This window comes from Panthera pardus, unplaced genomic scaffold, assembly GCF_024362965.1.
Source record: "Panthera pardus isolate Hobbes unplaced genomic scaffold, ASM2436296v1 HiC_scaffold_13, whole genome shotgun sequence".
Classification (NCBI taxonomy): domain Eukaryota; kingdom Metazoa; phylum Chordata; class Mammalia; order Carnivora; family Felidae; genus Panthera; species Panthera pardus.
The window spans coordinates 75,383,822-75,455,910 of record NW_026526688.1 but is presented as its reverse complement, the minus strand read 5'-3'; the positions used below and the strand labels follow the sequence as shown (position 1 = coordinate 75,455,910).

General features: G+C 44.3%; 1 long non-coding RNA gene across 3 annotated transcripts; it reads right to left on the bottom strand.

Moving 5' to 3' along the window:
• Nucleotides 1–22,524: 22,524 nt before the first annotated feature.
• Nucleotides 22,525–34,411, bottom strand: LOC109262526 (uncharacterized). 3 transcript variants are annotated; one of them, XR_002077805.2, is made up of 4 exons: nt 34,259–34,411; nt 33,805–33,952; nt 23,646–23,739; nt 22,525–22,973 (listed from the first exon to the last, which is right to left on the bottom strand). It is a non-coding gene; the product is annotated as an uncharacterized LOC109262526 (long non-coding RNA). The 3 variants fall into 3 exon arrangements; XR_002077807.2 differs by lacking the exon at nt 23,646–23,739 and having other exon boundaries at nt 22,525–22,976; nt 34,259–34,408; XR_002077806.2 differs by lacking the exon at nt 23,646–23,739 and having other exon boundaries at nt 34,259–34,406.
• Nucleotides 34,412–72,089: the final 37,678 nt, after the last annotated feature.

Genomic DNA, 72,089 nt, shown 5'->3' with positions numbered 1-72,089 from the left:
TAGATGAAGTGGAGAAGGGCTGCTTGAGTCCCAGGCATAAACAGCTGACTGCGGGTGAGGGAACATTTTTCTAAACCTGATTAGCATCTAGCCCATGCATGGTACCAGAGAAAAGCCTGAGCTGAGCATAATTCCTGTCCTCAAAGAACTTTCAGTTTAAGTTTCTACTGACAGAAATACATGGGCAAAACAATGGCTAAGTGCCATCCAATGTCCTCTTAGATAAAGCATTTGCTCCATGCATCAAACATGTAGCAGGGTCCATATATAAATAAGCCCTGTTGGGAATATGGTCTGGAAGGACTGCTGTTTTTCTACTTTCCTGGGCACTACATCTTGACAGTAATAATGAAGTTAATATCTTAATCTTCATATTTATTTATGTTTAAAGTTTATTTATTTTTGAGACAGAGAAAGAGAGAGAGAGGAAGACAGAGAATCCCAAGCAGGCTCTGCACTGTCAGCGCTGAGACCTATGTGGGGCTCGAACTCACAAACTGTGAGATCATGACTTGAACTGAAATCAAGAGTCTGACACTTATCCAATTAAGCCACCCAGGCGCCCCAATCTTCATATTTATAATCAGTGCCTGAAATTGTTGTTTAATCTTGAGATTTTTTACTCTAAGACAAAAAGACAACCACTGAGCCCACATTCTAGAATGAGAAAAAAAATTTTTTTTCAGGTCTCTAATTTTTTTTTTTCAGTTTTACTATTTTTTTAAACATTTATTTATTTAAACTCAAGTTAGTTAACATAGAGTGTAGTATTGGTTTCCGGAGTAGAACCCAGTGATTCGTCTCTTACATACAATACCCAGCACTCATCCCAAGTGCCCTCCTTCATGCTCTCACCCATTTAGCCCATCCCCCCACCACCTCCCCTCCAGCTACCCTCAGTTTGTTCTCTGTATTTTTGGTTTGCTTCCCAGTTGTTATATTTAAAATTTTTCTTAATGTTTATTTTTGAGAGAGAGCTCAAGTGAGGGAGAGGCAGAGAGAAAGGGAAACACAGAATCTGAGGCAAAATCCAGGATCTGAGCTGTCAGCACAGAGCCTGATGTGGGGCTCGAACTCACAGACCACGAGATCGTGACCTGAGCCAAAGTGGGTTGCTTAACCAACTGAGCCACCCAGGCATCCCATGAATGAGAACATTTTAGAAACACATATTACTCCAGTGTTTGTTCACATACAGTTATGTAGACCGTATCTTGAAGATCTGATATCAGTCTCTAATTATTCGTCCTCAGGGAACATACACAGACCTGTAGTTGGTGAGTCAGAGAATAGTGTCTTTTCTGTCTGACCTACAGTCCTCTTCATGGAGATTTTGCCAATCCCCCCTTTCACACATCCTATGATGTGGTTATCTTGTAGAGATCTCAGCTGGAGTATCTCTTTCTTATTAGCACGAAATCTTGAGTTTCACCTTACAATCACTATCAACTAATTGTTTTAAAGGTTAGTCTTTCTAAAACCTCTACAAAATTCTGCTTGTCCACAGCTCACCCCTTTCTCTCCCCTTCTCAGTGTCTGTATTCTCTTTTCACCCTCTGCTACACTCAGCGCTTTCCACACTGTGAAGATGGAAGAGAAGTTTCACTTTTTTTTTTGGTGGAAAACGTCACTTCCCACTTGGGTATAAAATCAAAATTAATTTCCTCAACTTCCCCTCCTCTTGGGGCAGAAATATGAATACCCGGTGATTCCCAGGTGACACAATTGAACACCCCCAACCCCCAAAACATACACAAACAGCTGCACAAAACCACAGTAGTCTAGGAGGGATTCCTCCTCAACATTTTGAACCATGTTATAAAAGCCAAAGAGCAAAGCTAGCTAAAGTGGGCAGTGTTTTTGGTAATACAGATTCCTGAGCCCATCCTGGACCTGGATTTTGGGGGTAAGCCCCAAGAGTCCTTATGTCTAGGTGACTTTGGTGCTTTGCTTGGCCCAGGTGTAAAAACTGGGATAGATACACACAAAAAGTGTACTGAGGTGTTTGCATAATCCTGCAAAGTAAGAGAAGCAGAGAAAGCCTCCGTTTCTTGAAATTGGGGAACAATTTGGGGAAGAATGGGTATTTTAGAAGAGGGCTCATGGAGGAGTGGGGCATTCTAGGCAGAAATGAAGCCAGGGAGGGATTAAGAAGAGACCACTTTTTTTTTTTTTTTTCCTGGGATGAGGCAGAATGAATGGCTCCAGGGTCTGTGATCCTTTGCTCCCCTGGAATTCTCAGCCTTTGATAAAGCAGTGCTTTCATTCCCAAGCAGAGGGCAGGCTGTGTGATAGCGATGACATTCCCAAACAAACCAGGGGGAGGGCCCTACACCCCCTGCCCTGGGAAATCCTTGGCTGGAGCTGTACTTCCTGCCTGACCAGCCCACCACATGGGTCTCCAAACCTACCTACTCTTGTTGCACAATAAAATCACCTGGGAGCTTTTACAAACACCAGTGCCTGGCCCCTTCCCCAATATTCTCATTTAATTAGTCTGGAGTGGAGCCCCAGCATGGGTATTTTAAGAGTTCTCAGGTAATGTGTAGCAAGAGCGGAGAACCATTCAACCTGCCAGCTGGAACCCACCAGTTGGGAAATTCTTGTTCGCCATTGTGTCTCAATTTCCTCACCTGAAGGATACTGTGGAGGTGATGTGGGTCTTCAGTGTGGCTATGCTTCTGTGGTCCCTCACCTCTTCACAGGCATCTGGTTCTCCCCGCAATTCTCAGTTGCTCCCTGGCCTGTCTTCCTCCCATCTTTTCCCTTCATAGTTTATGTTTTGCTTTGGTTCCTCTGGGCTCCTGATCTCTGCTAAGTGACAAAGACTGCTAATTGCTTAATCAGATGAACTAATTGCTGTTAACACTACCTGGCTAAAGTGCTCTCCAAGCCAGTTAGAATTGTCCTCTGAGGAGCAGTCCTTACAAAGGGAATTTCAGATAGGGCCGTAGTAAACAACAGGGCTTCTCAGTCCCTCCAGTCCTCCCCCAGAGGGACCTTTTCTGTGGAGAGAGGAAAGAACAGAGCTCTGCCCTTACTAATTGTGTGAACTTGGGCCATTATTTGGTCTGTGATTCAGGGGATAGAAACACTTACCTTCCAGAATCATTGTAAGGACCCATCAAAGGGTGTGGCATTTGTAGATGTTCTATAAATATTAGCTTCCTGTTCCTTTCTGCCAAAGGCTAGAACCAATTATGTCCTTTGATAGCCACATCTCACTTTTAATACATGGAGATTAAATCTACAGCTAAGCCAGGTCTCTTTCATCCTGCACTTGTGCAGTTCGTTTTTAGATCTAAATACTGCATTTTATATCTTTCCTTCTTAAATTTTTTCTTGTTATTTCCTGCCTGACACTTCAGTCTTTCCAGAGCTCCGGATCCTGATCCTATCTGTTATCCTACATGGTAGCTAAACTTGCTGGTCTATGCCATCCGCAGAGATAGAGAGCTCTCAAGGTCTTCACCCATTGTTGAACAGAACAGGGCAAAAGATAAAGCCCTCTTACATTCCCAGCTCCTAGCGTGATGCTGACAAATTAAGCATATCTTTTTAGTTTTAATATTAGTTGCAAACCAACCAAGCCATGCCTTCATTCAGTTTACACGTCCCCATCTCTCCCCTGTTACTTTTGTGGCAGAAACTAGTTTCCTGCCCCAGTATTCATTCTTTTCTTCCTCCTTAGTAACAGAACCTTCTATCTAGCTGCGCTGATCCCAGCCTCTCTTGCAGCTAGCTAGATATGGCCATGGGCCTCTGTTCTGGCCAATGAATTGTAAGTCGAATTTTTTGCGGGACTTCAGACAAACGTCCCTAAAAGTGACTCAACTGGGAGGATCTAACACTCCCCACTTCTTGGTGCTTGAATGTGGATGTCAAGGTTGAATCTACAGCTATCTTTCAGTTATCTCAGATCACGAGGTGACCCTGAGGATGAAAGATCCCTCCGGAAGCTCATCTTTGCTGAACATGGAACCACGATAGCAGTTCATGAGTGCCTAAATGTTTTCTTATAGGAGAGAGAGGTAAGCTTTTATTTCGTTTAAACTTTTGAATCTAATCCTAATGAATGCACCTTGTTAAATTCCACATACTCTGCGTATTTCTCAGGAAGAAGGATGGGGAGACAGAAAGAAAGGAGAAAGAGATTCTGTGTTTTCTGATGGGAGTCTGGGATTTCTCCCATGTCTGGAAGAGTTCTATACACCCACGACCTTTTCAACCTTTGAAAAATAGCTTGGGAGGTCATTATAAAAAGGAGAAAAACAAAAAGGGAAATTTGTCAGCATGTTTTTGAGTAGATCTCCTAATGTGAGGAGCTAGAAAAGCCTTTCTTTGGAGACGTAGGCCATTTCTAACAGTTTCTTTTGAAATCACTAATTATGCTCTAAAAGAGAAGGCATCATTGGAGCCAGAACCAGCCGCCAATTACCCACAAGAAATCGCTCACTGTGTGGGCTGCCTTCTCTCTCTGTTCGCATAATTTCAAAATGTAATTTCTAGAATCATGCTAAATACTTGTAAACAGAGATTGGTTTAATTGCAAGGAGGAACAATTTCAGGGGATAAAAATGAGAGTTGTTTCTCATTTTGTCGATAACAGAGCAGTACTCCTTGGGTCAGACTTGCTGTTCCCATCTGTCTTCCCACCAAAATCAGGTCCCTCTGGATCTCCAGTGAGAGGCGCCGACCTCCAGCAGGTTGCTCTGGAGTAGTGGAAAGAGTGAAGCACTGGGAGTCAGAAGACATGAGTTCAAATTCCAGCCTTGGCACTTACTATGTTATTACCACGAGTAAGTTATTTAGCCTTCTTGAGCCTCAGTTTCCCCATCTCAAAAATCGGACTGCTACTCACTGTCAAAAGGACGAAACGGGTAAGATGTGGGTGTAAACTGTAAAGTGCTCGGCTGGAATATAAGTTCCATGAGAGTTTGGCTGTTCTGTTCCCTGCTGCTTCCTCCGGAGTTTGGCTGCACAGTTCCTGGAAGACTGCAGGGGTGTGGGTCCATGATTGTTGCCACAAAATTGTGGCATAACACAAATTAGAAAACGGCGGTGGCTTATCACCAGCAATGTTTATTTTTCACAAGTCTGCAGGGTCTAGCTGATCTAGGCTGGCCACAGCTGATGTCCCCTGGGCTGGCTGGCTCATGTCTCTGCCCTCAGCCGGGGCAGATTAGCTGGGACGGCGCTACTCCATGGGTTTCTTCTCATCCACCACTGGAGACTAAACACTAGACTGGACTCATCCTTTTCATGGTGATAACAGAAGCACAAGAAGGAGCAATACCAGTATGCCTGCGCTTTGTCTACTAATATCCCATTGGCCAATGGAAAAAGACCATGGCTAAACCCAGGGTGGAAATTTCACTCTGACTACAAAGTTACATGGCAAAGGACATGGAGAGAGGGAGAGGTATCAAATTGGGCCATTAATTCAATCTACCACAGGGGGAAATTATTTATTGCTGACACGAATATACCTGTTTTTTTGAGTGAATGAAGATAGATGTAGAGAGAGCTGGGTTTCTTAAAGCAAGCGCACACATTGCCCATCAAGGCTCTCCTTCCCATACCTGTAATCCTCTAACTAATGGGGAGAAAGCAGCTACATGATCTGACAAGGCCATGTAGTCAAAGAAATTCATCTATGGTTCCTTCTCTCCCCCCTCCTGGAGTTCCCTCTTTTCCCCTAGCCTTCCCCAGGAGCCCCTCCCAGCACCTAGCCTAAGTGTTTTTCAGCTCACTCTTTTTTTTAAAAAATTTTTTTTTTCAACGTTTTTTATTTATTTTTGGGACAGAGAGAGACAGAGCATGAACGGGGGAGGGGCAGAGAGAGAGGGAGACACAGAATCGGAAACAGGCTCCAGGCTCCGAGCCATCAGCCCAGAGCCTGACGCGGGGCTCGAACTCACGGACCGCGAGATCGTGACCTGGCTGAAGTCGGACGCTTAACCGACTGCGCCACCCAGGTGCCCCGACTCACTCTTAATTAATTGTTGCTAAGATTGCAAGCGATTTCTAAGTGTTGCCTGAGATGTTGAGCCAATTTAAGTAGAAGGACAACCAAGGTGGAGAGGTATATCTCTGTCTCCTTTCCTCTTAGGAAATGGGTATAGAGCTCGAATTGAAGTAAACAATATATATAATTTAAAATGATAATGACTATCAGTGGTGCCTGTGTGGCTCAGTCAGTTAAGTGTCTAACTTCGGCTCAGGTCATGATCTCGCAGTTCGTGGGTTTGAGCCCTGCGTCAGGCTCTGCACTGACAGCTTGGAGCCTGAAGCCTGCTTTGGATTCTGTGTCTCCCTCTCTCTCTGCCCCTCCCCACCCCGTCTCTCTCTCAAAAATCAATAAACATTAAAAAACAAATTTAAATAAAATTATAATGAGTATCAAAAGAATTAAAAACAAACTGTTAGTGGCCTTTGAGGAGTTAGTCTAGAGGTAAGTAGATGAAAAAGGTATTTCCTTTATATTTTATACCTCCCTGTGTTGTTGGGGAAAAAGTTCAGGCACATGCATGTTGTTTGTAGAATATATTTTTAAAGACTTAAATATGCAGTGTGTGAAACTCCATTCTTGCGTGTGTGTGCATGTGTGGGTGTGCGTGTGCACTTTCAAGCCCCAGAGAGATGAAGCTATAAAGGTGGCATGACAGGCATCGGCTGGAGAAGGCAAATCCTACCCTGTGGACGGTGGCTTGCCTACCCTATTCACAAGGCTTCCATTTAAAAAGAGAAAAAGGATGCAATTCACCCGTCCTCATAATAATACATAGGAGACTGCATGAATGAAATTAACATTCTTGTCTGCTCACCTAGAATAAAATGTCACTGAGTGAGTAAGAAAGCGATTACTTCCAAGGCTGAATGAGCAAACTATTTAGGCAGATGGGGGAAGTCCTGTTGTACTACTGATTTGGGGGTTATTTCCCTTGTCTTTCCATTTCTTCCTGCCTCCTCCAGGCTTCCTGTGGGCCTACGTTTGCATAAAGAGTGTGTTTTGGGGGTGCAAATCTTGGGAAGGCACCGGCCTCTTTTTGGAATTTGCAATTTGGTTTTTAAATGTTGCTGTACAGCAGGAAGGCACAGTAGGAAAAGGCTTATAAGATAAGATAGATTTTTTGGAAAATGCTGTTCATAGCTCTCATCTGGTAAGGCTTGGATGGCTCTGCTCTCAAGGTTTATTTCTGCTGCACAATAACACAGGTGGAGAGCAACCTGCCTAGACTTTTACTTTGCATAATGGCTGGAGAGGGTCCTCTAGCTACTGAGTCCATCTCTGAAAATAGGGCTGATGAGAAATCTGCTCGTTTTCTCCTGGGGACAGACTTGGCCCAGCCTCCTCTGAAATGATGAGGGGGAACCGACTCGTATTTCTGACTTCCTTATTTACTGCTGAGACAGGAGGTTGGTGTGGGTGCAGGTACTTGTGAGGATGTGTGAGGGAGGAGGGGAGCACTTGGGAGAAGAAAATCCTGGAGCAATATGACTTGTCCAAAGAAGAACATTATCCACCTCATACTCCTGTCATTCAGGCCACAGAGAACAGAGCAAACCACAAAAATGAAAGCTCCAGCCCCTGACGAACGAAGACAAATGACCACATGCCTCAAAGTCCCTCCAACCTTGAGACCAGTAAGAAGGGACCCGGAGCACCCAATGACCTTGAAACTCACAACTTGGCAAAAACCTTTCCATTACAAGAAGCCAACCTTTCCGTTATAAGAAGAAAGGTCCTGGGTTGGTTACGGATAGATGAGGATCGCCCTCCCAGACTCGGGTCCTAGAGTAAGAAGAGGGTTTGTATCAGCCCAGGTGACAGGCCCCAAGTCCTCCCTCCCTCTGCCTCCCCCTTTGCTCTCTTTGCAGAGATTTTCAGTCTATTGCAGCATCTTGCCATTAAAGTAAAGAGTGCTTTCCTGAGAGCACATCTTCGATATTTCTGCAATTGTGCTGTAGCCAGCTAATGTGTAATGCTGTAGTTTAATAGTCTATTAAAACACAGCACTGCACATTAAAATCTCTACTGTATCACTGCAGATCTGCTTAACAAAGACGAGGTCCCCAGAAAGCACTGTTCACTTGCTGAGAGTTGCTGCAACAAGACAGGGGACTTCTCTTAGGCAGAAAAATTTAAAAGGGGAATGGGGTGGTGAAGGGGTTGATAAATACCCTCCCCTCTGGCCCCATCTCCAGCACAGCCTGCCCTTTGCCCCGTCTGGAAGGAACAGAATCTGCTGGTGCTACAGATCACATCTGGAAATTCTTCGAGTTTAAGAACAAATCCCTTCAGATCAAATCTCATTACTCAGATCTTTATTTGGAAGCACTTGAGTTTCCCTTCTCTCCTTCTCAGAGAGAAACAGGGTTCAGGAAAGCTGCCCCCAGCAGGGAAAATCAACGGAGCTCCTCCCTCCAGAACAATTGCCAGGGCGGAGGAATGCTTCAAACAGCTGTAAATCCTCCCATCAACTTCTCCCTCCTTTTAGAAACTACAACACAGCCCCACATCAAAGCCTCCCGTCTGCTGCCAAGAGAAAGAATCAATAGTTTAACAGAAACAAGCAACGTGAATGCTGGGTATGTGGTGTAAACACCTGTATTGCCAATAATCCACATATCACCTTAGAAACAGGGGAGAATCAAACTCCTGGTGCTGTGGCCTCTGAGGGCCCCACTGTCGCATTCCCACAAAGGAGCAGCCAAAATACCAGCAGTGGCTTCGCTGCAGGGCCAGGTCAGTGGGGGAGAGGAGGGAAGATGGAAAGGTGAGGATCAGAATTTGACAAGGGTGGGATGGGCAGAGCCAAAAGCCTGAGTCAAGAAATAAGGTAAAGAAATGTGGGAGAGACACATATTGGAATGGGCATCATGAGCTCTGCCAGTCTCCACGCTGCTTCCTAGTCTTCATGACAGCTCAAACCAGTAACCTTGGGGACTTCATCCCTACAAGGAGGGCAGTGAAGGAAACCAGTATATGTCACCCCCCAAAGATGCCTTCTTCACACAAAAATTATTTTGAGCCGAAGGCAATTAAAATTGTTTTTAACGTTTATTTTTATTTTTGAGGGATAGAGAGAGAGAGACAGAGGGCAAACAGGGGAGGGGTAGAGAGATACACACAGAATCCAAAGCAGGCTCCGGGCTAGCAGCACAAAGCCCAACCCAGGGCTCGAACCCACAAACCATGAGATCATGACCTGAAGTCAGATGCTCAACTGACTGAGCCACCAGGACATCCTGAGCTGAAGGCAATCTAAAAGCAGGAAATGCGTAAAATCTCCCCCTTTTCTTCCCAAAGGCAGGAAATAAATTCTCCTTTTGCTGGAGAGAGAGAGACTCTCAATAGACAAGAAAAAGCACCAGAGGAATTTACAAACAAACCTTGTTAAACTAACCCTTATCTTCCTAATTAAGGAAGGTAAAGTCTACCTAGACCCAGCTGGACTACCCCCACCCCCACCCAAACCCCTTTGTCTTGCCAATTCTTCACAAATATATTGTTTTTTTGGACTTAAAGGTATAAAAGCCCTCTCTGCTCTGGCCATTTCTTTGGGTCTTCATTCTCTTGTGACGGCTCCCACTTTCGTAGACAAACTCAATAAAATTGATGCTTTTCTCTTATGAATCTGTCTTTCTCAGTTTAATTTTCAGACCCAGACTCACAGGGTCGAACAAAACTTTATCCTCCCTTACAACAGATACTTCTCGATGCCTTCCCCCGACCCAGTTCATTGGACTCCAAGTGGAACCTGCGCGATGCCTGAGTGTGTACGTAGGCGTGCCTGTCTTTAGTCGCCATAGTTTTTGAATTCTGAGGACAACTTGATAACAGTTTGTTGTTTAATTTATTGGGCTACTATGACTCTACAATAGTCCCATGTCATAAAGTCAGGGCCTGCTTGAATTTGGGGTAGAACTGCATTTTCCAAGTGAAGCCCCAGGTTATCTCGATTTGGTGATTTAAACTGGGAATATCTGCTCCCTAGATGTCCAACATGTGACCCACCTCTGACAGAAGATTATCCAGAAAGCAGCCACGGTTTTACCTCCTCCTAACTCCACACAGATACCTCCGTGGTTCCGACACACTTTCCTCCCCATGAAGAATCTCCCCATGGAGAGGATGTTGCCAAGATCGTCACTTTCAGGGGCTTTCTTTTTCAATCGTTTCCCCCCAAAAGCGTCAGTCTGGGCAGGGAGTAGAAGCCTGTGGCTTATTGTCAACTCTCCAGTTCTTCTGAGAGCTGCTTCTGGAACTGAGTTGCTTTTGTGAGCTGACATCACACTGCCCCTTCCTCCTACCCCTCCAACCACTCTCTTCCCCCTGTCCCCGAGTCCTCACCCGCTTCCTTTTAACTCAGGCTAAATATGTATCTTATTGTAGAGGCAAGCGTTGATTTCCTTGAAACCCTATTGGAGGTAGAGTGGTTACAAATACATGAATGAATGAGCTGATCATTCCCTGACCTCTTTCTCTCCCAGTTGTATGTGCACGTGTGTGTAGGGGACGGAGGTATGGGAAGAAGGGAAAACCAGAATTGCCCTCCCTGGTGACTTGGAGTTAGAAAAGAGGTGGATTTTTTTTTACCTGGAGTTTAAGTGAAATGAGATGAATAACAGTAAAAAAGAATTAAGAGTCTTCAGTGTTTATGACAGTATGTTTTTTATAAATGTTTATTTTTATTTATTTTGAGAGAGAGAGAGAGAACTCAAGCAGGGGAGGAGCAGAGAGAGAGAGAGAGAGAGAGAGAGAGTCGCAAGCTGACTCCTTGCTATCAGCACAGAGCCTGACCCGGGGCCCAATCCCACAAAACGTGAAATCATGACCTGAGCCGAAATCAAGAGTTGGACACTTAACCGACTGAACCACCCAGGTGCCCTGACAGTATGTTTTTAAGAGAAGAAATGAAGAACCATGAGGACAAAGTGATCTTCAGAGTGAAAGGTGGTGTTCTTCTTTGGTTTTCAATTAAGTATAAAGACACTGGGAATTTGCTCAAGAACCCTGTGTCAGGGAAGGGAGCTATGCCTCACTGACTCCTTCAGGGGGCCAATGACTTCCCCAAGCACTATCTCATTGAGTCCTTACCATGACTCTTCCGGATAGTAATTATTCACATTTTATTGATGGAGAAACTGAGGCAGAAAGCGGTTAAGCAGTGGGCCCTAGACACACACCAGTGAGGGGAAAATAAACCCCCGTATTTTAATACAGTTCTTCTGATCATCTCCTTATATTACATCATGGGGCCACTTAGCCCATTGGAAAGGTTGGACTATATAATAATGAAAAAGCCAGTGTCTTCTCCCTCAAGCCATGTAAAATCTGGGAGATGGAGGAAGAAAGTCCAGGAATGCCTATTGTATAAAGAAGGGACAAGAAAGGACCAAACAAGTATTTTCAGGAAGAAGGTTAGCACCTCTGCTTGCTTGGTCTGAAGGACATCCAAGGGAAGAGGAAGGTCAGGAAGCAGGCCCAGTTTGCTGCTCTGGGTTCACCATAGCCTCAAGTCCAGGAGTGACCCAGATCCTCAAAGAGGGCTTCCCTGGGTTCCAGGAATACCAACCCCCCCCCCCCCCCCCCCCGCCCCGCCAGACCTTCTCCCCTAGCTTGGCTCCCCCAGACCAGGACCTGGAGGCTGCCTGGAGGAAACGGAGGGATCCTTGTGATAAGGAGATAAACGGGCAGGCTGGGAGCAGGGCTGATTTCTCCTCCCCTCTCTCCACATTGAGACTGGTAATTGTACGTGTTTGTCTTTGTGTGAAGGGCTCCCAAATTGAAGAAGTGAGAGTTAGACTCACAAATCCAGGGGAAGGGTTTTAAGGGAGGGACTGCTGCACCCTTATCTCTGCCCCCAGCTGTGAGGCTGATTGATGCTATTAAAATTCCCAGGGAGCCTCTCTGCTGGCAGCACTTGGAGGGGGGTGTTGGGGGGGGAAGCAGGAGGGGTGTGTGTGTGTGTGAGAGAGAGAGAGAGAGAGAGAGAGAGAGAGAGCTTGCTAGCAAGCCAGCTAGAGACAAGCAGCCTGGGAAATGCTTGTTGATTTCCTCTTGAAATAGTTCAGGCAGGCCGGGGGTGGGGGTGGGGGGTGGGGTGGAGGGGGGAGTGAGGACTGAAAATGCCTGATAGGGAGGATTTCAGGGCTGTTGCCCATGATAGTGTGGGGTAGGTGCCGTCTAAAGACCTAGGCCTATAAGACTTTCCCTTGCCACCTTAGATGCAGGAATTTAGAACCATGTTTCTGAATTAGAATAATCAAAGTGCACAAGTCTCATGTCTCAGGCTCCTCTTTAGGTTTCCAACACAGAATCAGAGGAGAATTAGGAATAAAAGACCTGGGCTCAAGTCTTTATCAGCTGTGTGACCTTGGGAACTCTTAATAACCTCATGAGTCTAGATTGTTTATCATCAACTTCAGTTTTGTTATTATAAAAAGACAGGAGAAAGCGAAGGTGAAGGCATTTTGCACTCTGTGGGGTGCTAGACGAATAATACTTACTGTCACCGAGGTTTAGCCTTGAGGGGTCCAAAACATTATGGGCCTGTTTCAATGTATCCATTGATCTTGCCCAAGCCCTGGCTCCCTCATCACTGACTTCGCAGGGATCCAGCACACCTTCTAGGAGGATTGGATGGGGCTCTGCCAGGAAAAAGCCAATAAACTTACTCCCAAGAGAGCAACATGTGGCCAACAGAGGGACCCCAAAAACTTTGCCCCTGACATGAGTGCTTTGTCAGCAAATCCCACTCAGGCATGGGCCTGGAAAAGACATGGCAGGGTGTGCTCTTGTTCCTCTGGCCAGGTAAGTGGAATGGGCCATGGAACATCTTTAAAGGGGGCCCTGTTCCTTCCTCTCTGCCAAGGAGAGGGGCCCAGTCCTGCCCTTGTCCAGGAAATAGGGGCACTCAGTTTGACCTCTTCCATTTGCCTCACCCCCCCCCCCCCAATATCAATGTGCAATCTATCCTTAGGACGAGCTGGAGAGACAGTGAGTCCTTCTATACCATTCTAGATCCCCTTGGGCCTTTTCTGGGGCAGGCAGTTTGGGGTGTAGAGCAGCATTTCTCATCGCCAATCATTGTGATTGGTTTTATAAGCACTCTCTTCTGTGGGCAAGCACCTATGTGCCTCTTTGAGTACTTAATCCTCCACAATGCAGATCCTGGCTCCGGGGTTCCCTCCATCAGGCCCCCTCACAGCTCTCTGTCCCTGGGTTCCTGATACAAAATGCACAGGCATAACCAGCCTTATTCCTTCAATCCTTTCCTTCTAGGCACACTCAGTATATCCTTCAGACCTTTGTTATAAACACCCCTCCCAGGTCCTCCTTTGTGTTTTCCCTTCAATTTCTACTAAAACCTATTCCATGGAAAGAAAAGGGTATCACCCATTGTACCCATTGTACTGGGACAGACACATTAGGCTCCTTCTCTGATTTCCTTAGCTACAGCTGCTGCCACTCCCTCCTTTTCCTCCCCTCCCCTCCCCTCCCCTCCCCTCCCCTCCCCTCCCCACCTCTCCCCACCTCTCCCTTCTCATCTTCCTCCTCCTTCTTTTCTTTCTCCTCCTCCTCGACCTCCTTCTCCTTCTCCTCTCCTTCTTCTCTCTCTCCCTCTCAGTGCCCCATATATCCCACTTTGCACTCCCCCCCCCCCCCCCCCCGCCGACTTTTGCAGTTGATGGAAGCACCACCTTGGAAGGTATGGCATTCCATTCCTAAGATAAGGATCTGAATGACATAATCTGGAAGTCTGGGGGGTGGGGGGGAGGGGGGAGAAGCTTCTTCTGGGGTGAAACTTGACAAATGGGAGGTGAGACATAGGTGGGATGTTCTCTCTCCTTTCTCTTTCCTGTGCACCATTCTGAGTATGAGATGCCTTTCTCCTTGTGCTTTTTCCAGAGAAGTCCCTTGTGTCGAGTAAAGAGCTTCTGTTAAGCCCCTGGCTCTTTTTCTCAGCTAGCACCGGCCAGAGTAGAAGCACATGGTATGAAATCCACTCTCACCTTGACTTACCTTACCCGCCTTTGACCTTCACCCCCTGACTAGTACCTCTCACTTTTATGCCCCGGTCTCTGCTTTTCTAGAGGACCAGGGCCCAAACATTTGGGTGAGATCTGTGGGTGAGACCTGTGAGATCCAGGCACACCTGTCTACTTCCCCTCACAGGGATTTCAGACATCTCTAACTGTGGCCTTTACATTTGTTGTTCACTCAAGAAGGGTGTGAGGGAGGAAGAGAAACTCTGAGGCAGGGGAAGAGGAGAGACAGAGGGTCTCTCACTTGCTCCTAAAAGCCCATTCCCGGGGGGGAATTCTGCTGTTTGTCTATATACAATGTTCCCAGCTTTTTAGAAACAGACAGGCCTGGAGCACAGAAATCTTCATGGGGGTAGGATTTAGAGAGAACAGTTTGGCAAGCTTTTTCCAGGCTGGGAGGAGATCGGAAAAGGCTCCTTTCTGTCCATTGACTAAAAACTTGCTCAGAAAGGAGGCATCATAGCAGGCACAGTTTAGCCACTGTGAAGGACTTCTGTTCTCTCTCTCTTATAGTCAATGAAAGGATTTAGAAAAAAATGAACTGCAGAGTACATAAGGAGTCTTGAGATGGACTTTTTATCTGCATTGCTTCTCTCGTGGTGGTTTAATTTTATTTGCCTTTTGAAAAATGGGGCCGTGTCAATAGCAGCCCGTCACTCCATCGGCAGGGCCCACATGCAGAGTTCACAAAGGTACATGGCGACGGAGGCAGGCAGTCTTTCCCCTCCTGCCCTTGGCTCTCTGGAATCCTACATTTGGCACAAGTGCCTGTGACAGGCTGCTGAGAGGCAGTGATCTGCTCTGCAGCGGGTATCTGGTAAAGAAGAACATCTCCAATGTGCAAATTGCAGAAACTGGCTTCTCCTTCTGCTCTTCTGCCGGGGAACAAAGACTGCACAGAGAACACAGAACGCATGAGGAACGTTCGTTTCTGTTCCACTGTCTGTAGATGCTGTGTTTTATGGATTCAGGGAAGACAGAAGGAAGGACCAGACTAGAATGACTGGGTGTTGAGGTGATCCAGCCACATGGCCCAGGGAAGGCAGTTTTAGCCACTAAAAGGCCAAAATGCCACGTGAACACCACGTGTCTCCATGCTCACGTGGACTTAAACCCAACATGCCACAAACTAAGTTCATCATCTTCCCTCCAAGGCCTGTTCCTTCTTCTGTGGTGGCCCTTCTGTCAACCTGTAGCCTTGTCCCCTGCCCATCTCAACCTAACTTCAGGAACTTGGATCATCCTGGACTCTCTTCATTATCCCCACATCCCATCACCAAATCTCATTGATTTCTTTTTCCAAGACTCTAAAATGCTAACATCTCTGGGGCATCTATGCCCCCATCTCCACTTTTCCATCATAGCATCCCAAATGACTACAAATGGCATTGTTCTTACTATAGTCCTACCCATTCCTGATGCTGCAGCAAATTAAATTGAAAAAAAAATGCAAATCATATTATTATCCTTCCTGCTATAAAGCCCTTGACTGTCTTCCCATTGCCCTTTGAGCTCTCCTTCAGTGCCCTGTAAGTTTGTGTTCAAGTCTCAAGGTCCCTCGCCAAAGACCTTTCTCATACCTGGCTGCCACCCTTACCCGCCCATCCCGGCTCTCCACTCCTGGGTCCCTTTACATGCTCCACACTGAGCCTGGAGCCTCTGAATGTTGTTCACTCTGCCTGGGAAGACCTCTCTCTAGTCCCCTTCACAATAAGCTTGCTCTTGTTTACTCGCCTAAGTTTTGCATTTCTCTCTCAACTCTCAGTGCCATGGAAGAAGGTACCATGTCTATTTGAGTGACCATTGAATCTTTAGCACCCAGCACAGTGCCTGGCACTGAGTAGATGCTGAAAAACATTATATCTATATACTTTTTGCCTTTAGAAATACTGCAAAGCCTTGGGACCACTGGTGATTTTTTATTTCTGCTTTCTAGCTCAGAACAAGAAGGACAGAATATTCTATTATCATTTGGACTTGAGTGGAACTTATTTATATCTGTGTGTTAAGGCTTCCAGGCATTTGCATCTTAAGCTTTTTATTTATACGTGCAGAATGAAGGGATTTGTGCTTCTTTAAAGGAATTTTTGGCAATAGCCAGCAGGTGGGTTCATTAAGGAAGCAACAGAACACTCTTATCCCTATTTTTATTTCTTTTTCATAGTTTGGAAACTGAAAAACAGACAAGCAGCTGAGGCCAAAAAAAGAAAAGTGGGGCTATACCCTGGCTTTGGAGCTCTCTTCTCATCCCCTTTAAAAGGATTGACCAGCACTATATGCTAACTAATTTTGATGTAAATTTTAAAACAGAAAAAATAAAATTTAAAAAAATCTAAAAAAATAAAAAATAAAAGGATTGACCAGGTTCCCCATCTGAAGGAGCTGGGCTGCTAGCCCACTGGGAAGGCAGCTCTGTGGAGTAGGAGGAGCCAGCACTGCCCTCAGGCATCCTGAGTTCAAAGCCTCTGTTAGTCCTGAGGCCGAACTAACACTTAGTTTGTGACTCAGTTTCTTCATTTGTAAACCAGACTAAATCTCTGATCTCAGGATTATTGTGAGGAATAGAGGAGGTAATGTGTAAATTATTAAAAGGTGCAAATATCGATTCAAGGCGATCTGGGGGAACCACTAAACCAAATCTCCCAAATACAAAAATAAGGTCTGGGATTTTTTTGTCGTGAGGTGCCCCCACCAGTGTAGCGCCCCCATGTAGACATGTGTCAGCAACTTTAAGACTAATGCTGCATATTTGCATCTCTCCCTATTCCAGTGGTTTGTAAATTCACAGATGGGTCTGAATCATCTTACATTCCTAGTCACCCACAATGTTCAACACCCGGTAGGCTTTGAATAAATGTGTGTTGAATGAATGTAAGGTGGGAAGCAAGGAGGAGAAAGGTATGAAGGTCAATAGTGGAGGGGTGGGCTAGCTCCCTAGAGAAGTTTACATTTTCTTAGAAGTCAGGGAGAACAAGCAGAGGAGCCAAATTATGGTATGCCTTCTAACTCCTGTGGCTCCTATCCCAAGTCCTAGAACTCTCCTGGACCTGAGCCAGCTTCAGGGATGGGGTTGGGGAGGGAAGGAGGTGCTCTTTATCTAGGCTCGATTCAGCTGCATAGGTCTCTCCTTGAGGGGGGCCCTGCTGAGGTACCGGGAAGTGTGGTATAAGAATGCCCAGCTTTCAAGATGCGGGAGACTTTCAAGAGATACATGTCTCCAAACAAAGCTGTTAGAGCTAAAATACAAAGAAACATGCCTTCTCAGTCCCTAAAACATCTGTCCATCCGTCGAATATCTGCGAAGTCCCTGCTGTGTGCTGCACTAGGTGTTGGAGTGACAGGAAATGAATCATACCCTGAGCTCACCAGCTCAAGCAGGGGTGGAGTATGACTTCTCTCTCATCAGGAAAACCCACGGAGGAGGGCGCAATGTCGCAGACCCCGGCAGGGGAAGAACGCAGCCCCTGCCACCTGGCAAAACTCATACCGCCACCTTTCTCTCCACTGCTCTGGTATCACCGCTGGCCTGTGGGTGCCAAGGTACCTCGTGCCGGGAACTCCGGGGACTCCCTTGGGCCTTCCTCCTTGCTGGGAAATTGTACATCACCAAACAGGATGTTGGCCACGCAGAAAGCTTTTGGAATTACTCGAACGCTTTCTGCAGCAGGTCTTTTCCAGAGGCAAAAAATAAGGAAATCATTCCTTCAGGGGCCCAAAGATTTTTTTTCTTTTTTAAAAGGGGAATGGTTTTTCATTGTGAACTGAAACTAGGTCTCCCTTCCCCCCGGATGGAGCCTATTTGTCAGCACTAGCCAACACCTGGGAGGTGATGATCTAGGTACTTTTCTAGGGTCAGAGAAAACTGGTCTTCAGAACGCATCTTCCCCGCTGGCTGCTTCCCGCATCTATGTGTCCGGTGGCACAGTGGAGGCAGAGAGAGAACAGCCCTGCACTGGATCACCAAGTGTCCTTCAGCGGATAGAAGATCACTTCAGGGGAGATGAAGCAGCCACAGAAGGAGAAAATGGTAATGACTCTACTGCTCCTGGGCCCCATATTGAATCTATCCTGCTCTCCAGCTTTTTCCACACACAAAGCAAGGGGCTTTGTCATTTGAAAAGATCGCACCAGAGCATCGGTGTTGACTGAGCCTCCTCTGCCAGAGACACTTTCTTAACCCATTTAACGAGCAGGGGCTGCCAAGGGCTCCCGGCCAGTCCCACGTAGGCCTGGGGACACCTGAGCGGGGTTTTGCCACAGTTCTGGCCAAGCATCTTGAAGCTCTGTGCTTGGATGTGCTAAAACCAACTAGCCTTCAGCAGGGAGCCCCTTCCACTCCCAAAGCTGACGAGTCAGGCAGCTGGACTACGAGGGTTTTCTTTCTTGGCCTTGAGGAAAGAACCAAAGGAAGCTGCCTCCATTCATGCCCGCGGTGTTTCTGAACAAAGGGGCCTGTGTATATGCTGCAACAACAGTGTCTCTGGGCCCAGAGCATGGGCATCGCTTGATGCGTCGGGCTGGAGCGCCAGCAGCGTGGCGGAGGGTATGTGTCGGAATACAGATTGCTGCCCAGCCTTTGGGGCAATGCCCACCACGCGGGGGGGCTCGGCTCTGGCAGCCTGACATTCGGCTGTCAACAGCTTGCAGGCCTGTTGGCTGCATGGCCAACATCCTGTTTGGTGATTTGACAAGAGTCCCAGACTCTCTTTGCATATCAGAACTCGGGTCTCCATGCGCCCAGCATGGGATGACTGCATCTGGTCAACTGCAGCGTTCTCTGCCATTGATGTCACTCGCCCAGCTCACAAAATGCAGCTGGAGACTCCGCTAGAGCCCTCAACTTATTACCCTTCATCCACATTCTTCCTGTAAAGTGGGGACTCATTACCGTGAAAAGACACCAGTATCTGTTGAAAGACACTCTCTTGAAAGAGGGCTAAACTACTTCACCAGATTCTGATAAAGAGAGAGAAAAAAAAAAAACAAACCAACCAGATGGCCCCTTCTTTCATTTTCTAAACAATCCCCACCCCAAGAACAATAATTCATGACATCGTGGCGGGACCTAGCCTAAAGGGCCCTGACCAAAGTAGCTGAGATGCATCTCATGTAGTTTCCCCTTTAATCCAGCTTCAACGGTTTTACATGAGCAATTTGCAAAGGGATCATGGATTCTTTCGTGTGAAGATTTGCTGTTCACTCGTACACCACGCTCAGTAAAACCATAAGCAGGATAAGTATGTCCCTTCGGATCACATCTGTGTGTCCTTCCAGCTTTCTTGCATCCGTACTTCCGCTGACGCCTCCATCTTCTCCCCATTCATCAGGCTTCTCCTGCCCTTTCTTCCTTCATCCCCTACCTGCACCCAGTGGCTCACAGATCTCACCAGATCCCTGAGGTGCCCACAACTGTCACCAAGCAAAATCCAGACGTGGATGCACAGAAGCCCTCATCCCATTGTCTTTCCTCTGTCTTAGAGACTGAACACTCCTGGGGAAATGGACACTCCTGCATCGGCTAGGCCACCACAAGTTCATGGTCCCCAGCCTCTGCAGGTCCTCATGCTGCCCATGTCGCCTTCCCCTGTCCTCGGAGAGTTCGCTTCTCTGTGCCCCTGGGTGACCACTTCACGTCTTCCAACACTCTCACCAAGGCTCCTGCTCGACCTTGATTCTCTCATTCTCTGCAGACACACTTGTCCCCAAGTTCAAGGTCATCAGGCTCATTCTCCCACAACGTCTCGCCCACTTTCTACAAACACTTACACATGCATACCCCTCTGCACCTTCAGGCTCAAAGGCGTGCTCCTCTTTCTGTGCCCTTTAGCCTCCCCCTTGATGCCTACTGACACACTTTGATGGTTATCCTATTTCATTTTGATGAAATCTCTTCCATCTCCCTTTAAGCCTCTAATTATACTCAAGTTTCACGCCCCACGTCTTCCTCTAGTCACTTCAAAACTTCCTGTCTTCCACTCTCTTCCAGATGTCTTGCTGTCTACACATCCATTCATCCTCAGCTTTTTGTCCTCTGGTTTCCGCTCCAACCCGCCACAATACTAACATTGCTGTTGCCGAGGTGGCCCATGACTTCCCTGGCAGCAAATTAATAGATTAGTTGCAGTCCTTTTCTTACTAGAACTTCCTGAAGCATTTAAGAATATGGATGACCCCAGGGTGCCTGGGTGGCTCAGTTGGTTAAGCATCTGACTTCTGATTTTGGCTTAAGTCATGATCTCACGGTTCATGAGTTCGAGCTCTATGCCAGGTTCTATTCTGGCAGCAAGGAGCCTGCTTGGGATTCTCTCTCTCCCCTCACTCTCTGCCCCTCCCCCACTTGCTGGCACTCTCTCAAAATAAATAAATTTAAGAAAAAAGAATATGGATTACCTTTCTTTGAAGTGTCCCAATTCTTTTTTTTTTTTTTTTATTTAAAAAAAATTTTTTTTTAACGTTTATTTATTTTTGAGACAGAGAGAGACAGAGCATGAACGGGGGAGGGTCAGAGAGAGGGAGACACAGAATCTGAAACAGGCTCCAGGCTCTGAGCTGTCAGCACAGAGCCCGACGCGGGGCTTGAACTCACGGACCGTGAGATCATGACCTGAGCTGAAGTCGGCCGCTTAACCGACTGAGCCACCCAGGTGCCCCTGAAGTGTCCTAATTCTTTAACTTCCATGTTACATTCTCTATTCTTCACCATCCCTCAGAAAGGCCTCCTCCTCTCTTCTGCCTATCACAGGCATGTGGGGTTGGCACATGGGGTATTCTCCAGGATTCTGTTCTGACTCAGAGCACGTCTTCCTCTGCCACACACACACCCTGGTGAAGCTCATTCTCTTTTGTGGGACCTGCAAAGAACTCCTAAGTCCCTCTTTTTTTTTTTTCTTTAAATTTTTTAAAAATTTATATCCAAATTAGTTAGCATACAGTGTAACAATGATTTCAGGAGTAGATTCCTTAGTGCCCCTTACCCATTTAGCCCATCCCCCCATCCCACAACCCCTCCTGTAACCCTCAGTTTGTTCTCCATATTTATGAGTCTCTTCTGTTTTGTCCCCCTCCCTGTTTTTATATTATTTTTGCTTCCCTTCCCTTGTGTTCATCTGTTCTGTGTCTTAAAGTCCTCATTTGAGTGAAGTCATGTGATATTTGTCTTTCTCTGACTGCTAAGTCCCTCTTTCTAATCAAGATCTTTACCCTTATCTTCTCCCATAGGCACCACTAATCCAGTATTACCAGAGCCACAATCAGGGACAATTTTCCTGTAAAAAAATGACCTCTTCTGCACTTTGCTGATGACACTGTGGCCTCATTGCAGGGGTGGGGATGTTGCTCCCTTACTCCCCTATGCTCAGGCATTGTAATCACCAAGTCCCTCCCAGTATTCATCAAACCTATCCCTTCTCTTCCTGCTCTCCCTGCTACCACTCTCTTCCCTGGTCCAACACCACAGCCTCCCAGATGTTTGCCCCATTTGCAATCCTTACCATCTTCCACCTATCTGCCAGAGCGGCCCCTTTGAAAGGCAAAACTGCACCTGTCAAGTCCCTGCTTAAAAGCCTTCCATTGTTTCTCCCCAGTCTGGACACTCTGTGGGTCATAAAGGTCCTGTGTGACCAGAGGGGCTGCTCCTTCTCTGCAGCCTTGAGCTCTCTGCTCCAGCACCAAATCACCAGGGCGGTCTCTTCTTTCCCCATGTACCTTGTCCCCTTCTTCTTCCTCCTCTGCTCATCTCTTCACTTGGCTGACTCTTACCCATCCCCTTAAGACCAACAAAGTTGCCTTCTCTTCTTTCCTCCTCCATAACCATTTTGTATGTGTTCTCGCAATACCCTGAGCCTATCCCCACTGTACAGGTTGAATTCTGTGCCCAAAATTGAAAGTTGAAGTCCTAAACCCCAGTTGTTCAGAAGGGATCTTATTTGGAAATAGGGTCGTTACAGGTGTATTTAGTTAAGATGAGGTTATACTAGAGTAAGGTAGGCCACTAATCCAATATAACTAGTGTATCCTTATAAAAAGGGGAAATTTGGATATAGACACACACAGGGGGAATGCTATGTAGAGATGAAGGCAGAGATTGGGAAGATGCTTCTACAAGCCAAGGGATGCCAAAGATTGCCAGCAGACCATCAGAAACTAAGGGAGAGGCCTGGAACAGATTCTCCTTCACAGACCTCAGCAGGAATCAACCCTGCTGACACCCTGATCTCACACTTCCAGCCTCCGGAACAGTGAGACGGTAAATTCCCATTGTGTAAGCCACCCAGTTTGTGGTACTTTGTTACTGGGCAAGTCATGACGGCCCTAGGCAACAAATACACCCACCATTGTACTATCATATTGTATTGTCATTGTTTGCCTGTGTCCCTCAGTCCCCAATGAAAACTTTGTGAGGGCAGGAAATGTGTCTTATTCTTCTTTGTATCCCCAGGGCCAAAAACAGTGCTGACAACATAAAAAGACTCAAGTATTTGATAAATGAATTAATGAAAGCGTAACGTTCCAGAAAGGTCAGAATAGCTGAAGACTAAGAAGATTAACTGATTTCTGCACCTCAGCTCCTTACATTTCTGTTTTTTTCCAATGGATTATTGTTGATGTCCATGGCTTTCTGTTCCTCATGGGTGAGTATGCTGGCGATTCTCCAGTCGCTCTTCCTGAGGAATGTTGTGCTCTTTTCTGCCCATTTCGTGCCAATGGCTGCAGGTCCTGCTGTGCGGCCCTCTGTCTGGGTTCCAGCTCTCACTAGGTTCTGGCCACTCTGGTCTGTTCCCTGGTCCCTTCAGGCCTAGAGAAGGTTAGGACATCTCACTGTCGCTAGTCCCACGGGCTTCATTTCTTGTTGTCCCCTTAATTCTGCCCACTCCCCTGGAAATAGTTTCTCCATTCAACTCTGGTGAGCCATCTGTTTCCTGCTGGGACCCAGAGGAATAAATACAGTCAGTAAGCAGGCGGGTAAGGACTGAGATGATAAACATGATGCAAAAATAATTGCTTGGTTTTTTAAAAAAATAATCTTTTTAATCCCATTGCTTAATTCCTTTCCAGTTCTGTTTTCAAAGCATCACATACCTAGCATTTTTACATAAAGCCTGCTATTTGACCTTATCTGTGCATTTGATTAAATATAGAAACTATGTTTAGTTTAATTTGACATTTTGTTGAGTACCTGCAATTTTCTAGGCACAGCGATGGGCCTTGGAAATCCAAAATGGAAAAAATCCTGCTTCTGCTCAAGAAGTTCCAGAGATGAGTGAGGGAGACAACACTTCATCGACAGAGCATGGGGCCGTGGGAGCCCAAGGAAGGCACTGTGCCTGGCCTTAGGGCAAGTTCCCACATCTGCATTAATATTATGAAATAGCTCCTCCTAATCTAGACATCTTGAGTAATACTGGTCCTTTGACTTCAATTGTTTTTCATAAAATCATATCCAAATTTATTTCATCAGAGAGATGCCTTCTGTAGGCCAAATACACATAGGATGATCATTTAACGTGTTTTGGGGTCAAACTTCTACCTTAAATTTTCTCTTTTCCTAACGTTATAGGTCCCCTGTGTTGGAAAGGACTTTAAATGATCACCTGGACCAGCGATTCCCGATTTTGGATGATCACGAGAGTGGCATTTTAAAAACAGCAGTTCCTGATCCTCAGAGCCATCTGCTGAATCCAAACCCTAGGGGATGAGAGGGAGATGGGACAGAGGAACACCTGGAGATCAGGAGTTTTTTCTTTTTGAAACCCTTGTAATGATTGTCATGTTCAGTCTGGTTGGGAACCATTGTTTTGGATTAGCTCTTATTTATAACAACTGTAAGTTAGACAAAGGTTCTTCCAAATGTAGCTCCTTGGCTATTTGAGTGTGTGGTACAGGCATAGAAATAAGTACATGTATATCAAAGGGATATGGTTGAGAATAAAAAAAAAAAAACCTTTTACATTTCTCATCAGTTGACTTTCTACCCTTTAAAGGGGGAAAAGATTAGTCTTTTTTAATGAATGGTGCTGGGACAACTGGATATCTACATACAAAAGAATGAGGTTGGACCCTTACTTCACACCCCATATGAAAGTTAATTCAAATGGGTCAATGATTTAAATATAAGAGCTAATAAAACTCTTAGAGGAAAACATAGGCATAAATTTTTGTGACCTTGGATGAGGCGATGGTTTCTTAGATATGATATCACATGCTCAAGAAATAAAAGAAAAATAGATACATTGGACTTCTTCAAATTAAAAAACACTTACATCAAAACACTATCAAGAGATGAAAACATAACACACAGAATGAGAGAAATTTTTTGCAAATCATATATCTATTAAGGAGTTAATACCGAAAACATATTAAGAACCCCTACCACTCAACAACAACAAATATACCAAAACAACCTAATATAGGAAATAGGAATATAGGAAATATTCAGACTAGGCAAATCCACAGAGACCAGAAAGGAATTTAGTGATTGCCAGGGGTTGGGGTTGGGGGGAGGGGTAAACAAAGGGTGACAGCTAATAAATACAGTTTTCTCTCTAGAAAGATAAAAATGTTTTAGAATTTGATAGTGGTGACAATTGCACAACTTTGTGAATATACTACAAAATCACTGAATTGTATAGTTTTAAAGGATGAATTTCATGACATGTAAATTAAATCTCACTTTTTAAAAATTTATGAATTTTAAAAACTACCTGGGTATTTGGGGCCCCTGAATCTGCTTTTGAAACAAGTCTTTAGGAGGATTCTTAGGCACACTGAGATTTGAAAACCACAGTACCTCATTTGTATCACTTCATCTTCTGAAAATTTGAAGAATTTAAAATCTGTTAAAGAACAAAACAAAAAGCAAAAACCAGACTACCCAGGGCATAGAAAGTGATCATTTATTGAACAAATATTTAGCTGCTGCCTACTGTGTAGGCATGCTGGGCCCAATGAATTAATCATATAGGAGTTCAGAGTTAGGAGGATAGTAGACAGGCAAATAGTTGCAGTACAGAAAGACAACTAGGACATTGGCTTCAGTAGAGATTTGTACAGAATAAGGCAAGGTCAGTAAGGAGGCCCAGGGTTGGCCTGGAGTCGCCAAAGGATGAGGCAGTATTTGAGTTTAGGCTCAAGCTCTGGGTACATAGAAAGGTGGAAGGGAGTAAGAAAGAGAGACAGGACGGCCTTCCAGGCAGAGGAATAGCATGTACAAAGGCACAGAGATTTGGAAGAATTTGGTATACTAAAGCAACTGTAGCAGGTTGAAATAAAATGCCCAGGGGAGAAGAGGCAGGAAAGAAAGCAAAGAGTTAGTTTATTGTACATGGAAGAGACACTGGAAAATTAAAAAAAAGGAGGATACCAGTCCTAGTTTGGGAAGATCAGTCTGACAGCAGGGTGGGAGATTGGGCCAGAAGAAACAGGGGGGCTGGGAAGCAGGTGGGAGGAAGTCTTTGTCTGAAATGCTGAAGATCCAAACTAGGGCAGTAGAAGGCAGAGGCGAGAGATGGATTCTATACCTATTTAGAAAGGTATACATATAGACCCTGGGGATAGATGGAATGCATTATAGGATGGTTAGCCGCATCCCTGTCCTCTACTCATTAGATGCTAGGAGCATTTCCCCAGTTGTTAAAGACAAAAGTATCTCCATAAATTTCCTGGAAGAAAAAACTGAGGGACAAAATCTGCTCTGGTTGAGAACCCAAATGTCCAGTTAACTAGTCCCAGTTAACTGAATCCTGCAATGGGGTATGGTCGCATTTGTCTCAAGGTGAACTTTTAATGCAAAGTGCTTTTGAGTGCTTAGATGATAGGAAGCTGGGTTAGCTTGAGATCACAAACCTAGCTGTGTGCTCATTTTTGTGCTTGTCTGCTAATAAATGTCTGTCCGTGAGGCAGAATCTGGTCTGAGGCATGCTCTGATTGTGAGGTTGTTGGGGAAGAGACCTATAGCCCCTATATTCTAATATTTGAGAGATGCCATTAGCTACCCAATGCAGAGTAATTGTGGCCAACCACCCTGACTTTGGTCAGTTTGCAACAGAATTGTCAAAAATGGTTTGCTGTCTTCTGGTTGGATGGGTGACACCATTCCCTGAAATAGAGAACTCCCAAGAGAGTGTAAGTGGCTCAGGGCAAGAAGGAAGATGCAGCAGTGCTAGCTCCAGGACGAAGAACTTCTAGAATGCAAAGAATGGATTTCTTCTGGGTTTCTCAAGTGATGGGTTTATAGGAATTCTTACCCCAAAGTCATGGGCCTGTGATGATCACAGTGTGACCCAACTATGGCTCTGCCCAGCTTTCATGACAGGCAGATTTCCTCAACAAGGAGCTCCATTTTGATGGCCATGGTAGCCAAGTAATAGTCACAGAATGAGTGGCAAAGGAACTTAGAGAGGCCCCACCTGTCATCGCTCACAATATTTCTGTGCCCCATATGAGCTAGATCTGCAATCTGTCCACATCTGTCTGCTTCTACCACTACCCTGCTCCATGCCACTGTCATCTTCTATCTGTACTGCTGCAACGGCCCCTAACTAGTGTTCTAGTTTATTCCTTCTTCCCTATTCTCCACATAGCCACCAGAGTGATTATTTCTAAGTACATCATCTCCTGATGAAATAATGGTCTCCCATTGCATTTAGAATAATTCCATAGTCCTTATTGATTTTACAAAGCTCTGCAAAGTCTGCCTCCCAACCTCATCCAAGCCTTGTTCCTTCACTGAACTGCAGTTACAGTGGTCTCTTTTGGTTTAAGGGCTTTTTGACCCTTAGATCTTTCCCATCTGAGGCTTTGGACCTTGATGGTCCCTTTTCCAGAAGTGCCTTTCTCCAGATCTTTCTGTGGCTGCCTCCTTCTTGTCCATCAGGCTCAGCCCTGATAATGTGCTCCCAGAGAGCCTTCCTTGTCTAGAGAATCTCATGGTATCCCCACCCTCAGTATCACATCACTTTCTTACTCCTTTGCTACTACTTTCACTGCAGTAAATTACCTCGTGTGTTAATTGATCACTTGCTCCTCCCTCTAAAATGCAAGTTCCTTGAGAGCAAGGGATTGCCTAGATCTTGGTCAGCATTTTATCTCACACGGCCTGACATGTGACAAGTGCTCAACTGATGTTCAACTGATGTTTGGTGAATAGATGAGTGAACTTTAGGGTTTGCGCCAGAGTAAATCTATTTGACTTGTTAAGTGCCCACTGACGGCCAAGACAATATCTCTCTGTATCCTAGTCTTCACTAGAAGTTGAGAAATTTGTCTTTACTGACTACTATGAAGGCCTACTTGTAGGTGTCTAATCATTTTGGAACCCCCCCCCCCCCACCTACCCTCAACCATCCACCTGCCACACAAGAGGGGAGATGTCCTGCTTTAAGACAATTCTTGGGTCTTTCAGACTTCTCAAAATTATTTCTCCTGTTGCTATGGTTCTTCTTTATCCCTCCCTCCCTTCCTTTCCTTCTCTCTCTCTCTGTCTCTCTCTCTGGCTTGTTCCTGAAAAGTTATGTGTTAATTGTATAGCTTAACATTGAATCATTAACTTGTAATTTCAGAAGCCTTGTGATCCAGTTCTAAAGGCTCTGATTGGCTGCACTTGAGCTTTTGGCTTCTTTGTGAAATGATTAATGATCTGTAAACAAACACTTACATAGGGTGGTTAAAGTACCCGCTATTTAGAGGCCCCTTGTGGTGAATCCTTTTTGTAAATGGAAGAACTATCAGCTTTATCTCCTCTGTAAATATGGATTTTCCTATTTTGGAAGCCGTGTTGGCTACACCTGCCCCATTTATATGAATCTAAAATGTGCTGCTTCCTCCTCTCCCTTCTTTTACCTGATTATTCCATCTGGTCATTCAATACACCTTCATCGAGCACCCACTATGCGCACAGAGATTAACAAAACGGCCCCTGTTCTCAATGTTGCACCATCTGACAGGGGAAATGGACAAGATGATGATCACACAACAGTCTGATATGAGGAAGGAGCCTCTAGTTAAGCCCCAGGAGATGAGAGAGTGCCTTCATGATAATCCTTGAACTGTTTGGGAGAAGATGAGTAGCAGGTAACCAAGCAGATGGAAGTGAGGGGCCAGGTAGGGCAAAGAACTTTCACATGCAAAGGCACAGAGGTATGAGAGAGGAGTTTTTCAGGATAGTTCCAGCTGAGGGTGGGTGTGGAACACTAAAGGGCTGAGGCTGGAGGAATAAGCAGCAGCATGCACCCACATGGAGGAGATTGCTCTTAAGGTGATGGAGGACCATTAACAGGTGTTACAGGGGACACATAGGAGGCCATGGACAGAGCTACACTGTTAAAAGATAACTTAGGCAGCTCAAGTGGAAAGTGGATGAAAGGAAGGGTAGGATTGGTGGCAGGGACACCTGTCAGAGGACATTGTTTTAGTCCATTTGGGCTACTATAACAGAATACCGCAAACAGGATGGTTTACAAATAACAAACATTTATTTCTTACAGGTCTGGAGGCTGGATGTCCAAGACCAAGGTGCCAGCAGATTTAGTGTCTGACGACAGCTTGCTCCTTCGCTGACCACTGCCTTCTCCACGTAACCTCGCATGGATAAAGAGGTGAGCTAGTTTTCCAGAGTCTATCTATGTCACTAATCCCATTCATATGGGCTCTCCTCTCATGATCTAATCACCCCCCAAAGACTACCTCATAATGGAAACACATTAGAATTTGAACATACGCATTTTCTGGTGTGGTGTGGTGGGGTACAAACATTCAGAGCATAGCAGACATCACAGTTATTCAGATAAGAAATAAGGAATCTTTAAGGCAGAGATTTTTACCCTTGGACATTGTGGCACCTGAGGAGGGAAGTCCACACTGGGCTTTGGAAAATCTAGAAACCCTTTTATGAAGAATATGATGTTTCCATGAATATTTTCCTGAGAAGACCCCTAGGTTTTATCAAATTTACAAAGGGATCCATTACACTGAAAACAAGGCCACAGCAGCAAAGATAGAGAAATCAGATGTGATAGGAGAGACACTTAGAAAGATACACTAAGATGCATGACAAATGGGATGTGGGTGGAAAGAAGAGGAAGAGGTTGAGGCTAAAGATCAAGCTTCTGCGTTAGGCTAGGATTGGGAAAATCGTGTACCTTTTACCTAGAATCCCAGAGAAAACACAGTTTGGGGGCATGAAGCAAGAGAGGAGAAGGAAATAAATTAATCATTTACTCATCAATTATTTATTGAGTTCTTACATTGTCTCAAGTCCTGTTCTAGGTGGTGAGGATTCAGCTAAATAAAGAAACTTATATTCTAGTGAACTGGGTAAACAGACAATAAACACATTCATGTAATATGATGGTAGCTTCTCTGAAGAGAAATAAAGCTGGGTAAGGGCATCAAGAGTGTTGAGGATGCTATTTTGATAGATTAGTCAGAGAGGATTCTATGAGCAGCTGGTATTTCAGCAGAAGCTTGAGTGAGATGAGGAAGAGAGTTTCGTGGCTATCTGCTCTGGGGCAATAGCATTTCAGGCAGAAAGAGTAACAGGACAAATGCCCTATGATAAGTGTATCCTTGGCTTATTGGAGGAACAGCAATGAAGCCCATTTGACTTCAGCAGAGTAAGTCATGAAAAAAGTCTAAATAATGAGGTAGACAAGGGAGCTAGAAGTTAGACCATTTAGACCCCTGGACTTGAAAGATCATGGCAATAATCATGGATTTTTTTTTCTTTCTTTCTTAAAAAAAATTTTTTTAATGTTTATTTTTGAAGGAAAGAGAGACAGAGCATGAGTGGGGGAAGAACAGAGAGAGAGAGGAAGACACAGAATCCAAAGCAGGCTCCAGGCTCTGAGCTGTCAGCACAGAGCCTAACGTGGGGCTTGAACTCACAAACTGTGAGATCATGACCAGAGCTGAAGTTGGATGCTTAACCGATTGAGCCACCCATGCGGTCCTCATGGATTTTTCTTCTAAGTGCAATGGAAAACCATTGGAAAATACTAAGTAGGAAGAAACGTCCAACTTCAGTTTGGGACATGTTGAATTTGAAAGGCTCTGTGAGACATCCAGGTGAAGGGATGCGGTAGACATTGATATGAAGCCACAGAGGGTTGAAGATTTAGAATATTTGTGAGAATCATCATTATACAGATGGAAGTGGAAATCATGGGTGTGGATGGCTTTGCCTTGGAATGTTGTAGAGTGTGCTGAAAGGGGAGGAACTTGAGAACACCAGCAGTTAAGGGGTAGAGAGAGGAGAAAGAATTTATAAAGAAGCTTGAAAAGGAGTGGCAAAAGAGAATGTAAAAAATTCGGGAAGAGGGAGCTCTCAAAGTGATGGGGAGAGATTTTGAAGGTTGATAGTCTCAGATGCTGCAGAGAGAATAAAATAAGGCCCAAAGAGTATGCTTTGCATTCCTCAGTCTATATAATAGTACAGAAGGATTGGAAGTGGAAAAATTATAGTGGGCTAAGGAATAAATAAATAAGCAGTGGTGACTCCATGTAGACATCAACCCCAATTGATGGGCCTGGCTCAGATACTTTAATGCCTACATTTTCTTGGCCATGTGCATTGGGCTGATGGCCAAGCTGTAGGCTTGGTTATCAGGAGGACAGAACCAAAATATCTCATGCCAAGTAGTAGACTGGTGGACAAATCAGGAGGTTGTAATCATGGAGTCTGTGTAGATTGCAGAAAATATAAAACCAGGAAGATTCTGATAAAGAAGAGTCAATGAAAGAGTAAGGGTCTAAAGCTCCTGATTAAGCTTGAAATGTAGGTAAAGTGGGTGTAACAGGAAGTCCAAGGGTGGAAGTCCAAGGAGATACTGGAGGTAAAGATTTTAAAGGTGATGAGGGGAAAAGCTGAGAGTGTGGTTCTAGGAGAATATGGGAAAAGTGCAGCAGAGATGAAGTTCACTGGCCTCAAGGAGAGAAAAGATAGTTCTGCTAATGTAGGCCAGTGACTGTAGGCTACTAGATTACAGACATGACAATCTACAGAAGATGGTTTGTCTAAACCATTTAGAGAGTCCCAAGAAGCATTTTTTAATGGATTGAAACAGAAGTGAACAAAAAGTATCAGAGTGCATCATTCTTAATAAAATATGAATGTTTCAAGAAATTTTTGTTTTAATTGTGTGTGTGTGTGTGTGTATGTATACTGGGTCAAATATAAAATTTATTTATTGTTGTGGGTCATGATACAAAAATTAAAGCTGAGATGATACAAGCTCCAAAACACAGTTTTTGCAGGAAGGTGAAAGGGTGTGGAAGAAGAGACAGGAAGCTTCAGCCTGAGCGTCTTGTGGCCTGGGCCAGAGCCACATGGAGTCCGGGAAAATGGGCAGTGATCCAGAGATAGACCCGCCCAAGTTGTGAGTACTTGGTTTGGACATGCCAATAAAGGAAGCCATTTCTCCAAAGTCTGGAAGCTCTAAGAGGTGAACTCTCCAGAACAAGGTGTGATCATTACAGATGGTATTATTTGGGGATGTAGATTTGAGTCACAATATCCAGGAGTCATAACACTCAAACAATCAATCAAAGGCTCTCATTTTGAGAAAGACTCAAGTTCTAGCTTAAATTTAGCTCTGTCAAAACACAGCAGAATCTGCTGATGCAGCTCTGTGAATGTTGCTATAGTTTCTTAGGGCCTTCACCTTCAGGGTCTTGTATAAGCAGAGAGGGTAAATGTTGAATTTTGCCTCTGAATGTAAATTTCATTTGACTTTCCCCTTTTAGAGCCCTTATTATCTACCACCCTCCCTTTTATTCTCCTATTTTGTCACTGTGTTGTGTGAAATTTGCCTGTAGTACTATGAACGTGGGGACTAAATACTTGGGTTGGGTTGCAAGAATTAAAACAAGAAAGAATGGGTCTTAGATTTCCCAAACATGGAATCCCTGGTGTTTGCAGGTGCCATATAGCAGAAACTGATTGCTATTCTGAAAACCCATTCCCAGTTCCTGCTGAGCAAACAGCCAACAGGCTAAGTTTTCCCAGCCTCCTTTGCAGTTAGGTATGACCATGTGACTAAATTCTAGCCAATGGGGGGTGTATGCAGAGGTGATAGGTGCCTTCCTGTTTTCCCGTCTGTAGGTTGGATGTTGGTGCCAGGGCAGACTTGGGAGCCTCATGTTGAAGATTAGCCTGAAGGACCCCTTTCACATCTCTCCTATCCCCACTTTGTTGGACTTTGTGTAAATGAGAAAGCAAGATTTTCTTTTGGGGTTTATCTGTTATTGCAGCTACTATTACCTGATCCACTTCACCTGGTTCTGGCACAGACTTAGATGGTCAACCCTGGTGACAAAGGGATATCCATGTTCATTTATAGTTTGCCTTTTGATCTGAAACAAATTGTTGAGTTCATTCGCTGTCTACACAGAGGCTTATCCTAGTGTTTTGAAAATAAGTTTTCTTAGCTCGGTTTTCATTGTGATTTGTGTTTTTATTTTCTCAGGGTCATTGAAAAATCAGTGCTCCCTGCTTTCCTCACCCCCCACTGAAGTCCAGAGCAGATACTTACTTAGCTGATTATTACATTTTGCCTTAAGAAATTATTTTTCCTCACTTTTGGAAGTCTTCAACTTAATTGACAACTGGGACAAATCAAGTGTTAGTGGAAATCTCCAGTGATTGTGAATAATAATGGCAGTTGCCATGCATTGGACAATGCAAGATAGCAGACACCGTGCTAGGCATTTTGCACACATTATCATGAATCTAATAACCCTGCAAGGTGGGTGTTAGTACATCGTTTAGTGATTTTGAGCGGAACCTGAGAACAACTACAGGACTAATCAACATCACACAGCCTGTGATTGGTTGGAGCCAAGGTCTAAATCAGACATAACTGGCTCCAAAGGCCATTCTTGATGCATTTGCTTTCCAAGTATGTGCTTTCCAGTTGCTCACCTTAAATGTCTGCTCATTCCTTTTTTCTCCTTTCCTTCGAAACTGAGTTTCCTGGCTCTGCTCATTGACTGGTTAACACAGTGTACCCTGAATGCAGCCAGGGACACTTAATTTTAACAGAGGAAATAGAACTCAAGCCATTCAGGGCAGGTTGCTTCGGGGCGGCCTTGATGGGTATTAGGATATATAAATGTTTGCATAGTTCTTCTGGCAAACATGAGCTCGCACTGCTTACTGTTAAAGAGGAACAGCAAAAGCCATCACCTCTCAGGCTCCTCCATGTCTGTCTGGTGAAGTAAGAGTGCTGGTGCACTTGAGGGACCCGGAGGGCACGTTCCACGCTACGGATCTTTGCACCTCCATCCTCACCTCGAGCCTTGCAGAGGCCTGAGACCTGACATGTGTTTGTTGAATGAATGCTGAATGAGTTGCCAAGTTTGCATTTGATGATGGTTTCTATTAAAAATGGGGGTGCATGCTGAGTAAGTCAGGGCCAGGTGACCAGGAGGCACCCTCGGGTGGGAGGAAGGAGGGTCTGGCTGGTTGCTTTATGAGATGGTCATTTCAAGGCTTTTACCGGATTGCTACAAAATGGCTTTGGCCATGTTTCAGGACTACAGACTTTTGGCTTTCATTTGAGTTCCCCTTCTTCTTCTTCTTTTTTTTTTAATATGAAATTTATTGTCAAATTGGTTTCCATACAACACCCAGTGCTCATCCCAACAGGTGCCCTTCTCAATGCCCATCAACCCACCCCCCCCTCCCACCCCCCATCAACCCTCCGTTTGTTCTCAGTTTTTAAGAGTCTGTTATGGTTTTTGGCTCTCCCTTCTTACCTCAGGCAAGTTTCTTGACTCTCGGTGAATAAAATTCTGCCTGTGGGTGAGTTGGCGCTGTGAGTCCTTTCCAGTGCTAAGACTCAGCCGCTTGCCAGCTGGCTGTGCATTTAGGGGCGCAAGGCTCAGTCCTCTGGAGCTCCTATTCCTTAGAACAGAAATAAGATTGATGCTATTACCTGTACCGCAGGCTTACCGTAGAGGCTAAATCGCCCCTGTAAAGCATTCAGCATAGTGCTTGGTACCTAGGAAGCACGCAGGGAATTGGGTTACTGCTAATGCCCATGTTTACTAAACTGGACTTTTCAACCTGTGCCCTCAGTGAAGCTCTAACTCATCGAGTGAAGGACAAGTTCTTCACTGGCTGCACCAGGGGTTGGCGCAAAATCAAAAGGGCCGTGCTTCGAAGGGCTTGGAGTTTATCTTCAGCATTTAAATATTAAGACTCACAGACCTTGGGCAAGCGACTTGACTTCTCTCTGCCTGAGCTTCCACATGTGGAAGGAAGGAGTGGACGGGAAGGAATCTTCTCCCCCAGCGTGTCCATGAGTCTCACTGTTGGCCGGAACACAATTACAGACAGAGGACAGAATGGTTAGTCACCACCCCGGTAAACATAGGAAGGTTATCATCTCGTTTTATTAATAGACTAGGCTATGCACGCCATAAAAATAAGGTAGCTCCACATTTTAAGTTCTTCGAGTTCTAGTTTTTGTTGCATCCGATGAAATGTGCAAAGAGAATTGTGTTATGTATGGACTTTGTACAATGGTCTTCTATCTCACACTGCAAATCAATTACTTATTAACTTTTATTGCCAAGGAAAGAAAAATATATTACTATTCATTTTAGCCTTTTCCTTATCGACTCTAAGAGTATAATACTAGTTCTTTGAGAAAAAAACGTTATATTCTTTCTTTCATTACAAAGGATCTCTACCACAACACAAAAAATTAGAATGGGTAAAAAGCAGGGAAAAGAAGAAGCCTATCGTACCTCTCAGCCACTGTTAGCATTTAAACATTCTACTTCCACTTTTCTTCTGCATGTTTTTACACTGAGTATTACAGTTTTCACTAAACAGCATATAATGAGCATTTACCATGTTACAACATAAAGTTCATAATAACTTTTAATTGTAAAATAATATTCCAGGAGGTATGTCCTGGCTTATTCTACTATTTGCCTATTCTCAGAAGGAGCAGGGGATTGGGCGCCAGGGCCAGGTTGAGATGCGGCTTTGACACTTTCTAGCATTTGTGACCGTGGGCAAGACCCTTAATCTCCCTCCAGGCCTCGGTGCCCTCTGAAAGTGCGGGCTGTGCAGTACCAGTCTCACCGGCTGCTGTGAAGACTGGATGACATCATGTTGGCCCCTCTCCGGTGTCCCGACCGTCGTAGGGTTCAGGGATGTCGGTGGTTGCCGCTGCTTCAGCCTGCACGCCGATCTGAGAGATGATTTGATTTCTGTAAACATCCCCCAAGAAAACACACATCAAATATCAGGCCATGTCACTTCATCTCTCTGGGCCTGGCTTCTCATTTGCAGCGTGAAGTGGTCGGACTAGAAAGTGTGACCTCGAAGGCCCCTTCCGCTCCGATCGCTACGCGCTGCTCCGTCATTACTAGAAGCAGCTGGAACTACTGCGGGGAAATGACCTGTGGAAATGTTCAGCCTTGCTCAAGAAGAAAGGACCCTGCAAGGGGCCTGAGGGCTTGTGCACATCAGTTTCTCTTTTTGTTCCGATAAACATTTGACATTTGTTCCGGTGCCTTCTTTCTAAAGGCCTCTTCTAGTTTGGTTTGTGTGCTCTTTAGATCTCCATTTTTCAAGTGGGTTCAACAGCCAGAGTGCTCACCCACGTTTTATTTATCCATTTCACATTTCTAATGTCGCTTCGCTGCTGTCATCATTTTCCTATGTGGTCATTTAAGGAAGATAAATTGGACCGCAAATCTCAGTAGAACAGGCGTTGCTCTTAGTCCCCAAGGGACAAAGAAGATTTTTCTCCCCCCACTCTTAACACCACCTGCTCGTACTCTCCCTGTGAAATTTCCCAAGAAGAATTTTTAATTAAAAAAAGAAAATCCTGAGGCCAGAGTAGTTGGATGGGCCCTCTCCCTGGTATGTGCACCGTTACCCCGAAAACTCAGACTTTTCAGATTCCCAAAACCAAGTGCCAAAAGGAATGGAACTAACCTCACGTTAGCATCGGAGCTGACACTGCAAGGAAACAGATGTCGTTAGCATAGAACCGCCTACCTGCCACCTCTGACATCTTGTTCCCAGGCTATTTCAGTGAAGCCAGCCTTCCTGCTTGCTCACCCACGGTGCTTCCTGGGTGGGCACGTGATTGCATTAGAAAGGAAACATGGGATGGAGAAGACACCTGGCCCACATGGGCGCCCACTGTGTGGCAGAGTACAGCACAAGGTCAAGTATGCAGGCTCTGGATCCAGATGGGTTTGAATCCTTGCACTGTCCGCACACACTATGTGACCTGGGATAGGTTATTTAACCTCTCTGGGCCTCAATTCCCAACATGACTACTAGAGCAGTCTCTCATAAGGCGTGAGAGAACCGAAAGAGTTAAGATATGCAAGATATGTGGATTGGGCCGGGCACATGTTCAATAAACAGCAGCTTATAACATGAGGGACCATAGATTCTGTACTGAATGAATTGGATCATCATTTTAAGGGCCAGTCAGTAATAGTGGAAAGTGGAAAGTGTAGGGGAAAGGGTTTTGGAGGCAGACTTGATTTTGAATCCAACCTTCAGTTTGTACTTAACTTGCAATAAATTGCTGCACTTCTGGTACCCTCAGTGTTTTCATCTGTTAGATAGGAACACTTTATCTATCTTGGAGGCTGACGATGAGGACTAAATGGGAGAACGTATGTTAAGTGCTTAACACAGTGCCTGGCAGGAAATCCTGAGAATGTGAGCTCCTGACATGGCCCAGCAGATGGGAGCCAGATTCCTACCAGGGTTTTTAAAGGCGGGCGCTGTGTTTCAGTTGTTCCTGGTGTTGGTTTTGCTGATGAGAGCCTAGTCTTTGGGGTTCCTGGGGCTAGGGTCATCAAAGCCACTTTGAAAGTCTCTATTTTCCTGCAACATCTCCTTTCTGGCGGGGGATGCCTGCCACATACCAGGGCAGTGTATGTGATTCTAGATGGCACTGTGGCTGTCTTGTGCATGGGCTGCTTTGTCCTTCTACAGACTGACCACCAGGAGCCCTTCTGTGCACACCATGTCCCCTTTCTACCTCTTAGATGCAGCCTGGCTTCCCTCCATCACTGAGAGATAAAACGTGCTCTTATAGCCAACAGGGTCCTGTTTCCTGTCCTCCCCTGGCTCACCTCTGTGGAGGGTTGGGACCTTGGAGCACTCATTCCTTCCTGGGACTATTTCTTCCCACAGCTTCTCTACCTACTACTGTTTCGTTGCCTTCCCTTCTTTCTGCACCTGACCATCTCCCCCACCCCAGCATGCCCTCCCTGCAACCTCATCCCACTCCCGCCTTTTCAGGTGAGCCTTCAGGGCACAGCTAAAACCCTATGTTTCTCACAAAGACTTCCAGACCTCTCCAGGCGCCAGGGGTTTCTCCTCTGACCTTCCAAAAGACTTAATCTTCATATTACTCAATATGTCTTTGGGAGAATGGATGCTGCATGAGTTTCCTTGTGTGTAGTGCTTCTCTAGTCCTCTGGTTCGCAAGCTCCTTGAGAGCACACAGAGTATCTTCTGTAATAGAGGGGCTCTATCAATATTGGTCTTAGTTGATACATTATGAATAGCTTTCATTTGTTGAGTGAGGTCAGGGCATGTATGTATGTATGTATGTATCTATATCTATCTATCTATCTATCTATCTATCAATCATCTATCTATTAACCTGTCATCTGCTTATCTCTCTATCTTTATCTACTATCTATCTTATTTGGTCATCACAATATCCTCTGAAGTGGCTATGACTATGTTGTTCATTTTACACTTGAAGAAATTGATTCAGAAAGAACAAAGAACTTGACTAAGCCTAAACAGCTAGAAAGGAAGAGAGCTCAGTATCAGAATTCAAGCACTTTTACCAGATATATACATGAAACAAGTAGTCTCTAAACTCTCTCTACTGGGTATATGTGTTTCTTTGTCATGTATAAATTATATGTATCTACCATAGTATTAATATATTATGTACATTCGAATTTAAAATAAAAGGACAATCTAACTCTAAGTACAGACTGTGGTTTCTAAATACCATCTCCCATTAAAAGGAATCTGCTCCTTGGAGAAGTCTGGGAAGTGCTCCTGGAGCATCTTGTCATACCAGAAAGCAAGGAAGATGTCAATTATTATTGGGGTCATGCCAAAAGGACTCAGGAGCCAACGTGAATAGGTTTCCACTGGCCAAAAATTAGGACACTTGCAGGGACCACAATGGCTTAGACCACATTATATATATGTAAATTCATACGTTTATAGCAATACTTAAAAAATACCGTGGTAATCACTTTTAGAAAATACTAGGTAAGGAACTAATTATTTTGAAAACCGGTAAAGCAAAAGAATCATTTGTCCTGCCTTTCCTATCAGAACTGTGCCTCAGGGTTAACAAAAGGCTAATGAGAAGATTCTCCTTACGAAGTATTCCAGCTAATAAATGAGGACAGCTAGATAGAATTAGAATACCACATTTTGTAATCCCTAGTGAATTACAGGATTTGGCAATGATCATCACAGATTGCTGATATCACACACACACAAACACACACACACACACACGACAAGCAAATATTATGTTCTCCCAACAGTTGTCCATAGCACCCTCAACAAAGTGTTCTTGCCAGAAATATTTAATTTGAAACTGAGGGAGTCTCTTGAGTTTTCATTTATAGGAAATACAAGGGATAAAAGCACATGGTAAGTGATACCATGGAAGTATAATCAGCAGAATCCAGCCTCTGGAAGGTTAACCAGGAAAAATAATCCAAGTTTTTCAACAAAAGTTTGCAAAATTAGAGAATAAGAGGTTGAGCGAAGAACCAATAGGGATTGGGATTAAAAGGGATATAAGGAACATATTTTCTCCATCACAACATACAGTCTTGGTTTGGATCCCAATTCAAACTGTAAAAAATATATATAGGACGACTGAAGAAATTTAAACACTGACTAGATATTAAATTATATGGAGAAATTATCATTGATCCTTCTAGAATATAAATTTGGTATTGTGGTTACATTTTTAAAGAGGGAAGATTTTTTTTTTATTTTTTTAATGTTTATTCATTTTTGAGAGAGAGACAGAGCTTAAGGTGGGGAGGGGCAGAGAGAGAGAGGGAGACAAAGAATCCAAAGCAGTCTCCAGGCTCTGAGCTGTGATCATAAATCACATAGATCCTGTGGAAGGACCCTAACTTCTCCCCCATGAGGTCTGAAATACTGAAGACTGGAGGCCTGAGGGCCATTGATGTGTATGCTTAGAACAAAGGAACATTCACTGAGCCTAAAATAGGGGAAGATACTCCCACACAAGGCAATAACCCCAGCATAGGCTGGGTGGGCACTTTATCTCTTGATAAAGAAGTGTTCTGGGAGGTGGTGAGGGGTGCCCAATGACTGCATGTGCAAGACTGCCTTTCCCAACCTATCCGGTGGCATTTGCTTCAAATAATGTGGGTGGAGAAGGGGGTGGAACAGGTAGGTGGATGAATAGAGGAAAACAGACTAGCCACGAATTGATAATTTTTGAAATTGGATGATGGTTATATGGGTACATGGGAAGTTCATCATGCTTTATATGTATGTATTTATTTATTTATTATTAAAAAATTTTTTTAATGTTTATTTATTTTTGAGAAAGAGAGACAGAGCGTGAGCTGTGGAAGGGCAGAGAGAGAGAGGGGGATGCAGAATTAGAAGCTGGCTCCAGGCCCCGAGCTGTCAGCATGGAGCCCGACGCGGGGCTTGAACTCACAAACTGCGAGATCATGAACTGAGCTGAAGTCAGACGCTTAACCAACTGAACCACCCAGGTGCCCTATGCTTTATATATATTTAAACCCAAACAGCTCCCCCCCAAATGGTTTTGTATTGATAGCATACAAATAAATCTAAAAAATTCAATACTTTCTTTACTTCAAATGGATTATTTGGGGATAGCACACCTCTGGGCATGACACCCCACCATGGAATCCATTGCTCTAGTCTATGTGGCATCATCTCTTAACCCAGGGTCCAACAGGGACATGATCTTTTCCTTTCCCCCTAAGAACCAAGCAAGGTCTGCCTTTAATGTAAAAGAAAGACACCATAACACCCACCTTGCCAAATTAGCAGTACTTAAAAACTTCCTCTCAGGAATTTCTCCATTCTTTGCAACCTGCATCCCTTTTATAACAATGGAAGGAATCTGCTCTTCAAGATCCCTGCAGAAGGAAAGATTTGCATTGTTTAAAGGGGGAAAAAAAATCTGATGTTTAAGAAAAAAGAAAAAGACAAAGCTCTCCTTCAAGAAGTAACAACCCTGCCAGCTTACTCTGGGTGTGAAATAATGCCATTGGCAATGAGATTGGGGTGTTCTATCACAGTCTCAATAAACTTTCTCTCCCCTGGGTAGTATTTTATAGTTACTGCTTCTATGCCCCGTTGGCACAGGCATAATTTATTATTTGTTTACATGTTTCATATACTCTGCTAAAGGTGGAAGCCAGTGATGCATTATTACCGAGAACGTCAGCGTGTTTGTGTGCCTGTGTGCGTGCGCACACACTGAAAGATTCAAGATCTGACAGATTCTGAAAGTGATGAACCATCTACTTTTCATAGCACAAGTGGCCTTCCCAGGACTACAGGAGCCTCCCTGGGCTTCTGGCTTCAATCAAATGTGCACTATGTCCCCTTAGTTTCTTTTTTTGTTCTCTGAGAAGGAACAGGACAATCCTATGAAAATACAGGCCCCCTGTGACTGTTCAAGCTCTCTCTTTCCTCCTTTGACTTACCTTCCTGTATGAAGATTAAATTCCTCCCACTCTTGGGCAGAACGTGTGTTTGTGCAGCACTTTCCTGGAGACAACCGTGTGAAGGAAAGAAAGCAGGTATTAATGTCTGACCTGTTATCTGCATAGGAGACCCAGCAAGGTCAAGGGAGTGTTCAAGTTGAAACAGCCAGAGAGGAATCCATCCTGGGCAAGCTCTGATGGGACAGGAATGACCGCATTTGCCCAGTCACTTCCCAGCTCTCTGACCTAGGGCAAGTCACTAACACCTCAGGTTCTTCACAGTTAAAAAATGGAAATGATAGTATTTACTGGATGGGGCTGTTCTGAAATGGTAGATTATTTTAAATGCTCAGCAGAATGACTGACATGCCATAATTGTGCAATAAATGTTACCAAAACTAGCGAACTTTCCAAAGTATTGTAGTCTATAAAAGCTCTGGGATCTTGTAATAATAACAACAACAATAATAAATCACTTATAGAATAATAATAAGAACAGGTGTCTTAGTACATGCCAGGCACCCATTTGAAGCACTTTTGATGAATTAACTCATATATTCATCACCACAGACCTATCTAGCAGGTAACATTAGTACTCCCATATTACAGATGAGAAATACACAGGGCTGTTAGATTTAAGTAACCTACCAATACCCTTGCCTTTTAAAAGAATTAGCCCAAGCTTGAAGTGTTTCTTTGCTCTGGCATCTTTCTTGTCATCTTTCTTTTTTTTTTTTAATTTTTTTTTTTTTTAACGTTTATTTATTTTTGAGACAGAGAGAGACAGAGCATGAATGGGGGAGGGGCAGAGAGAGGAGACACAGCATCGGAAGCAGGCTCCAGGCTCCGAGCCATCAGCCCAGAGCCCGACGCGGGGCTCGAACTCGTGGACCGTGAGATCGTGACCTGAGCCGAAGTCGGACGCTTAACTGACTGAGCCACCCAGGCGACCCTCTTGTCATCTTTCAATGCATGTGGACCTGTACCTGCCACTGGGGTCTCCAAACTCCCTCTCCGCACTTGCTGAGATCTCCCCTTTGCCTGCACACACCCCCCAACTTCCACAAGGTCGTGATGTTGACAGTTTCATGGGCCAGGGGTTCTTTTGGAAAACAAAGCTCGGGGGAGAGTAGCAACTTGCTCAAACCCACTCAGTGAGCTCTGAGGGTCAAAACTACATTCTTATCCTACTGTCCATGTATGTGGGAGGCTGTAAGAGAGCAGAGGGTCTAGCTGCCGGCAGACCCCAGGCTTTCCTTCAGGAGCCCTGGACTATTGCACTGAGCCTCTGCAGTCGTCACGACCAGAGGTATGAAAACACTCAGTAGGGGGCACCTGAGAGCCCAGATGGCCACTAAACCAGACTAAAAGCTGCTGGCTCCCCTCCTTGGAGACCCAGCCGACTGGGAAGGGCTTGGAATTTAATCCTCTGCATTCCATTCAGGGTTCCTGTGACATAATAAAGCCCAAGGAGGGATCTCGAGTGACTTGTCAGCAGAACCCCCAGAGGGATTTTCTATAGATAGCCTGGGCGTGTCTTGAGCACTGAGCTTGGTCCCTCACTGCAGGAGGAAAGTGCTTTTATGCCTGGGCTGGGCAATGCCCTGTGTGGCAGGTGGGTGGGGTGGGGGACCAGCCAGGCACTGTGCCCGAAGGACTTTGTAAAGCTCAGAGATGTGTGAGAGCAAGGGCGGGGAGGGGAGGGGGGGTGGCGGCGGGGGGGGGGGGGGGCAAGGGAACCCAGGCCAGGAGAGGGAATTCCAACTATGGCGTTTTGGAGAAAACTATTTAGTTATTTGCCCTCACTGACCTCACCCCACGTTGGGACTGCTGCTGCAACGAGATGTCCCAAATACTGAGCCTCACACAGCCTTTGATGCTGGCTCTGAAAAGATTCCGTGGCATGAGCCAGGCTCTCTTTGGGGAGAGAGGCGTGTTTGGAATGTTGGTGTGCCGGTGCTATGATTGGAGGTTTGGGGTTTCAGAGTTCCTTAATTTGCATGGCCATGCTGCAGGGTTATTACTTTCCACAATAGAGGGTTGGAATTTGAAACTCTGTTTACCTTCCAGATTCCAAACAAGCAACATTCCTATCAATAATGGCACATAAATACCGGCACGATAGCAAAGAATCCTATCATTGCTAATATTTTTTTTCATCCTGTCTGCTGGTGGAGAGGAATTCTCAGAAGCCATGCATATATTTTACATAAAATAATAGCTAGGCTGCCAAGGACTTTAACGATATAATTTCATCATGGGATTCTGGGCTCTTTGGTTTACGCTGCCATCAGAACCCCAAGACAGAATTAATTCATGTAACTGGGACAAGCCCAAGTGCTGTTTTTCCATTCCCCTCATAAGTGAACTCAAACTATCTTAATTGCCCAAACATTCGCTGGGTAGAGTATGAAATAGAGAAAAGCCTGTCTGATGTATTTGTTAACTTCACAATAAATTCATTGGCAGCAATTTACTGTTGTTAAAAATGCGAACATTCAGGGGGTGCCTGGGTGGTTCAGTTGGTTAAGTATCCAACTCTTGGTTTTGGCTCAGGTCATGATCTCCCGGTTCCTGGGATCGAGCCCCATGGGGGGGAGTGCAGGGGAACTCTGTGCTGACAGCACAGAGCCTGCTTGGGATTCTCTCTCTCCCTTTCTCTCTCTCTCTCTCTCTCTCTCTCTCTCTGCTCCTCCACCATCTCTCTCTCAAAATAAATCAACATTAAAAAATTAAAAAAATATACGAACATTCAGGTCAAGCAGCCTGGGTTTGAATCCCAACTTGGCCTTAAAGCTGTGAAAACTTGAACGAGTTCTTGATGATCTCCAAGCCTCCATTTACTTATCCGCAATGTGTCCTTGCTAACGTCTACCTCTCAAGGTAGTTGAGAGGCTGAATGCAATCAGGATGGATGGAAGGGGTGCAGATAGTACCTGTAAAAGGTCCTTTCGTACAGTGCCTGCACACAGTGACTGTCAATACGTGGCTGGTTTATTATTAGCTCCACAGCAGAAGCAAAACATCCCTGAAACGATTCCCCGACACCACGAAGGTCCAGGAATCTTAGCCACTTCCAGCCAGGAGCTTCTCTTTTTAGCCCCTAAATTCCCCAGATGCTCCACATTTGTGAATTGTATTATTCCCAGCCAGAGGGAGCAGGGCAGCAGCCCCCACCCTGTCTGGAATCCCACAGCACCTCTGGGATTTTGACCAAGCACAGCTGCCTGTTGCAAATAATTTAGGAAACATGAAACAGAACATTCTGCAGTTTCACAGAAAGGTCTGAAGAGTGAACTTGCTGTATCTGTCATGCACCTGCTTGTTTCTGCAGAGGAACCAAAGCAGGGCTCTGCCCTCTTACCCTGCAAGGCAGGAAGCAGCAAATCCTCAAGTGCAAAAGACGGGGGTCCACGAAGGTCCCAGTTCTCCCTAAAGTCTGTCACAATGCTACTGTGTCCACGGTGTCTGGAGGGCTTCTTTGTAGATGTAAACACAGTTCCTGCCTGTAAGTAAATCTTAGCTTTGTGATAAAAAAAAATTATGGCTTCCAATCTTGCCTCCACCATGTATTAGCTGTGTGACCTTGGGCAAGGAACTTAATGTTTCTGAACTTGTTTATTCTTAATATCTGTGAGATGAAGAGAATGTTAAACCCCTCGCTGAGTGGTTGCGTAGATTAAGTGGCTTATTATACGTAAAATGCCCAGGACAGCTCCTGGCACATGGCTGATCTCCCACGAACCTTGTTTCCCTCCCAAATAGCCCAGGAGACAGAAAGAGAGGTTGACCCCCTATGCCTTTCCTCATCTCAGGATGGTATATAAGCCTCAATTGCCAGGCTGCCTTTGAATCTCATATCTTTGTGGGGCATATGTATGTATGTATATATGTATGTAATTATATTTGTTAATCGGCCTTTTTATGATAGGGAGTCTCAGCTAAGAATTTAGAATGGTAGAGGAAAAATTCCTTTTGAAATTATTCTTCCTCCTCTACAATGTCCTCTGCCAGGGTCCTGAGGGTGAGGGGACATGAAAGGTAGCCAAAATGCACGGTCTTGCAGCCCATACCCAAGCAAGCTGCAGGCCCCTTGCCATCACCAGTCACCTAGCTATTTATACCACTCTCTGCCCTGACGTCTTCTCTGAGTACGCCAACCTAAATGACCTGAGGAAAGGTATTGTAGAAACCCAGGGGGGCCCTGCCTGGCTCAGTCAGTTAAGCATCCGACTCTTGATTTCGGCTCAGGTCACGATCTCACGGTTCATGGGTTCAAGCCCTGTGTCGGGCTCTGCGCTGACAATGTGTAGTCTCCTTGGGATTCTCTCTCTCAGTCCCTTTCTGTCCCTTCCCCACTCATTTGCATGCTCTCTCTCTGTCTCTCAAAATCAATAAACATTAAAAAAAGGGAAATTCAGATACTGCTATCAATTATCAAAGTGAAAGGAAATTTTGCCTTTAAAAAATTTGTTTTGGTCACCCTATTTCTCAGCCTTGACTCCAGAGCTGGGAGTCCCAGTTCATGGGGACCAGAGTGTTGAGTCTTTAAGTATTCCCACCTACTTTCCTTGTCAAGCAATGGCAGCAGATGGCCATAAATGGAGAAGGGGAATGATACACCCTGCAGGCTGCTGCCAGGGCCCCATGTAGGATGCCTATTGAGATTTTTCTCCAAGAATTTGTGTTGGGTTTAGGCAATGCAGTCTCGAGACTTTTTTTTTTCTTTTTTTTTCTTATTTTATGCACCTTTTTCTTATGTACCTCTGCTCTCTCTGAAAATATTTTCTTCTCATCTCACCTCTGTGAGTGAACTGGTCACAGTCATTTTTAGGAACTGTGAGTGTGGTTGAATTTATTTGCAGGTCAATTCTGCAGCTGCTGAGTACCCAGAATAGATCTTTGGAAAGAACGCCAGCTACAAAGGAAAATAAATGCAGACTTGCTTGTTTTCACCTCTAAAGCAGGTACCATGCCTAGTAAGTCCTGTGTATTTCCCCACAGCACCTAGAATAATTCTCTCTAGTGTTAGTTATTCCATAAATAGCACAGTCTAATTTCGGGGTCAAGAAAGGACTCAGGGGTAAATGGAGTGGGGAGGGGGCCGCAAAAAATGGAGTCCCCTCTTTTAGCAAACGATTGTTTGTAACTGACACCATTATACATCCTGGGGTCAGGGAGACTAAGTATACAGTTTATGGTAAACCTTCTGAGAAACTGTCAACCCAAAATATCCACCGGACACTTTTTTGATTATAATCACTAAAGAGGCTGAGCCTCTGCCTGATGTGCTTTGAATCATGTCCAGCATCACATTACTTGCAAATAAGCTCAAAAATAAATGTTATCAGAAATTGGCAATGATGTTGGACAGATCACTATGCTGGGCTTGCCTCCATATTTGCAACGAAACAACATGTCTCTTTGGTGAGTCTCTTGGCTCCTCTGGGTCTTGGTTATATTTATAAAATAACCAGATTGTTGCTCTCCAAACTTTTTAATAATCAAACAAAAAAATTTTTGAACACCCTTCCCCAGCCCTGTCACCTCATTCATTTGCTTAACAAATATTTACTGAGCACTTACTACGTGCCGGGCATTTTACTCGGAATTAGGAATACAATTTGTGAGAAAAACGGATGCATTCTTTGCCCTCATGAAGCTTATAGTTTAGTAGGAGACTGACATAAAATAAATGGCCATGAAAATAAAAATACAATTAGAAATTGTGTTAAGTGCTTTAAAAGAAAGCATAGCCATCTGAGCGTGACATGGAAAACTAATGAGGGGCAGGGGAAGCAGAGAAAAGACCTATGGTTGTATTTTTAATGTCCTTTGTGAAACCACATAATGTAAAACATTGCTGTCCATTGAATAATTCTTTAAAATTATTTGTATTTAAGGACCCCTGGGTGGCTCAGTCAATTAAGCACCCAACTTCAGCTCAGGTCATGATCTCGTGGCTCATGAGTTCTAGCCCTGTGTCAGGGCTCTGTGCTGACAGCTCAGAGCCTGGAGCCTGCTTTGGATTCTGTGTCTCCCTCTCTCTGCTCCCCCCACCCCCGCCCCCACTCACTCTCTGTCTCTGTCTCTGTCTCTCTCTCTCAAAAATAAACAGTAAAAAAATATTTGTGTTTAAAAATAAATAAATAAAACTATTGTATCTTACTAATCACAAGAGCATGTATATACATGTGGGAAAAGGTAGTTTGTCTAAGACAGAATCCATGCCTGCTTTGCACATGAATGTGTACACGGACACCTGGCATCCTACAAATTCTGCAACCTCGCAGGAGACTGAGGACCACTTTACAGAGTACCCCTCGTCTCCCATTGGATCTACTGGCAATGTGCAGGGCTCCTCAGGAGAGATCTTAAAGAAAAACAGATGGTTTTCCAATCAGGCTTTGCATCAACACTCAGGGAAGGCCAGGTCACCTCCCTCCTGCCCAGAGCCCAAAACACCCATCAGCTAATGACCCTACATGAGTCTCCCGCCCAGAAGTGCGACCACGTTCCTGCCACCTGGCAAAGCTTATTTACCTCCAGGCCCGTCTCTGATCTCTATTAAACCCAACATTCAAAAACTTCATCAAGTCTTTCCAACATTCAGGGAAGAGGCTCCCTCCCTCCAAACTCTGACGTTGTCAGTCTATATTTTATTTCTTAGGGCTCAACTAGGTGGTTGTATGTTGCCTCCTAAGACCTTGGATTTCTTCTCTAATGGCCTCCTAGCTAGTAAATACATATTTAATTTATGTTTCTAGATTATAGTCTTTAAGGCGTTCTGTCAAGCTCCCCATTGGAAGTAAAAATTCTCAATATTCTAATTCTTCTTGCTTAACAAGGAAGCAATAAACGCAGATGAGAGGCTGGGTCCAGGATGAGAACGATGCCTTTTAATAGGCAAAACCACCAAAGGATGGAGGAAGGATCAACTTCTACTGGCGACTGCCTATCTTGTCCAGGAGGAGGAAGGAGACAAGAGGTTCAATCTGTGCAAGGCTCAGGACTGAGCCTGGGGGCTTAGCTGGACCAGATGTGTAGGAAAGGAAGGTCCTCGAAGGGCTGGTAATACCTCACTTAGACTATATTCTTGGATGGCAGAGACGGCATCTTTCTCATCCAGGCTCAGTGGTGGCTTGCCCAGTGGGCATACAGTCACTTTTCAAATTCCAGCTCTCCTACTTATCAGCCACGGGCCAGTGTGAGTTGGAAAAATCACTTAACCTGTCTGAGTCTCTCTGCTTTCTCTCACTTTATTGTGAATATTTCATTTATTTCATAATCCATTTTAGTATTTTAATGATGTGGCAGGGAAACAGGTCTCCAGGACTCACATTCAAATTTTATCAGAATGATTCATGCACACGATTCAAACATCACGTGGTCCAAAAGATTTTGTAAATGTGAAGAAACGGTACCCTGACCCACCTCTCTTCACCCTCATTCACATCCCATAGATGACAGACTTTAACCGGTTTCCATTTTTAGTTCTGCTTGTGGTTTCTTCTGAATCTTCAAATAATATGTTTACACTGCTGTGCCTTGATCAACAGCCTTAGTAGGCATTATCTATCCACTTCCTTTTAGGGTAGATAAGGTTTTAATTTATGTCGCTCCACTCCCTCCTAAGTTTTGAAAGTCTTAGCTATTTTGGTTTCCCTGTTACTCTTGTAACTATAGACAAACCTCTAATTCTTGTTCCATCGACAGTCAATGATACCTTTGACTGCTCGTTCAGTAAAATGAAGATGGAAGTCAAACGTCTCTTTCTTCCACCTCCCTACCCTCTTCTCCCTCCCCAATTCTGTCTATTCTGTAACCACAATTATTAAGTTTCCCCTGCTTTGTTTATAGTCAATTCTAAAAACTGAAAACCAGAAAACACTGCTTACAGTACGGCTGTGTAAATATTGTTACCTAGCTAAATAGTGCACCATGATTACATTTCTTTTCTATGGTTCCAGTGTCGTGACCCCGCTACCACTCAGAGAAAAATGTGTCAAGAACAAATAGAGTTTTCTTTCTCACACTCATCCAATTGCTCAAAATAATACTACACCTTTAGTTTCTATTTGTACATTGTTTTTTTGTTTTTCCTGGAGTTTCTGAGTGGGGTTTTTTTGTTTTTGTTTTTTGTTTTTTTTTTGGTAATCTTTTTTGGTAGAAGAAACATATGCCTTCTTTATCATATCCAGCCTTTACTCACTTTACTTTTTAATTTTAACCCATTCCACTCTTCTTGAAAACATTTTTCTTTAGGGTCTATTGATACTCTTTGAATTTAGACTAATTGCTTGCTAGGTCACTGACAATTGGTATTCAGGAATTTTTTTTAGAAAACTGTATTATTTCTTCTATTTGAAAATGTCCCATTTTCTGGGAGTTGTGCTTTAGTTTTGCTGGAGTTGACACACTAAGTAACTCCCTCAGTAAGCATATGTGGGAGTAACTTCTTTCATTCTTGAATATCTGAAACAGAGTTCATTAGACATTCACATTTAAATATTTGGTTTGATATAGAATTCTAGTTTTAAAATAATTTGGCTCTGAGAACTTTAAACAATTTTATTCTAAGGCATTTTGGCATCTGTGGGTTTGGATTCAAAACCTGATGACAGTTGGATTGGAAAAACAAGGGACTTATTTTTTTTCTTTGGTATCTCTTAGAGTCTCCTGATCCTTGGTGTTCTAGAAACATTATTTCTTTCTTCTCCTCCTCCTTCTCCTCTTCTTCCTCCTCCTCCTCCTCCTCCTCCTCCTCCTCCTCCTCCTCCTCCTTCTCCTTCTTCCCCCATCTTTTTCTTCTTCATCCACCTAGGCATTTGGTAGCCCTTTAGTTTGGAAAATTCTGAACCATTTCTTCTATTATTTCCTTTATTATTTTTCCTTTGTTTTTTCATTGTTCTCGGTTTTGAACTCTTAAATAAAAGCAGATGTCAGAACTTTGGAATTGATATTCCGTGCCTTTTCCCTTCATATTTTCCACATTATTCTCTTTTTCCTCTATGTTCCAGATTTTCTCAACTTTAAATTCTATCATTGCTATTAAACTTTAATGTTTTACAATCAAATGTTTTAATTTCTGAGAATTCTATCTTGGTTTCTGATTGTTCTTTTTCTTAGCATCCTGTTTCATTTACATATGCTATACCTATTCAGATATTTCAGGTGTAGGGTGATACTCTTAGTCATACTACAGACTGGGTAGCTTAAACAACAAGCATTTATTTCTCATAGTTCTAGAGGCTGGGGAGTCCAAGATCAAGATGCCAACAAATTCAGTGTCTGGTGAGACCTCCAGTAGAATTCATGATTTTTATTTATCAAATAAATTATTAAACAGTTATTAGTTCTTTAAAATAATTTCAAAACCATAAAAAGACAAAAGAAGAAGTGTGAAATGTTTTTAGTTCATTAATCTTTCTAATGAATTAAAGAGCTTCTAAAAAAACAGAAGGCCAAAAACTCAACAGAAAAATGAGCCTAGGATACGACACTAAAGACAAATTGCAAAGTGCCCTGAAATATACGAAAAGGTGCTCAACTTCACTGACAAGATAATATACATGAAAAACTACTCAAAAAATACCATTTCTCACCCATCAGATTAGCAAAAGTCCAAGTATGGGCCCATCTTCTGTTGGTGAGGCCGTGGGGGAGCAGACATGTCCTACATTTGGTGCGAATGCAGCATGGAGATACTCTATGACAGGGGATCTGTCCATAGCTACTGCAACATAGCAGCATTTATGCATCCACTCAGCAATCCTACTTCTAGAAATCTCTTCTACATGCTTTATGTATATATATACGTATACATACATATATATATTACAGAAATGAAATATAAAATATAAAATATAAATATAAAATATTGGAAACACTCCAAATATTTATTGTTGGGGAGTTGTTTAAATAAATTATAGTCCATAATACAATGGAATAATATGCAGCAATAAAAAATGAGGAAGCCCTCTGTGTTTTGTTTTTTTTTTTTTTTTTTTTTTTTTTTAAATATCTTGGAACACGCCTTCAACGTTTATTTATTTTTGGGACAGAGAGAGACAGAGCATGAACGGGGGAGGGACAGAGAGAGAGGGAGACACAGAATCGGAAACAGGCTCCAGGCTCTGAGCCATCAGCCCAGAGCCTGACGCGGGGCTCGAACTCACGGACCGTGAGATCGTGACCTGGCTGAAGTCGAACGCTTAACCGACTGCGCCACCCAGGCGCCCCCCTCTGTGTTTTAATATGGGAAGATTCCCAGCATGTTTTCTGAGGTGAGAAAAGCAAACAAGGAATGGACACATATATATAATGTTATCTTTTATGTAAGAAAAAGAGAGAATTCAAGATATTAATTGGTAGCATAAAGAACAATTGTAAGGATGGATAAGACACCAATAAAAATTGTTACCTAATTGAATGGAGAGAAACAGGGATAGAAGCGAGACTTTTTAAAATTCCAGTAGAATTAACATATACTGTTAATATTAGTTTCAAGTGTACAATATAGTGATTCAGTAACTCTACACATTACTCAGTGCTCATCATGATAAGTGAGGCTTCTTGGTTTTGTTTTTGATTCATGCAACTGAAATGTTCACTGGGGGGAAAAAGGAAAATATAATTAAAAATAAACCAGTGTGAAGGTTTAAAAAAAATTGTAATTTCATAAAATATAGCCAATGTCTAAAGGACTATAGGCCCCACTAGAATTTGTAGACATGCAAACACATTTATTGAACTAACTTGATTGTACGTTTCACGCTTACAGAATCGCAGACTATTCAAATTGTTCAGGACCTAGGGGTCTGCTTGTTCCAATCCTCTCATTTTGCAGATAAATGAAATGAATCCCAGAAAGGTTTAGTGACTTGACCGAGGTCACACAATTATTACAGCAGAGCCAGATTCTTCTACAGTTGGCTGACTGCCAGCCACGCGTTCTTCCCACTCCTCTGTGCACCCTAGAATATGTAAAGGATGAGTTAGGCAATGTCTCTGTGCCTCAGTGATAGCAATAGTGCTCTTGTTATGTTTTTTTGAATACACATAGGGCTGTTATGAGAACTCCGTGAGTTCATGTTTGTAGAGTGCATAGAATAGTTCCTGGTATACATAGTACTACATATGTGCATGGAAAATAGCTAAGTACAGCTGACCCTTTGACAACACAGGTTGAATTTTGTAGGTCCACTTATACATGAAGTTTTTGAACTACAGTACAGTATCATCAATGTAGTTTCTCTTTCGTGTGATTTTCTAAGTAATGTTTTCTTTTCTCCAGCTTACTGTACTGTAAGAATACAGTGTATAATACATACATAACATACAAAATATGTATTAATGAACTGTTCTTGGTGTCATTATTGTATATTATCAGTAAGGCTTCCAGTCAACAGTAGGCTATTAGTAGTTAGGTTTTGGGGGGTCAAAAGTTATACATAGATTTTCTATTGCTTGGTGGGGGGTCAGGCCCCTTAACCCCTGCGTACAGTTCAAGGGTCAACGGTACGTATGTTTTCAAAGACAATGAAAATGTCCCATTCTTAACAAAAAATTTTTGAATCACTGAGGTAATACAAATAATAAAAAGGGTGACAGATCAATGATACAGTAATTGACACAGCAATGGAGGTATCACAAGCCATTTCGATGAGTGCAGTAGCCATCTGGAGGAGAGACGGGTCCCACTGAGCTGCTCGGGGGGACCAGCCTGGGCCACCCAGGGCTTGGGAAGGAGAGGGGAAGTGGTCAGAAGAGGCCTAGAGACTGAGGCAGAGCAGAAACCTGTCCCCTGGCCTCAAGTGCATCCTGCACTCTGGGGACTTGGGAGGTCCTCATTCATGGACCCTCACTGACATGAGAGATGAATGCATTCATAAGTGTGTGTGCGTATGCATACATGTGTGTTCTGACTTTAAGGGACTTATAAGGGAGTATGAGAGATGAGAAACTCTGCCTTCAAATTATGTAAAGTGACAACCGAATGTTGCTGGTAAAGAACATGGAATTGACTTTTTGCCATGGCCCCTTATTTCTGCCACTAGAGAAGTTATAGCAAAGGAGTCCATACATCCTCCTCTCTGTGGGCAAAACTCTCTGTGAATGACTCCCTCAAAAAGTGGGACATCTAGAATTACTCAAACTCCTGCCAATAGAGAAGAACAAATCTCACCAGTAGAAGCCCCAAACTGTGTAGGTAACATCTGAATTTTTAAAAAATATTTCTTGTGAATAGAAAATAAAAGGAAAAAGAATAACTCTTCACTGATCTAAATCTCTTAGTGTCCTGAAATTTCTACCACTTCATTACTTTAAAAGGACCAAAATTTGTCCCGCCCAACTCTAAATAAAAGCTAAGTTTAAAAAAATGGATGTTAGGGGGGCACTGGGTGGCTCAGTCGGTGAAGCATCTGACTCTTGACTCCTGCTCAGGTCATAATCTCATGGTTCATGAATTTAAGCCCCACATCAGGCTCCATGCTGACAGTGCAGAACCTGTTTGGGATTCTCTCTCTCTGCATCCCCCCTCAAATAAATAAACTTTTTAAAAAATGGGGGTTAGGGGCATCTGGGTGGTTTAGTCGGTTAAGTATTGAGTCTTGATTTTGGCTCAGGTCATGAGCTCGCAAGTGGGCAGCTTACTGAGTGGAGAGATCTGACTGGAATATTATGGTTTCCAATGGGGTGGCAGTTTTCTGGGTGGTCACGATGATTGGGTGACTCTACTGGCACTTAGCGGACCACAGCCTGCGACTGCTGTCACAGTGAAGAATTGTCTGCGTCCCACATAACTTTGTCCTCCTGGACAATTATATAGGTGAAAAACCTGTTTTTTAATCATCTGAACCTAGAAACTTACCACAAAGTTTTGAAGTTTTGAGGTTTAGGGAGGTTTTATTTTGTTTATAGTATAATGTACACTTAATTTCCAAAGAATGCAACCACTAAGCCAATCAAGGAAAGGCTGTCCTTCATTTCATTTGGAACTTTACCAGAAAACTATTGAATATTCCTGCAAACACATCACTGACTGGGATACCATAGTTTCCGGTCATCAATGTAATGTATCCCCAGTCTGTATTTGGAGACAAATGCAAGCACATTCGTGAGGATTTCACATGGTGCAGGCATAGAGCCCTTCCTCAGAACTAGTAGTAGATCATTTGCATGTTGAGATACACATCATTTTATTGTCAGTTACCTTCCTTAGGTATTCTGGCCCATTTTGTGGGTTTTGGGAGAATGTTGATGAAATTCTACATCTCTGGCTTGACTTTCCAACCACAAAGATATTCCTGGTTGAACACATCATCATCATCATCATCATCATCATCATCATCATCATCAAACAATTTTTCTGAGTGCCTGGATATTACCATTACACAGGATACTGATTTATTTGAAATTATGCATGCACATAGGCTCTATTATCTATGGATTTCACTTCAGGAAGATAAGGGGCATAATAAGTGGTTGTTTTAAAAAGCATCATCAGGACTGATGGATCAGAGAATCGCCTCTCAAGCACCCACGTGGAAGGAGGCGGGGCATGCACAGCGAACCCACGGCACTGTAGTGAAGGAGCTAAACAGGGACAAAGCCTGCCCCAATCACAGCCCGGCTTAATTACCACGTTGCAGATAATGATCAGGTTGCTGCCATACCCTGTGAGCAGCTGCAGGAAATCAGTCTGGCTGAAGGCATGCTTTACCCTGGGTTGCTGGAGTCAACTTGGCTTTGATTCACAAGAGCTGGCAATCGCACTAAGTATATGACAGATCAACAGAAGTCTTTCCATTTGCAAAGCACCTGGGAAAACCTCCTAATAGGCCTACGACACGATTGGCACTTGATGAATATGTAACAGAAGTACAATTTGATTGAAGTAGGAGATTCTGGCCTATTTTTCTGGGTTTGGGAGGAACATTGATGAGAGTCTCCACCGCTGGCTTGATTTTCTAACCATAGAGATGTTCCTGGTCAAGCATATCGTCCTCATCATCATCAACAACTTTGCTTCATGTCTGATTACTATTCATAGCAGTAGTGCCTGAGACTGCTTATCTTGATAGTGCTGGGTACGATCATTACAATTTTTATTATCCAGAGCACTTATTCAACATTCAACAAATGTCTATCAAGAACCTACTCTGTACCAGACGGTGCCAGATGTGAACAAGAAGATGTAGTTCCTATCGTCACAAAGTTCACGGATTCAGGGAAGAAATGGGTATTAATAAATAATTATGCAATTATGTATGCATTTATAGCTGATTTAATTATGAAAAAAGACAGGAATTATGTGAATACCCCATGGGCACCTGAACTCATCAATCTTTGCCTCCTACGCCCAAGCTTGGCTTCTCCCCAGAAGTCCTCATCTTATTATCTGGATTTCTATCCAACCGGTTCCCCAAGTCAGGAAATAGTCATCTTAGCAATTGCTTCTTTCTCACTTCCCACCCCTGACACCCAATTAATCACCAACTACTGTTACTTTTACCCCCCCAAATGTTTTTCTAATGTGTCCCTTCCTCTCTGTCCTCACAACCCTCCTTCTCATCAGCCTGGACACTTCTAACAATGCTGCGACAAGTTTAGTCTGGCCCCGATATTGATCAGAATCCAGGTACAGAGGAGAGCATCCACTCCATCCAGTCTGGTCGGAGGATGGTTGGTTAGAGGGCATTAAATACCTTGCAGAACTGTTGGAAAGCTGAAGAAACAGGTTGAGCTTTTAAAAAGGCTTTGACAGCCACATCGTAAAACCCGGATACCAAGGGAACTACTGCCGCCTCTTTTACAATCAGGAAGTGGTTCGCCAAACACAGAAGCCCGTGCTTCCGCTGCCAGCTCTAAAACCAGGGTCTCCCCTGCCAGAATCAGGATTCCAGCATAATCAGGAAGCCATGACAATTAGGAAACAGCCATGATTAGAAGCAACCATGATCAGGAAACCACTGCCGAAAACCCCAACACCTCCACGGGTGAGCTGGCCAGTACAACCAGCGGAGGCTCAGCCTCTGCCTCATTTCCACCTTCCAGAACTTGGGCAAATACTTGATAAAACCTAAGTCATACCCAGAATCCTAGCTGCAATGGAGTCCTACAAGTGTGCTTCGAGCTTTCTAGCCACTGTACAGCTGCAGTGTAGGAAGGCCCTCCAGGAGAAGATTAGAATAAAGGTGCAAGCCCACTACATCTACCATATTGCCCCTATGGCCCACCAGAGTGATATATCTGAAACAAAAATCTGACCACATTGCCCTTCTGCTGAAATCCTTTCAATGGTTCTTCACTGCTCATAAAGTCCAAATTCCTTGACCTGACTTCTCTTCCATCATACCCATCAGCCATTCACACTGACTCTTTAAGAGTACCAGAGTGCATTCTCTGTGCTCTTGTAGGACACCATGCTTTTATCCCCACCGTGCCCTCTGTCCAGTATGCACTTTCCTCCTCGCCTGGCTAACTTCTACTCGTCCTTCTAGACTCAGTTCGGGTGTACCCGGAAGCCCTTCTTGAGCCTTAGGGGCTATCGCTACCATTGCAGCTTTCCCAGGCATGCCTAGATCTTGAAATTATATGCTCATATTTCCACCTATGCCATTAGATACGTGTTCTCTTGGAGCAGCAACAAATTCACTTTTGTATTTTCAGTGCCTAGCACAGTACCTGGCCCTAAATACATGCTAAATAAAAATTTGTTAAACTGAAAGGAATGGGGCTGAACTCAGCATGTCTTTAGTTGGATTCTCCAGGAATCAGACTCTGAGGCAGTGTTTGCATGCAGGCAGTTTATTAGAAGTGCCTTGGGGATCAGTCTGTGCAAGGGAGCAAGGGGGTGACTGGGGGGAGTGAAGAAAGCAAGGTTGGGTAGAGGGAGGCGTTGAACTGTCACAGTCATAATAGACCTCAGCCAACCCCACAGTGAGTGCAAGAACTGAAAAGACCCTTTAGAGTTGTCTCACCTTGAAGCAAGAGGGCTGGGCCTTTATATCCCCATATTAACTAGTCATTGGACGTGGGTGAGGGGCTACCCTGGGCCCAGCAACTCCCTTCAGCTGAGGGCAATTCCTAGAAGATAACTACATCAACTGGAGTTTGATCAAGAAGGAGAACTACCACCAGGAGAAATAGGTGGATGGCAGGATGGAAGGATAGATGATAGATAGCATTTGTAGCTGATTTAATTATGATAAAAACAGAGATAAAATATGATACGGTGTTTCTTCATTTATTAAAGGGGTCTGGCTTTATGCTATCATGGGAGCTGGTTATGATGTTTCCGTGAAACTGTTCTTTCTGTGTCCGGTGCTGGAGCCTGAAGTCTGCAGGACAGGTGGTCAGAAAAAAGACGGAAGTGAGGTGGGGGAAGTGGGACAAACTGGAACCTACGAGGCTGAGCTGGAGCCCAAGAGGATGGGCTGGAATCCATGTCAGTCTCTCTATCCAAGCCGCCATCTTAGCCGGTGGGTGTGTTGAGAAGCTGGCACCCTTCGTCAGGGAGCTAAGACCTGTCAGCTGCCAACACTGGGAAACATCTGGGAAAATGAGTGCCTCAGTACTGAACCGGGGAGCTGGACAGAGAGCCATAGTGAAGGGCTGCCCAAAAAACACCACTCAGCAAGATTCCTTCCCTCTTGGGCCTCACTACCCAAGGACAACAAAATCTGGCCTGGGAAAAGTGGAAAATCACCAATAGTCCATGCATACAAATGAAATAAAAATTAAGCCAGTTAACAAATATCTTACATACTATCACATACTGTGAGATTTGAAAAAAGAAAAAAAAGAAAAGAAAAGAAGATACTTCCAAGGGCCAGAGGGAATTTTTCAAGGGTTCATAAGATAAAAGTAATAGTGGGAGGGAGATAGGAGCTCACGGAGAAGGACACGGAAACAAGTTATAAACATGTATGATGTGTTGTTGTTTTGACGAGGAATACGGGAAGTGGGGTTTGGAGGATGAAAGTCTGGGAAATATCAGTATAAAAATAGCATATTCTGCCAGTTATATTTCTCCCAGGAACTCCTAGAAATCTATTCATCCATCGTTTCTTCCAGCCCTTCCTACTCTTTGGCCATCCTTTTAGTCAAGGATGGCACTATGTTCTTCCTTCTCACTCTTTGCCCGCGGCAGAAGTCACTAGTCAATGAAGGCATTCTTTCCCGATGTGCCCAGGCAAAGTTTCAGAATTCTTAGCACAACTGTTCAAATAGCCATATCAACAGACTGGATGGAACTCAGCAGTCATTTGTATCTGTATTCCGTTCTATTAATTTATACCTAGTTTACCATTTCCCCTAAAAATGCCTGTTTCTCACACCCTCTTTACCTGCAATAACAGAGCTAGAAACGCACAATTCTACTCTTTGCATCACTGGCCTTGGTGTAAGAAGGCAGAGTGGAAAGACTGGAAACCTTTAATGTTGTTTCTCCAACTTCTTCCCCAGGGAACAGGCTTGCTTCTCAGAGATTTGGATTTAGGACCCAGGATGAGGATTAGTGGGAACAAAGGCAAGTGTCAGGGGATGAGCCCATCTGCTATTTTCTGAATAATTGTTCTTGAGAAGCAGGCATTGAACAGATTTGGGGAGAAAGGAAGAATAAGATAACTATATACAAAAATAACAGGGAAACGTCTGTTTTCGTTTGTAACAATTTTGAAGACAATGTATTTAAAGTTGTACCTTGCTTTTAGCAATGAATAGATGTGAGCTGAATTTTTAAAATCAACCTATTGGCTTGGATGATCATTTCAGAAAACTTGAGTTCTAATTTATTACCCTAATATTTTAACAATGCATTGGTACTGCATTCCTCTGGCCTTATTCCCCAATTAAATTTTTGTAAGCAAGCATTTAAATGTTAAAGAATGTTATGGAATCTCTTTGTAAAGCAAATGACTCCTTTGTAGTGTAAATAACTCCCTCAGTTTATCTAATATTGATATTACCTGCTGCTATTATAGAAACTTATGTTTTTCAAAGCACTACCACACTTAAATATACTTGATCACCCAAAAAGACTCTGTAGGATAAGTGCGGGGCTGGTTTTACTGTCACTCTCAGAAGAAGAAACAGGAAGTATGTTTTGTAAGTGTTTTGCTGGACTGAGTTTACAGACTTAGTGGCAGTTAGGATTTGGCTGCATGTTGTCAGACTTGTGGCCAAAACCAACTGTGCTCTCCACCGGAGTGGACTATGTCAAGTTACATGTCACTTGTTTATTTTTTAAGGTGACATCAGCTGTATCAAGTTCTCTGAATTCAAGTATATTCCAAAATGGTCTCCTTGCAGATGAACTGAACTATGGCCTTATTCAATGGTTTCATTCTTTGGTATTCATCAGATTTATCTCGGAGGCTTTTTAAAAATGCAGGTTCTGGGTCTCCCCTCAGACGGGTCAAATCTGAATCTTTGGAGGTGGCAGGAAGGGAAAACATCTGCATTTTAACAGGGTTTTCAGCTAATCCTAAAGGATACCAACGTTTGAGACCCACTGGTTGAACCAGCCTGTCTTCAGATGAGCACACATGACCGTGATCAGCTTTGATAACACAGTAGCCAGACTCAGAATGCTAACGTGCAGCCATCAGCTATAGATCATATTAAATGTACCATTGCATTTGGAATGCACAGATTGAATCTGGGTCTTTGTCTACAGGAGTCTGGTAATCAGAAGGACCAAAAGGGCTTTTATTACGGGACTGTTTGCCACCACAAAACCAGTAAGTAGATTTTCTGTCTGCCCTTGGATACAGGCCAAGGGGGGGGGGGGGGAAAGGATGAAATCCCCTAGGGACTTTCTTAAGCCCTTTGCCTCGTAGGTTTTATTTGCATTTGAGGAAAGTCTCGGGGATCGGCTTTTGGGGAACCCAGAAGTTTAATGTGGCAGAACAATGCCACAGGCTCGCCAAGCCCATTTCTCCTCTCCCTGGCAGCACCAGTAGGCTGACTCCCAGTCTCCTTGCATGTAGATGGGTCCATGGGACTAGTTCCCACTCTGAAATACGAGAGGGCATGTGGTAAACTGTCCAAGTGGTGAGAGCAAGGCTGTCTTATTCACGAGATCTCTCTTTCTTCATGCTGGAGGCAGAGGACCCAGTGAAGAGCCCCCAGGCTGGAGGAGAACACCAGAGACACAAAGTGAAAGAGTCTGGGTCTCTAATGACTACCGGGGGCAGATCCTACCACCTTCCTCTCAACCCCCAGCCTCCAACTCACATTGGGCTGTGAGGTCAGTGATGTTAGAGAAAAAAAATGTGGGGCTAAGTCACCACCAAGCTTCCAGTGTTTGTCACAGCAGACTGCCGCCCTGACCAGCATGGATAGACCCTCCAGGGTTTCATCCTCCTCCCTCTTCCCAGCTTCCCGGGGGCAGTCTCGTGACCTAAAGAATACATATGTACTGTTTTCTGCTCACTCTCTGCGCCATCCCTCTCAGCACTTAGAAACCAGGTCCTTCCCCTGCCCCTCCCTAGTTTTATAGTCTGCAGTTAAATTTTGCCTGGAAAATGTTGACCGCAATTAACCATCAGTGCAAAGCCTATTTATTTTTCACCTCTCCACTGACATTTAAACTCAGTATTTAATCAAAAGGGAAGAAAGTGGGGACAAATCCCTCCAACATGAGTTTTCAAGATCTGGTTCCCCCAGGTGTCTAAAGGAAGAAGCCAGATGAAAGTCTGCCCATTGAAGCTGACCTGTTTGTAACAGTGTCCCAGGGTTGTCCTGTCCTTCCCTGAACCCATCTTTAGTCCCCAGTCTCCACGGGCCAAATATCTAGGCCCAACTGGTGGCAGAAATTGCACTTGGGAAGGTTGTTCTTGTGTGTTAACCCCAAACAGTACCTTCACTGGAGGTCTCAGGTAGGCTGCAGCATCAGACATAAGGTGGAAGGGAATGTTCTTGGTGGGCAGAGAGGGCAGGGAGAAATGCCCCAGACGTCTATCACTTGTGAGCTCTGTGACCTTGAGTGTATTAATTAATCTCTCTGGGCCTTAGTTGTTATATCTGAAAAATAGGGATGGCATTAGTATTTAGCTGGTAAGTCTGTTGTAAGGATTAAAAGAGACAAGGACTGGAAAGGGCTTAGCGCCTGGCACCCAGCAAGCGTCAATAAATGTTAGTTGTGGTGGTAATCATGCTTGTGATTATAACATCTGGATTTTCTCTGCTTCTGTTTTTCCTGGCTGTCCAGCTGCTCTACAGGAAGACCTTGTCCTCAACTATAACTGAAATACAACTTTCTAGATGTTTAAAGTTAGAAGGACCTTTGTGAACCCCCTCACTGTACAAGTGAGGGACCTGTGGCCCAGAGAGGTGAAAGGGGGTGCCTCAGTGATTTGATGAGGTCAGCCATGGAACTGAGGCTTCTACTCCAATATTCTTCCTGCCGCCCAGCCCTTCCATAGGGCTTTCCCTACAACCCTCCGGTTCTGAAAGTGAACTTCCTGGATTCAAATACTGTCTTTGCCTATTAGTGATGGTATAGTCACAGGAAGGATCCTTAGCCTCAACATGCCCCAACGTGTCCTTGTCTGCAAAGTGGGGAGAACGATAGCCTGCACCTCACGCAGTTTTGAAGAGGATGGCCTGGAACAGTCTCTGGTACATAGAAAGCCCCCAGTAAGTGTAAAGTGTGCTTAGCAACCCAAGCGCGTGAGAGACAGGCTAAGTCTGCCTTCACATTCAGAACATGAGAAACTCAGCACTTCCTAGACTACAGCTCTGCTAACATGTTACGTTGCATGGGCCGTGTCTGACCCATAACCCAAACAATCTTTAGCATTTCTAGCAACCTTTCCCTAGCAACTCTGCTGAGTGGCACAACCTAATCCTGCCGGCCAGCTTTACGAAATCAATCTAAAACGACTTCATGAGGATGACAGGCCAGGAGTAGCAGGCATTTCTGATGGACAATAAAATGGAGACCCAAAGAGAGTGAACCCTGGGTCTTTCCCCTTGTGTGCTGAGTGACAAAAATAGCCCCGGGCCCTGCGTGGGACCTAGGAGCTGTTTCTGTGAGCCCCACTCCACACACACAGGTCTCCCCTCACACTTTCAACCCTGCACATCGTGATGAGCTTGGATCTAGAATTCCAAGCTGGACTCCCCAGGACCTCACCTTGTTTTGACTTGTCACAGATAAAATATACTTCAGTCAAAAAACTGCAGTGGAGTCCACAGAACTCCCTATCAGCCCAGAATCCTCCCTCACTGCAAAGAACAAGGGGGGGAAAGGGTATATGGAGGAAAGGGAAAAACGTTTCCACAAACGCTCTTAAACCTTATTCGATAATGAGAAGAGGAAAGGCATTAGAGGTAAGCTGGGTCAGTTAGCTTCTCCTGGGACCTGAACTCAATACTTGCCAAGGCAGGTTGGGTGGGCTTAGCCTACTTGCCCAAATCATAAAAGAGGTCTCAAGTGGCCACTGAGCTGGGTTTTTCTAAAGGGGAAGCCGCAGACCTCATCACCAGAGCCGCCTAATTTCAAGCAATTCTGCTGTTCCAGGTCCCTCCCTCAACTCCCCACCTCTCTCAGCTTCAGCTCCTGCAATGGGATCTAGGCTGCTTCTTTCTGTGGCTAGCTGAGAATGGTCTTATCCTTCCCCCAAGGCCTGCAGTCCCACCTCAGTGGGCGCCGATCCACAGGCTGAGGAGACAGAGCTCTGGACCACACTTCTCAGTGTCTAGCAGAGGCATCCGTGGCCTGTGTGGTCAGTGTGGTCAGTCATCACAGACACTGATGGTAACAGCAGCCAGCACATGTCAGGGCCCCTGTCCCACTGGAAACACACACCTTGCTGTCTTCAACCTTGGCTCACTTCACCTTCCTCATAGGAAATTTCAGCCTCACAGAAACAGCCCCAAACTCCTGAGGCTGCTGCCTCCTGTTCTCTCCCACTTTGAAAGTGGTGCTTGTTCTAGGCCTGAGATTACAGGTGGCATTCTGGGTGCTCAAGGGGTAGCCCTCTCACCTGAACACTCATACTGGACCTGACCTTGGTGACCCCCAGATCCCTGCCCCCCCTCACCATCCCCCTCTTCTTCATCAGGAAACCGGATTATGATTCCGGTGAGAAACGCTGTGAAGCCGCTTGGCCAACGTGTCCAAGTAGTCCCCAGGATTCGATGGCAAATAAAAATTGGTCTATGAGGAGGCCATGCAGCGGCGAGGCTCCGGATGTGACCCTGAGGACACGCTCCTGCCCGCCCACATCGCCCATCACGCGCACTGAGGGCCACTTGTAAAAGAGAAGGAAGAGCCACGACAACCCCAGGATTATCTCAGTTTTGTTAGCAAAGACAAGATAAGCAAAACATTCCCTCTATAAAATTCAATTAATTTTTTTCCCCTGGCTAATTCGTTTAGCCTTGTTTATCACAGAGGCTGAGACGTCGAATCTCGGGGGGCGGTACTCCCCCCACCGCCGTGTTGTGCACAATGAGGAAACAAGCCGTCCTGACCAAGGTCACCCTTCAGTCACGTGGCACCACCACAGCCGGCTTCTGGGGGCTGCGGAAGGCTTCCTCCTTCCTCGGGTCATTCCTTCCAGGCTCCGGGGACCCACATCCCAGCGAGCTTGCTTCCCTCGCATGGGGCCAGGCTTTCTGCTCCCTGATGCCCATCTTTCCTCCTGCCGGGCTGCCTAGGGGAAGACCCCTCCCCCATCCTCCTTTTTACTAAAGGATCTTTGCAATTGACAAGCCAGATTCTCTGTCCATAGAATTTTCTGAGAATATTGTAGCGTAGACCCTTTTGCCCAAGGCAGCCAAATGTTAAAGAGATTAGTTAATTAAGTCTCTGAACACTCTCATCACTGTCTATTTCCTCTCCAGGCCAAGAGACCAAAGAATAGGTACATCCAGCCAAGGCCAAAGGACAAGACCGTGGGGAAAGAAACTCCTCCAGCCCTAGGACTCAGCACCTCCAGTCTTCTCAGAAAAGACTGGAGTCCAGATTTTGTAGGCATCTGAGAGCAGGGCTGCCTTGCGTGGAGCGGGCTGTATCCCGGACTCAATTCAGAAGGCCTGAAAACAAGCCAGGTTCTGCCTCTTCAGAGCTGTGTGACTTTGGGCAAGTATCCTAAATTCTTTGTGCCTCAGTGTCTACATCTAAAGAATGGAGCTTTTAATACCTTTTGTATAGAGTTGCTGGAAGAATTATCTGTAGGAAGTTATGTGAAAGTGCTGTAGAAATCTTTGTACCTGTTGAGTCACATGGGCCCCAAAGAGGCCAGGGACTTGCTGAGGCTTCCTTCAGGGTCCCTGGGTACAGTTAAGAAGTAACGCCAGAAGTCAGGGGCGCCTGGGTGGCGCAGTCGGTTAAGCGTCTGACCTCAGCCAGGTCACGATCTCGCGGTCCGTGAGTTCGAGCCCCGCGTCAGGCTCTGGGCTGATGGCTCGGAGCCTGGAGCCTGTTTCTGATTCTGTGTCTCCCTCTCTCTCTGCCCCTCCCCCGTTCATGCTCTGTCTCTCTCTGTCCCAAAAAAAAAAAAAAAAAAAAAAAAAAAAAAAGTTGAAAAAAAAAAAGAAGTAACGCCAGAAGTCAGGGGAAAACTTCAGAGCGGCCCAGAGCCGAAGCGCTCACCATATAGGATGTGGCCATCTTTTGGTCCTTTCCTTTAGAAAATGGCACAAACTCCTTTTGTGTATCTTAAAACAATAACTTTTTAACATATATTCAGGTTAAGTGTCTAACTTTCTTCCTCAGATTTTAAAAGCCTAATTTCTGAAGCTGACTCCTCTGTCTGAAGCAAGCTGGGCATGCTCCAAAGTCCCCCGTTCGCTGCTTTGATGCCATCCACGGTTTGTGCAGTCAGCTCCGAGATTAGGAGCAAGTGACAGAGCAGGCTTTCAACGTGCGCTAAATGAGAAATGTGCAATTTAGGCAAAGCATTCACGTGTTTGAATGAAGGACAGTAGCTGTCGAAGCTGCTGTGGCTGACAGGAAATTGATGTCCCCATTGCTGTTTACCTAGCAGAAATTAGTTCTTGAAGATCAGCCTTAGCCAAAGGGGTGGAGGGGCAGGTGGGTGAAGGGAGAAAATGAGGTCCACTGAAGGAGTTTTCCCCTTTGTCATTTGTATCTCCCCTGGTACATCCCTTCCGAGAGTTGGCTTCCTGGGTCTGTGCTGGTTACCTTAGTAAAGCTGCTCTAACCACCAATGCAGAGCCTAAAATAACAGAAGGATTAACAAAGGAGGGCAAGGGACACCCAGCAGAGACCCAGATCTCTCCTGAGAAACTGAAATCTGAGAACAGCATGAATGTACCTTGAGCAGAAGGGCTTAGTGATGACTGTTGGCAGGACAGATCCCCGCTGCTTATATCAGGGCATTTTCCCAGCCACACTTGGCAGAGAAGGAAGCGAAATCACTAGGGTTGGAGGAAAGCCCTTGGAATGGTCCAGCAACCCCCTGCTTCTCACAGCCCCATCCTCGTTATAGGAGGACCCAACAACTTCAGCAAGACTATGGGGTCCCTCTTGGAGACTGACTGGCTGAGTCCACACACGTCTAGGATAAGGCAGGGCTTGAGGGCTCCTGGTTGAGACCCCTCAGTTTCTCCTCAGGGAAGCAGTGAAGCAGACATGCTTCTCTGCGATTCCCAGGCTTAAAAGGCTGTACTATCCTCTGTTTCAGCAGCAAAAGAATGTTGAGCCATCAGTCCTGGCCTCATGATCTCACTGGACTCTAGATCCCTTCACAACTACCCTTTTGATGGTGGCCAGTTTTACCTGGGTCCCTTGCACACCAGAAATTAACACCCCAGCCCAAGCAGACCTTTATGGAAAAAGGGGTCCCCAGGAAATCCCATGTCATTGTTCAGTCATCACAGCTCACTCAGTAGGTCTTGGCTTTTGGTGGTGGGGCATCTGTTGGGCAGGGGCATTGTTCATAGACCCTTCTGGGAATCTGATGAAAGCTAAAGATTCCAGCTTCAGAAAAATGAACACACAGGCTAAAATTTGTATATAATTTCAGGGGATACACGCATTCTTGAACTTCAGATTAAGAACTCTAACTTGAGTTATTTTCAAACTTAGGGAGGTACCTATATCTCTGTCACTTGTCCTTGGACCAGGAGGATATTGTGCAGCATTTTGGTAAAGGCAGTGATTACCTACACACTCAACACTCTCGGCTTGGGCAGGGTGAATGACCTCTTTGATGCTCGTCTCTTTGCTCTTTGTGGAAACAGTGCTTTTACTGGTAATAGAAGCCTCACCTATAAGTGAATGGATCCAGATCATAGAATATGTGTGTGTGTAGGGAGACATTGGGATAAAAAAACCCACTCTTCTCACCTGCCAGATAACAATGAAATCCGATGGAAATTGGTTTTTCTTTTGATGTGGGCTTTAAAAATAAAAATATAAACTGTATTTTCACAAACTCCTTCTTCAAAGCTCCTCAAAAGGTTTTATACCATTAGTCAGCATCATCCACATCCACCCACACTGTCAAATACCTCCAAAGGTTTGTGCCTTTTTCTTGAAGTTTAGTTCCCAAGTGAGCTATAGAAAAACATTCATGAAATACCTAAAGGTGCTGAAATATCTGGTCTAGAGAAAAGGGCTGCCCAGTGTTTTCTAGTTTGTAGAGGAACAGGGATTTAGCAACTCCACTTACTTGGCTATAGAGTCAGAACTCATAGAGGTAAGGGGGCTCCCAGGCTGATGACGTCATTCTAGGGCAACTGTCCTTGAACTGAGTGCTGAGGAAGAATGAGCATATCTACAGAGAAAACCAGAGGCAAGTGCCAGATGGACAGGGAAGAAGAGAGGGTAGCCTCAGTGGCTGTGGCCAGCTAGGAAGATTCTCAGCAACGGTGGTGTCAACAATTCCTCCCATCTTGTGTGTACACGCTGCTTTCCCCGTCAGGAGGTGGGGGTCTTTCTGTTCTCCCCTCGAAGTCTAGCTGGCCTTCTGACTTGCTTTGACAAGTAGCGTGTGTTGAGAGCGATGCTATATGACTTCCAGAACAAGCCCTCAGAGGCCTTGCGGTTTCTATTTCAATCCCCTTGGAAGTCAATCCCCATGGAAAGATGCTTGGACTAGGTTACTGCGTGATACCTGGCCCTCATGAGACCCAGCTACGTTTCTGCCCTTGGATTCTGTGAGATACCCGTGTATCTTAAATTTTTAAATTTGTCTTCACTTAGCTGGTATAAATTTCTGCTGCCAGAAATTAAGCAACCCCTTGCCAAGACAAGGATGCTTGAACTAAGGATACAAAGGGAAAAATTTGCAAAGACAGTGTTCTCTTTCACTGATGACAAGGCCAGAGACCATTTTTCAGGAGCTCAAGAGTTTAAGACTATGAACGGCTTAGGTCATGAGCCACTGGAAAGGTTGCCAGGGGTCTTTGAACAACCTCCTTTCTTGGAAATCATTTGAGCAAGATAAGGCAGCTGCCTTTAGGGGCTGGGTTAGTTAGGTATGGCCCTCCCTGTAGGCAAGGGCATCAAAGCCCTGACCTTTCATGTGTGAGATGCAGTGCCTTTGTGAAATCAAACAGCTGGGTCAAGCAATGAGTTAAAGACATCTCTTGGCTCTCTGCACTCTGGTGAGGCTTCAAAGGAGAAATCACCAAGCTGAAGGGAGCACTGGGTGTGGTCCTTCTGTTCGTATTCTACGTCCACGGGCTTCATTCAGTGCTCTGCTTAACGACGTAGAATGGAGTCGGCCCATTGGCATTTATTAGTTCTGGTTTTTTGGAAACATCTTCTCCACAAAATCCTCCAATTGCAGGATTCCTCTTTTCTGCCTTATTGAAGAAGTTGCATAAGATTTTGAGGTCTGACTCTTGTCACTTGCAGGGGAGATTGAGCCTGGGTAAAGCTTTGTCAGCTCTGCTACAGTACACACAGACTCTGAGGGCTCTGGGTCTGTTTTGATGCTCTGGGTAGCACTAGTTTAACTAGGGATGGACTTTCTAAAATTCAGTGCCAATCCCCATCGTGAGAGGCTGGTGGATCCCAAGTCTGCTGCTCCTGTGAGGAAAGGACACTGTTCTTTGCTCTTTTCCTCTCCAATTTAGAAAAGGCCTCTTAGAAAAATAAGCATTCGTTTCCTTTGTGGAACAGCTGAAAGCCCCCCTTTTTTACACAACCACAAACTTCCAATGGATCTATCAAGATTTAAATGTCATCTCAATGGTAGCAGAAATTTTTAACTTCTTAGTTATTTGAAGGCAGGGGGTGGGAAAAGATGAGTAGAAAATTTGATGGTTCTTTTTTAAATGCCTTACATAAAAGCATTTTCTGAAATATGTTCGTTTGTTACTACCCAGCATCAGACCCCAAGAGAAAATTGCATCCTGATGGAAAACTAGAAATTCATTTCCGAGCACTATATTGTAGACATTTATCTGGAAAGATGCTCAGCATGTATTTTTAAGTGAAAAATGTGGGTTACAAAATTGTGCATAGGATGATATTAATTTTGCCTAAATAGAAGAAAGAAAGAAAGAAAGAAAGAAAGAAAGAAAGAAAGAAAGAAAGAAGAAAAGAGGGAGGAAGGGAGGGAGGGAGGGAAGGAAGGATGGAAGGAAGAGGAAGAAAAAATTTTAAAGATATATTTATCCGTTTCCAAAAAGGACTAGACATTTTAAACAGTAACAGTCACTACAGTATTTATTGAGGGCAGATTTATTTGTGATTTTTAATTTCTTTTACTGTACTTTTCAGATTTTCTATAATGAACAAGTATTTCTTTAATGTTACTAAAAATGCTATTTTAGTTGACATTAACTAATCTCTTATACAATTTCTAAAAACCTTATGTGTTGGTTTCTTATAATAACGTAGATATGGATCATCAGTTTATTCTCTAACTATAGCTGATTTGGGTTTTGCTAATAAATGGGGAAAATAATGAAACAGGTAAAATAAGCCACATTAAGAAATCAGAAATTTTGTAAAATCCTGCCCTCCATCCTCCAAGATTATTTGTAAGTTTCCGGTCGAATTTACCATGCTTCCATTACTAGTCATGGCCCTCATTCTCGCAACAAATATTGTTCGAGTATTTACTATGTGGGGTGAACTAGAGAGAAACTGTGGCTAGGAAACACACAGTCTTTCTGGGGTGTCCTCAGGGTAGATAATAAGTTCCATCCTGAAAACCAGCTTCCTCTGCTGGTCAAAGGTTACTGCAGAACATGTGAAAGAAACGTTCTGCGACTACGTATGAGCTCAGGAGAAAGAGTGCCATGATCAACTATTAGGATCTGCTATGGCTGTAGGTAGGAAAAATGGCAGCAAATGCACTGAAGATTGACTGCTCCCAGTTGGTGTTCAGATCATGGAAACAAAACAAAACAAAACAAAACCAAAACAAAAAGCAAAACAAAAGAACAAACAGGGAAGGAGCAAAAGAAAAACAGCAAAAAATCTGCTTAACCTGGGTGAGAAATAATCCACCTTTGCCTAAGAGAGAGCCAGCCTTTGTCCTGTTCCCACCCCCACCCCAATGCTGCTGTTCTTCCAAGTTGCTTTCCCCATACACTGAAAGCCGAGAAGCAGGTCTGACTGAAGTATTTGCTCTCCCTCCCCCTTTCCTTCCATGTCCCCATCCAAAGGGAGCACCTTCAAAGTCAACAATCCTACCAGGACCCGGATCCATGCGAGGATCCCATCTGTAGCTACGATGGTACGGATGCCCACTAAAATCTTATTTCTTTTCCATTCAAAAAGCAAAGATCAAGGTTAAGTACCCCATTTTGACAAACATAAAATAAATTTGAAAATGCTGGAGATATGTGGTGTGTTGGTTCCCACTTCTACAGCCACAACCATTTACAAATCTTTCTAATGTTTTGTCAGGTTCTGGATCCAATACCTTGCAGTCGTGCAGGGCTGCCCATAATGGTTATTTATGTGCTTGGTGAGTTTATGTCCCCCATTCTCCTGGGGTCGTTTATTTCCACGGGAGGGTGATAGTACAATATTGGCTTCCACGAAGTGCTGCACTGACATGTTTGCACTGCAGGAGCGATGGGGGCTTGGGGAGGCCAAGTTCAAGGGTATCCGGCTTAGAAATGCATCAGAGCTGAGCAGTCTGAACTTTCTTCTCTTCCTTTCAGCCATGCCCTCTCCTCAAGTTGGTGTGTTTTTGTTGTTGTTGTCGTGGTCATTCTGGAAAATTCTAAGCATTGTTTTCATCATTTTTTAAAATGTTTTGTTTATATTTGAGAGAGAGAGATAGAGGAGACCATGCATGAGCAGGGGAGGGGCAGAAAGAGGGGGACAGAGGATCCAGAGTGGGCTCTGTGCTTACAGCAGACCGACTGATGAGGGGCTCAAACTCTGGAACCATGAGATCATGATGTGAGTTGAAGCCGGGTGCTTACTGACTGAGCCATCCAGCCACCCAGGTGCCTGTCATTTTGTTTTTTTAATTGTTCGTTTCCCAGACTGGGGTCCCAGGAATGCCTTATTTATTTATTAATTTATTTATTTATCAATTTATTTCTCATTTATTTATTTTGCAAGAGAGAGAGAGAGAGAGAGAGCATGCATGTGTGGGCAGGGGAGGGGCAGAGAGAGAGGGAGAGAGAATCCAAAGTAGCTCCATGCTGTCAGTGCAGAGCCCGACAGGGAACTTGATCCCAGGAACTGTGAGATCATGACCTGAGCCAAAATCAAGAGTTGGATGGATGCTCAACTGATTGAGTCACTCAGCACCGCCCCCCCCTCCCAGGAGTGCCTAATTTAGAGAGGAACTTGCCTCACTTCTGTGCTTGGTTCACCTAGCCCTTCAACATTAGCGTCTGAAATGAGAGAAAATTCACACAGGAAGGCCCATAAGTGAATCAGGTCAGTGACGTGCAGAATTTCTGGGGGAAAAGTGCATAAGCCACCCAGCTCAGAAGGATTTAGACAGGGAAAACCTCTCTCCAGTTTGGGGACACACCCAGTTTTCCTCAGGCAGCTTCTTTAAAAGCTGAGGTGCCTGAGGAGAAGGGAGCTTTTTCTTGTGCGAGGTAAATAAATAGTGTAGGTTAATGTTTGACGGGTCGTGTGGAATCCCCAGAAGTCTCAGGGCATTAAACAGCACAGTAGATTAAATGACACCAATTACCATTATATTACCGTGAGAGAATGATTAAAGTGTAAACCATCACAACGAATTTGAGTGATCTACATGACTCAATCAGCAAAGCAACCACACCATGAGAAGCTTTTGAAGCTAATGGAGAAGCCCCCCTGCATGTCAAGTAGCAAAATATCTAAGTTGTAATTCCACCTGTGCCAAGAGCTCAGGTACTTTCAAGCCACTCCACACAAGTATATATCAATTCCTAAAAATTAACGCTATGGTATTCTAATAACTTACCTTGGAATAGCTCTTTGCAGGCACTCAATATAGTAGTTTTCATTAAAAAGTTGACACATATTATTGCAGAGCGCTTCTCCTCCAGTGACAATTCATTATATGGAAAGAAAACTCACAACAGAGAAATATCATTATTATTAATGAGCATTTATTACATCCCCACAGCATGCGACTTGCCGAAGAGGATATAGACATAGTGAGGGACTCTACACCCAACTAAATTAAAATCTAAATAAAGGAATATTAACAAAAATTATGCACGAGGCTGGTTGTATGGGTATACAGAGCAAGCTCTGGTTATGAAAATGCAGTGGGCTTTCTGGTGGGTAAAGGGAGAATGAACTAGAATGTGTACCTTGGGTTCATAATGACAGTGACAAGAGGACATTACCCTCCTAGCTTATTTTCTTCACATCCTAGTCCTGCAGAAATAGAATTAGAAATGCAACTGCATATAGAATTTTTTTCCACATAGGCAGTTATTTCTAGGATGGTCTCTGTCGGCCAACCTGTCTTGGTGACATTTCATATAGAAACTGCAAAGGCCCCTGTTTCGGTAGAGACTCTGGATATTACCCAGGTGAACAGAAACACTGTGGCATCGTTGCATTCTTTCCATCTTACTTTAATTCCTTCAAACACAGCTGCTGATAAAGAACCACCTATCATTCTGCCCAACTCTCTGACCTACTTTGACCAAATGAAATAGCATCCATATTTGAAGTGTTTTTTATTTCCCCTGACCAGGCAAATTCTCTTCACAGATGATGCTAATCTGCACCATAGTCCTTCCATATTTTACTGCTATAGCCTGTGGTTATTCTTGTAAATTAAAGATGATTTGGTTTCGATGGACATACCTTGTGGGACATTCTTCCCCATTCTGCCTGAAGTCTCCCTCCACTGTTCAGT